The 72,089-nt window shown below is 36.5% G+C and overlaps 1 protein-coding gene, 1 long non-coding RNA gene and 5 other non-coding genes across 10 annotated transcripts; 6 read left to right on the top strand and 1 right to left on the bottom strand.

Moving 5' to 3' along the window:
* The first annotated feature begins 9,651 nt into the window (after positions 1-9,651).
* On the top strand, positions 9,652-10,410 carry LOC109152546 (uncharacterized mitochondrial protein AtMg00810-like). The gene has a single exon (XM_019300247.1). The coding sequence runs from the start codon at positions 9,652-9,654 to the stop codon at positions 10,408-10,410; it is 759 nt and encodes a 252-aa protein (XP_019155792.1).
* Positions 10,411-23,413: 13,003 nt separating this feature from the next.
* On the top strand, positions 23,414-25,972 carry LOC109152545. 4 transcript variants are annotated; one of them, XR_002049402.1, is made up of 5 exons: positions 23,417-23,916; positions 24,013-24,150; positions 24,473-24,706; positions 24,743-24,835; positions 25,655-25,972. It is a non-coding gene; the product is annotated as an uncharacterized LOC109152545 (long non-coding RNA). The 4 variants fall into 4 exon arrangements; XR_002049401.1 differs by having other exon boundaries at positions 23,414-23,935; positions 24,473-24,835; XR_002049399.1 differs by having other exon boundaries at positions 24,473-24,835.
* Positions 25,973-33,022: 7,050 nt separating this feature from the next.
* On the top strand, positions 33,023-33,104 carry TRNAS-UGA. Its single transcript has one exon. It is a non-coding gene; the product is annotated as a tRNA-Ser (tRNA).
* Positions 33,105-33,170: 66 nt separating this feature from the next.
* TRNAS-CGA lies at positions 33,171-33,252 on the top strand. Its single transcript has one exon. It is a non-coding gene; the product is annotated as a tRNA-Ser (tRNA).
* Positions 33,253-36,330: 3,078 nt separating this feature from the next.
* TRNAS-UGA lies at positions 36,331-36,412 on the top strand. Its single transcript has one exon. It is a non-coding gene; the product is annotated as a tRNA-Ser (tRNA).
* Positions 36,413-41,700: 5,288 nt separating this feature from the next.
* On the top strand, positions 41,701-41,773 carry TRNAK-CUU. Its single transcript has one exon. It is a non-coding gene; the product is annotated as a tRNA-Lys (tRNA).
* A 1,879-nt stretch (positions 41,774-43,652) lies between these two features.
* TRNAN-GUU lies at positions 43,653-43,726 on the bottom strand. The gene has a single exon. It is a non-coding gene; the product is annotated as a tRNA-Asn (tRNA).
* Positions 43,727-72,089: the final 28,363 nt, after the last annotated feature.

Here is a 72,089-nt window from a genome sequence, read left to right on the forward strand (position 1 = left end):
TGTTCCAACAAAACTTATAACAACTAGTAATTAACCTGTGCGATGCACGTGAAAAAATAAGATTATAATCTTTTTAAAATGGTTACTTTAAGTAGTTATAGAAATAAAACATAAATGTATATATGTTCGTGTGTGATGCACGGTCTTTAAGATTACAATATAATACAAATATACAAATATTAAAGAAACGAAAAATATATAAATATTAATGAAACAAAATAAAAGAATGAAAATTAAAATAAATGAACTACATTAATAAATAACAAATTGTTTAGGGGATTACAAATTATATATTCATAATTTTTCAATTGAAATGCAGAAAATTGTACACTTCATTATTTTTCCTCCTTTTACAGATTCAACACAGCTCCCTGTAAAAGTGCAATCTAGTGTTTTCAATTCTAAGCTTCCTCTCACTTTAACTTTCAACTCTAGACAGGCAGGCACTGCTGCCCTCCACAGCCTAGTTCGCCCATCATTTCAGTCTTTCTCCTCCGTATACATGAACTTGTTTCATGAATTGTGAAGAGTGATGACTTATTTATAGTGTTATGTTTATAGAAGCATTCATTTCAAAATTAATGTTTAGTCTTCAACAGTCATCTACTCATCTTCCATTTAAATTTCATGTATTGAATATATTATTAAATGTGATATTAGAGAATAATTCAGATATAATATTTTATATTTTGATTTACTTATCTGAACAACAATTAGGCGGAACTATTAGATTCTACTTTATTATAGTAGAAGAAAAGATGAGAGATAATTAGCTAGATTAGTATAGTTGCACAAAATCTAAGTATTTATTATAATACAATGTAATAAAGTCCGTAGTATTAAAAAAAAATATTTATTATAAAAACACCTCCATTTTATCAGAAAAGAAAAACTAAGCATTAAGAATTACATAAATTATTCTCACATTGTTAAAGTTTAAGCATTATACATAAGGTTCAATAATAAACAAGGTTGGGTGTAATTTTTCTCTGGGATACAAAAATAGGATGCATTTGAAAAGTATGCATAGATAGGAAAAGAGTATAATGGAACTCGTGTTTGATGAAGAAAAATGGACTTCCAGAATGCATGTTAGTTTTTTTTGGGAAAAAAATGTTTAAAAGGTAAAAAACGATGTTATTATACGTGTATATGTATAGTATTGTAACAATAATGGAAAATAGGTAGTACTATATCAATATATGTATACTTGCTGTTAACCTCATTCATTCCTTAATCATTTATAAAGCATAATAGTTAGTTAATTAGTATGTAGTAATTATTACAGAATAATTTAGAAAGTTAAATGTAATTAAAAATTATTTGTAATTAGTGTTTACTAATAATGAAAAATAAATGTTTATTTATTAGGAATCAAAAAAGTAATGAAATTAGTAATAATTACATAATCAGTACATTTTTTTTTTACTTAGATAAGATTAGTAATTATTCTTTAGTTGTATTATAATAAGATAAAATAATTTATGACTACATTAATAATGTTAAATAATTTATAGTCAAATTATTTATAAAATAATATTACTTAATACGTAAAAATTTAAGAAATAAATATAGTAATAATAATATGCTTGCAACTAAAAGAGAGTGATGAATTGTTGTGTTCATAATTATGATTCATTCAACAAGTTAAGTTGACCATACATGTTGTCATGAATGTTATATTCAACCGACCATGGATAAATATTCTCAACATTATATAGTTACCAATCAACATCATTAGTACGACATGGTTCAAACTCTAATTGTTTTTTAGGTTAATATTTAATATTTTAGTATTAACTATTAAAGTATTAAATAGTTTATAATTGTCTAGTCTTAAAAAATTAAAAAAAAAAATTTAAACCAAATTGTTAAAAAATAAAAAAATAAAAAAAAAATACGTGGGTGCCTAGGCACCATTTAGGGATGTCAACGGGCAAGGCGGAGCGGGAAGCATACTCCCGATCCCCTCCGCTGACTTTCTCCCACACTCCCCGTCCCCGTCCCGATCCCACTGGGAAATCGAAAATCCTCCCCATGCCCATCCCCACGAGGATTATCCGGGGGGGGGGGGGGGGGTGAAATCCTCAACCCTATTTATAACGTATCCACACACAATTCTATTTAAGTGCACACACACAACACAATCCAAGTGCACGTACACCAAAATGTTTAACATCTTTTCTTACACAAATTAATTCTGCAAATTATGGCACACACAGGGTAACCCATGTGTACACAGTCAACCCAAGTTCACACCAACTTGTTTTACGCCTTTTCATCCACACAGTCATTATTTACGTTATGGCACACGCAGTTTAACCCAAGTGCACAACATAGTCTTTAACATCAATCCGGTTTTCGTGAATTCATTTTTCCAGTAGTTTTGCACATTATGGCACACATAACACAATCCAAGTGCACACCAAAATGTTTAACGTCTTTTCATACTCGAACTAATTCTGCAAATTATGGCACACACAGTTCAACCCAAGTGCACACCCTAATCTATCAACCTAAGTGCACACCAACTTATTTTGCGTCTTTTCATCCACATACTCATTATTAACGTTACGGCACACACAGTTTAACCCAAGTGCGCAATATAGTCTTTAACGCCAATCTGGTTTCGGTGCATGCACACATTCGTTATCCTAAGTGCACACGGTATGTCGTATATCAGTTTTCTTGAGCATCATGACACAAACTCGTTGACCCAAGTGCACACACAACACAATCCAAGTGCACACCATAGTCTATCACATCAACCTGTTTTATTTCTCTTTATGCACTCATTACTTTTGCTCGCTATGGCACACACACTTTAACTCAAATGCACACCGTAACCTATTAAGTAAAATTGTTCTGCTCATTATGTATTACATTATCATATTTTACGACTTGTTCTGCTCATTATTAACTATAATAAGCTCCACATCAACATAATGAATGCTAAAACTCTAACCCCATAAGCCTTATGCCATACTTTAGAGGTGAGTCCAAACCCAACCGGAAAGAGAGGATCATAGTTATCGCCGGCGTTTATTTGCTGTTGGTCGACTTAGTGGATGCATTTGCTAAAATTAAATTACATTACCTTCATTGACGGCGGCGTCCATGTTTTCGATGTAACGTTGGAATGCATTTGTTGTGTTTTCCCTGCCGTCGACACCTACGCATGCAATCTAGTTGTATTCTCCTAATTGATTCCAAACTTCTAAACAATACTTCCTTAGTTTGGACACCTAAAATCAAGGAAAATATCAGGATAAAATCTTTCTATTTAAGTGGATGTTGAAGAGGATTGCATCATTAACCCTGTAATTAATTACAGTTATTCTGCTAATTAAAATTTTAATATGATCTTGTCCATTGATTATCAAATTTTGGATGGCTTAGATTAGTTCTTATGTTCCTACCTAACAAATGGTTCTCACTTGAAGCCTCCCCTATAAAGGATCAAATGATGACTCATCCTTAAGTGAGAACGTGAGGACTAATCTTGTGCGTTTGTGTTTTTTATTTGGATGGCCCAGATTTGAGTTCCTAAGATGACATGGATTGACTTTTTTGTTAAAGTGGAGTAGTAGTGTCCTTTTTTTTTTTTAAGTGTGAACACATGTGTAATCTTTGGCCAAATTGGTTTCCTATTTTCTTGGATCATCATCGTTGCAATTTGGAGCCGCGATATCTTCATCATTGATTGAGTGTTCGCTCATGCAAACTAATCAGTATTTTTTATTTTTTTTCGCTTGTTCTTTTGTGTATAATATTGTCTATATTTGGATGGTCGTGTATATGTACAAATTCCTGGGTAGTACAATTGTGCATTCGTGTGTGCTGATTGTGCAACCTAGTGTTGTAAGTTGTGCACCGTAGGCTAGAGAGTTGTGCATTATAGCACATAGTTCAGTGCATAGTAGGACATTGGGATGTCCACTGTAGAATTTTTTTGGTGGGGTTTGAATGCACAACAATAAAGATATCGATTCACAATACTCAGTATAGGAATGCACAACATTTTGTATAGGAATTCACATCTTTTAATAAGACTAATTTACCTTAAATTTATATATTTTAATATTTTAAAGAGATTTGTTTCCTTAATCCGTGTGATTTGTTCCTTTTATTCTCAGCCATACATCATTCTGATTCAATGGTCTAGATTACTCCTCACGTCTTCACCTAAGATTAGGTCCTCACCTTATCCGGACCATATATATATATATATATATATATATATATATATATATATATATATATATATATATATATATATATATATATATATATATATAGGGATGCACTCAGGTGCGAATAAGTGCTTAGGAGGGAAATGCGAACGAATCAGCGCGCGACACGTGTCCAGATCTAATAACTTAAAAAAAACACGGTGGCATTTTCATAAATAATTGAACATCGAAGTACAAGTAAAATCACTTACAAGTGCACCTACTTTCACCTATAAGTGCATGTAATTTTGCCTTGTTAGCATTCACTTTCCACAAACATTCATGCACCTGGGTGTGCTTATAACTATATGTGCAACTATTTATAACTATAGGTGCAACTACTTATAACTATAGGTGCACCTACTTTCACCTATAAGTGCATGTAATTTTGCCTTGTTAGCATTCACTTTCCGCAAACATTCATGCACCTGGGTGTGCTTATAACTATCTGTGCAACTATTTATAACTATTGGTGCAACTACTTATAACTATAGGTGCACCTACTTTCACCTATAAGTGCATGTAATTTCTCCTTGTTAACATTCATTGATCTGAGTTCAGCGGGTAGTAATACCCCTGAAAACCACTCGCAAACATTCATACACCTAGATGCAACTACTTATAACTATTTGTGCAACTACTTAGAACTATAGGTGCAACTACTTAGAACTATAGGTGCAACTAAGTATTGATGCTCAGTGTAAATTTTTACTTGCACCTATAATACATTTTACATGCACCTGTAATACATTTTACTTGCACTTCGATGTTCAATTATTTACGAAAATGTCACTGCGTTTTTTAAAAAAATCAGTGTTTCTCATCCATTAGATCTGGACACGTGGACGAACAGAATTCATTCCTATTTCGCGCCTGGGCGAAGCATTCGCACCAGAGTGCGATTATATGTATATATATATATATATATATATATATATATATATATATATATATATATATATATATATATATATATATTATCAAAAAATTAATTATAATTATGAAAAATTTAACGACACATGTTTAATTGTAATTAACTTAATTTTCATAATAATTATTAGTCAATTATACTAATATCTATGCAATAAATTCCTTAATTACCATAATAATTATTAAGTAATTATAGTAACATTGCGAAATTATACTTTTATAACTTAAGTATTACATATATTTACATGCACTTGCAGGTGAAAGTACAGGCATTGCATGCACTTGTTGATGAAAGTAGGTGCATCCGATCAATCAATGTTAACAAGACAAAATTACATGCAAGAAAAATGTATTATAAGTGCATGTAAAATGTACTATAGGTGCAAGTAAAATTTACACTGAGCATCAATACTAAGTGCACCTGTCGATATAACTAAGTGCACGAATGTTAATAAGGTAAAGTTACTTGCACTTGTAAGTGAAAATAGGTGCACTAGTAAGTGATTTTACTTGCACTCTTTACTTGCAAAGATGCACCAGCTACTTACACTTATAACACATTTACTTGCACTAAAGTTTAAATTATTTACAAAAATGCCACCGCGTCGTTTTTTTTAAATTACATCTGATTCGTTGATCTCGACACGTGGATGGCTAACATGCATTCGCATTTCTCTCCTGGGCGCTTATTCGCACAGGAGTGTGACCCTATATATAAATAATTTTATATTGTGTGTATTTGGCTAGTATTATTTGAAAAAAAAAAATATGACCAAGTAATTGTAACTTATAAAAACATTAAGATTGACAGTAGTGACACTATTTCAACTTATTTTAGTTGTCACTAAATCACTTTTTTTTTGTAATAACATATTTCGTCACCAAATGTACATTTATTGTGACGACTATTGATATCACTCAAATGCTACTTTTAGTGTACGTCAATATTGTCACAAAAGTTTTAGTAATTGTGACAACTTTTCAAAAGTCGTCACTGCTACAATAGTGACGGAAGATATAGTAACGACAGGTGACGACTTCAAAAATTGGTCACTAATATTAATATTGACCAAAATCGATAGTTTTGGTGACTTCTGTTATCACTAAATGTGAAATTTCTTGTAGTGACTTTCACACTAATCTTATAATCAAATAAATGTACGCTTTCAAATATTAGATTTGTTTATAATTTAATCTTTAATTTTATTATCCAAATATAAAAAAAAAATTAATGCTCACCACTGCGTAACGATGAAGTTGACGTCCAAAAATTTCCTTTTTTGGCGGATGCAACTCCTTCCATTCCTTCGAGGCCAGGAGCTCACCGGTTTCGTCGATGGGAGTTACCCCTGCCCGCCGGAAATGATCGTTGCCGATCAGTCTTCCGGTACCACCTTTGCGACGCCGGCCACGATGGTTCCTAATCCCGCGTTCCACGCGTGGGTGAAGCAAGATCAAACCATCATCTCCCTCCTCATCTCAGCGATGTCGGACGAGGTGTTGCACCTCGCTCTCGGACGGCACACCTCCGCCGACATCTGGGCCTCCGTCTCGTCGGCGCTCGGATCTACCAGCGAAGCCCGTTGCATCAACCTTCTCGGGCAGTTCCAGCACCTCCGGCAAGGGAACGCCACGATCGCCAATTACATCGCACGAGTCGATGTGCTCGTCGAGTCCCTCATCCAGGCCGGCCGGCCATTATCGCTCATGGAGCAGACGTTGTATGTCATCCGTGGGCTTCGACCGGAGCTGAAGTCGCTGGCCACCAGCCTGACGGCGACCGGTGCACAGGTGACCTTGTCTGCCCTATCCGATTTCCTCCAAGCCCATGAGTTCATCCTTGTGGATGACTACCCATCGGTGGACGGGGCGGCTTCTCACACGGCGTTGTATGCGGGAACCGGCAGAGGTTCGCACGGCGGAGGCGGGCGGTAGTCCGCGAACCAGCAGCACCGTGGCGGTGGAAATGGCCGCGGCAATCGCGGCGGGAACCAACAGCATCGCGGCGGACGTGGAGGCCGTGGGGGACCGCGCTGCCAGATTTGCCGGTCACACGGCCACTCCGCTGTATATTGCTTCATGCGCTACAGTACGCAACCGCCGGCTCAGGCGCATGTAGCAATCTCTGGTGAAGCCCCGCAGGTTCCGCAACCCCATCCGGCGGACAATTGGTATCCCGACACCGGTGCGACGGCCCACGCTACTTCGGATGCTGCTATGATGGGGCAATCGGATGAGTATACAGGTTCAGATGTTTTGTGGGTGGGCAATGGCGCAGGTTTGGAAATTACACGAATCGGTCAAGCATCAATCCCATCCGAGTCAAAATGTTTAAATTTAAACAATATATTACATGTTCCTAATCTTTCTGTCCCGCTGTTATCTATCCATAAATTTACTTCAGATAACAATGTTTTTTTCGAATTTCACAATAATTTTTTTGTTGTGAAGGACTCCACAACCCGGGCGGTTCTGCTTAGAGGTTCCACATCGGGCGGATTATACAAGCTCCCGGTGTCTCGGTCCAGTTTCGCGTTTGTCAGTTCCCGGGCCACTCCCAACATATGGCATCAAAGGCTTGGTCATCCGCATAAGCAAGATTTAAATAAAGCCTTACAAAGCTGTCCGGTGTCGTCCAATAAAAATGTATCAATCGAGTCATGCGTTGCTTGTCAGCTTGGAATGTCATCCCGCTTTAAATTAGACAGTGTACCACGGGCTAGTCAAAATGTATTAGATTTAGTCTATACTGATATTTGGGGTCCTTCACCCGTAGTATCAGTTTGTGGTTATCGTTACTTCTGTTTATTTGTAGATGACTATTCCGGTTTTTGCTGGTTTTATCCGCTTCAGGTAAAATCTGATTTATATAAAGTGTTCGATGTGTTTCGTGTTCTGGTAGAGCGACAATTTTCGCGCTCTATCAAATCCATACAGTTCGATCTAGGGGGTGAGTACCGTAAGTTACACAATACACTCCAAAGTCTGGGTATTAATCATCGTCAATCATGCGCTTATACGCATGAACAAAATGGTAGAGTAGAGCGGCGTAATAGACACGTTGTCGAAACGGGCCTAGCTCTACTCGCAGGTGGCAAAGTACCCCATGAATACTGGGACTATGCTTTTGAAACCGCCACCTGCCTAATTAACTACTTACCCTCCTCAGCACTAAAATATGAAAGCCCATACACAAAATTGTTCAAAGTCAATCCCCCATACACTTTTCTTCGAGTATTCGGGTGTCGCTGTTACCCACATCTGCGCCCTTATAATCGGCATAAGATTGAGTACAGGACTACCCCATGTGTCTTCCTAGGTTACCCGGTTTCGTTTAGGGGATATCGATGTGTAGACTTGACTAGTGGAAAAGTCTATATCTGCCGTCATGTTCGCTTTGACGAAACTATCTTTCCCTTTGATACAGGGTGCTCTCAACAGGTGCCTACACCACCGGCACTACCGTGGGCTATTGTTCCAGTGGCTCAACCCCCCGCTACCTCAGAAGCAGTCACACCTATCGCTACTGATTCCCGTAGCAATGAACCAGTACCCCTTGCTTGTGAGCCCCCACAGCTGGCTATCATACACGCCGCTCCAGCCAGGACACGAAGGACCCGAACTCAGCCTCAGAGTCGGGATCATGTCATGAGACTGCGTCACATGACAAAAGGCACAGATGAGCCATTTCATGCGTTGACTGCTGTTGCTGACCCAACTTGCTATTCTCAGGCTGTCGGTCATGCACATTGGCATGAAGCTATGGACTAGGAGTTCAATGCTCTCCTACATAATAACACCTGGCGTTTGGTCCCTCCACAACCTCACATGAACATCATTGGCTGCAAGTGGGTGTTTCGGACTAAACGTACAGCCACCGGGTCCATTGAGCGCTATAAGGCTCGTCTGGTGGCCAAGGGGTTCAACCAGGTAGCGGGTGAGGACTTCTTTGACACATACAGTCCTGTGGTCAAACCCACCACGGTACGGTTGCTATTTTCTTTGGCTGTATCTCATCAGTGGACTCTACGCCAGCTAGATGTCCATAATGCTTTTTTGAACGGACATTTAGAGGAAACTGTGTATATGAAGCAGCCTCCGGGGTATGAGGACCCAACTGTGCCTGGTCACGTATGTCATCTACAGCGGTCCTTGTGTGGCTTGAAACAGGCCCCGAGGGCATGGTTCAAACGTTTGCACGACCTCCTATTATCTGCAGGTTTTGTGTCTTCCAAGACCGATGTTTCGCTGTTTTACTACTCAGCAGGTGTGTCTCGGATTTTTCTCTTGGTCTACATAGACGATATCATAATGATGGGCAACGATTCCAAATTAATAGACACACTGTTGCGTCAGCTTTCTACGGCTTTTAAAATTCGGGATCTCGGCACACCGAGTTTTTTCTTGGGTATTGAGATGATTTCGGCAGGGGGGCAATGTAATACTTTCACAACGTCGTTACATGTCAGATCTCCTAGGGCGGTCCGGTATGGTTGATTGCAAGCCGCTTTCAACGCCTGCCTCTGTCACGAAGTTAGTAACGCCGACTGATGAGCTATTTGATAATCTGACTCAGTATCGCCGTATCGTTGGGGCATTACAATATTTGACCATCACAAGACCGGATCTAGCTTTTTCAGTCAACCGCCTCTGTCAACATATGCATTCTCCCACAACAGAACATTGGGGTTTAGTGAAGCGAGTTCTCCGCTATATTAAGGGGACTCTGGACTATGGGTTGCAGCTTACTCCGTCCTCCACCTCTGGCATTCATGCTTTCTCGGACTCTGACTGGGCCGGTTGTCCTATAGATCGGAAGAGTACAAGTGGGTTCGCAGTGTTTTTAGGTACTAACCTGATCTCTTGGCTCTCGAAGAAGCAACGCACTGTTGCACGGTCTTCTACTGAAGCAGAATACAAAGCTCTGGCTGACGTCTCCGCCGAGGTCACTCGGGTAGTCTCTTTGTTACGCGAGCTTGGGTTATACTCTGGGGGTCCAGCAACATTGTGGTGTGATAATCTTGGGGCCACCTATCTCTGTGCTAATCCCGTTTTTCACGCCAGAACCAAGCATGTGGAAATTGACTACCATTTTGTGCGTGACAAGGTTGCTTCTGGGGAGTTTGTTGTGAATTATGTTTCGACCACTGATCAACTAGCCGACATCTTCACCAAACCGTTGTCTACACCGAGGTTTACAGCATTACGCGACAAGCTCAATGTTGTGTCTACCACACCTTGTGCTTGAGGGGGTGTGTTAGTATTATTCATATTATTATTATTGTTATAGTTTTATTATATAGTTATATAATATGTGGTGTACAGTGTATCTAGACTATTAGTCAGGAGTTGTTAGAAGATAGTTATTAAGATAACTTGTAATCCGATTGTTTTGTTAATGATCAATTATTCTCTCTAATCATATGTACATTTAGAATATATGAGTTTTTGGTTTATTAATATAATTATCCAAGCGCTAGCTAGCCATCCATGCACCTCCATCATAAGCCCAAAGCCCTCTTCCTTCCTTCCCCAAGCCTTATGAACATACATTCCCTCAAGCCTTGTGGGCGTATCTTCTTTCCTTCTCTCTAGCCCAATTCCACCGATTCACCTTTTTTATTTTTATTGTTTTTATTCATTGAACCTTCAAGAATACCTAACTCGATAGCCCCACGACCCCATCAAATTCATTTACAAAAATGACTTTAATTTTTTATAGTTGTGTACATTCACCCAATGGTCTTTATTATAGGCATATATTTAACATATATACTATAATGATTATGAAGTAATTCTTTCAATGTTCTTTCGGGGACATATTTTAAAAATTGTTGGTTTTAACTTTAAATCTTGATCCTTCTAAAATGATTAAAAAATGGAGTATAACCTGGTGGTATTACCATGAAAAAAAAAACGTTATAATATGATGCCTACTAAGCCATACACATTAACCATATGATAAACAAATTAAAATCACTTCTTAATCATAATATTTTGTTCTCCTCAAATATAGCTTAATTTCGTATTATAATATACACATCTTGTAAGACTTTCCCGTATAATATATATTATACATTATGAGTCTTACTTATGTGGTGCAAGTGGACTAGGCCCATTAAGTAATTGGTTGGACTGGACATTTAGGTTTAAGTCCTATTCCACCAATGTGCCTGTATAAAGCTTGTATTGATGGGATACAAGATATATGATTCATTATGGTAAGATTCATTATGGTACTCATACTGCTCAGAAAATACCAATACATCATCTAGGGTTCTGAGCCAAGTATGAGACAAAACGACTAACCCTATTCTGCAGATCTACTGTTCAAGAGGCAATACAAACAGGATATCAACCATGGCTAGAGATCTATAGTGCTTCCGCTTCCGCTACTACGAGTTAAGTTTCTCGTAGATTATTCTCTGTATAGTTAGATCTTGTTTAGATCTCACATTTGGTATCAAGAGTCTTTATCAATCTCTGCCCGGTTGATTGTTTTGCTTTCATCAACATTAATTTTTTGTTTATATACATTGAGTTTGTATATATTTGACTGCTGGAAATTATTTTTTAGCATTAAGCACAGTTTTAATTTTTTTATTTTTGGAACCACCGCCATCGGAATTTGGCCGGAGGAACGGCGACGACTGGTTCATGGGCGACGAAGGGTGATGTTGAGAGGTTCTCCGCTGTAAGCCTTGTTGTGGGGAGGACATAGCCATGGACGCAACTCTCCAGGCGCCCTGACTCTCTGGTTTTGGGTGGTGGTGTCCGCGAATTAGAGTTGCGGCGATAGGCGGCTTCAGCGGACCTAGCGCTGTGACGAGGTGAGATGGCGGAGACGGCACTGGGTTTGGATTCCGTGTTGGTGGCTTCGCTGTCTCTCTCCTCTCTCAGGCGATGCTGGTTGTTGCTCCCCCATCTTTGCGCTATTATTAAGGTCGACGACGAGCTGAGCGTGTTTAGCATGGTGGGCGTCGGTGATGCCTACGGAAATAGCTGGATGAGTAGTACATACGCCGTATGCATTCCATATTCCTATTAATTTGCAATTTATTTTTGTTATTATTATTTACCATATTTTAGTTGCCTTATTAATGGTTATACATATTAATTTTGGTCAATGGTGATTCTTTAGTCTAAAATTACCATATTAATATTACCTTAGTTAATATTATAATTAAATTATTTTTGGCAAATGGTAAATATATAGTAATTGCTTAATTTGGAATATTAATGTCCTTTAGTTTCTTTTTAATTTTGGCATTAAATTCATAATTAAATTGTTATTCAACTTAGGCAAATATTAAGTTTTAAATTTTGCTATTTGAATTTTAATTTAATATTTAAATGTATATTAAATTGCCTGAAGTATTGCAATTTGTTTAGGGTATATATATGAGTTAATATATATTAAAATGCAAAATCCAAGCATGCTAAGTATTTTTATAATTTTATGGCCCGTTTGGTTCACGGAATCAATTTGGAAGGAATAGGAATGCTATTCCATAAGGAATGGAATAGGTAAGGAATAGAATAGAGATTGTATTCTGTTGTTTGGTTCGCGGAAGGAATAGAAATAGAATATATGTTTAAAAGACGTAAATGTCCTTATAAATAATAATAATAATAATAATAATAATAATAATAATAATAATAATAATAATAATAATAATAATAATAATAATAATAACCCAAACCCACGACCCATTTGCAAGAAAATAATCCCTACCCATTTCCCTCTCCCCTAAATCAGACGCAGCAGACAGAGTGACCGGCATTGTCAGATTGGTGATCGGCCTCCGGTTGCGACATCCGATGGACTATGGCGTTCTTCGTCCTTGGAGTCTTTGCCGGCGACGGAATCTGTGCAAGGGCAATCGAAGGGGTCGCGGTTGAGGGATGAACAGTTCCCCCCAATCAGATTGAGGATCGCCTGTGGCACCCCGAAAATCCACATTCAATCCATGGATTAATTGAGTAATTAATCCTATTTTTATTTGAGGAATTAATTCCTAAAATCCTGATTTTAATACTCAAGGACTAGAATTTGACTAGTCAACCTTTAAGTTGTGTTATACCTTGTGCTTTGAGGGGAGTTCCCTTGTTCCTTACACTTTCTAAGGGTTAGTAAGGGCATTCTTGTCTTTTCACCAAGAGTTAGTATCGTAACCTAACCTAGAAGACTTCTTCATTTCATTCCCTGCAATTCTTAGAAAATAGTTCTACCTTCTCTCTAGAAAAGAAGTGTAGCATATTCTCCAAGCCAAGTTGAGACCCTTGTCAAGATTCCAAGATTCAACCTTACACCTATTTGGGCATCTAGGAGGGTAAGATCTAAGTTCATCTTGTGTTTTTGGTTCCATCTTAGTTGTCTTTTTCTTAAAGGTAGGATCTTTATGATCTTTTGGTTTAATCTTGAAGTGGGTTTGGAAAGTAAGCCTTGTGGAGAGCTTGTTGTGGTGTAAAGTGAAGTCTTTTGGTCTTCAAGAGGTAACCCATGCTCTACAAAACCTATTTTGCTTACCTATATTTGATTTCTTGGATTCTACATGTGTTTTGCAATGAAATGTGAGGGTTTATGCATTTGTCTTGTGATATTGCATATCTAGAGCTTGTGTTTAGGGTTCCTTTGTGCCATTGCTTGGCATTTTCCATGATTCAAGTCATTTTGTTGTGTTTGGTGAGATTTGGCATGTTTTGGACTTGAATTTGTGTTTGGAGAAGAAAATCCCCGAAGGGATTATTTTGCCCAGGAGTATGTACCCGCGGGCGGAACGGCGGGGAGAGCCCTACCCGCCGCCCACCCGCAGGTACATAGACTTGTGGGTAGTGTACCCGCGGGCGGAACGGCGGGGAGAGCCCTACCCGCCGCCCACCCGCAGGTACATAGACTTGTGGGTAGTGTACCCGCGGGCAGAACCACAGGTAGGGGCTTACCCGTGGGCCCACCCGCGGGGAACACGATGGTGGTTGTTCGGGATTTGTTCCCCGTGATTTGTTGGACTCGGTATTTGGTCTTTTGGCTTCCCGTTGTTCTTTTGTGGAACTATTTGAGTGTCTTCTTGATGTTTCGTACGTCTAGAACTATATGGTAGGTACCCATGTAGGACTTTGGTGTCTTGAATCGTGCTAAGTGTTCAACATTGTATTTCGTTGGACCAAGAGGTTGCTTGTGTGTTCCTCGGAACTATCTTGAGTTTCCCCGCTGATAAGCATGCTAGTTTGTTATCTTAATGCTAGCGTGTGTGTGGTTTGTACCTCCCGTTTGGTTGATGATAACTTGTGTTATTCATCGTTGTTGTCGTTGGGCTGTGACCCGTTCCTTGATTGAGTATGTTTCATACCTTCGTTGTAATCCGTTGTTTGACTCTCGTGTGAGTGGTGGTGCGTGTGTGGCTCTACCTGGATTGCACGATTAGTGGTATGGGACACTAGTCACCAAGGTATTGCAGCGGTCCTCATGGTGGCTGTGACGTGATTATGGAGTTGTGGCCTGAGTGATGGGTCCACCTTTTTGGGGGATAACATGTGTAATCCGGGCATGTGTTGCCATGATTGGTGGTGTTCGTTGGTGGTTGTTGGTGGGGGACGACGGTTCCGAGGGAATAAGGTTGGACTAAGAAGTACAGGGGTCCTGGAGGTAATGGTTGGAAAAGAAGGTACAAGGTTGGGGGTAACCATAAGGTTGGAACAGGGCATAAGGAAGGCATACCAACTCGTGATGGGTGATGTTGCGAGTTGTAAAGCCGGCGTTGTGTGATCTTCTCTCGTGACGTGTGTAGTCACGGAGGCTTGTGTTGTTATGGCATGTGTTGTCGTTGGGTGAGTCTTTATCCTTGTGTGTGGTTAACCTTTGTGGTTTGGGATGTGTTCCCGTGTTATCCTTGAGAGTGATGAGTCTTGTGTTGACAATTGATCTTGGTTTTGACTTATATATATGTATTCCGTTTCGAAAATGGTTTTTATGACTTATATCTATCTATTTATTATACTTAACGGTATTGGTGGGTTACCAGCATTATTCGCTGACCGGGCGTCGTCCCATGTTTACCTTTGTATCTTTCAGGTGATGTTTAGACGAGCGCAATGTCTAGAGCCTGGTAGCTTAGCACCTTTATCTTTGCTTTTTTGGCCTGTGCGCCAATGTAGTTAGACTGATGTTTTGGGATTGATGTACACACTTGCAGATTGTTTGCCGTAGCGTTTACCGTGTTTGGTAGACGTGGCGTGACACCCCGTTGGATTTCTTTTATCCAGTTTCGTTTTTATCTTCCGCTCTGCTAGTTTTGTCGCTTAATCTGCATGTGTTAAGGCTTTTATATAGGTCTTGTTTGGGGGGTGTTACAGTTGGTATCAGAGCCTAGGTTTGAGCCTAGGAAGAGTTAAGTCTAGACTTTCTAAGTGGTTTAGTGTGTTTTGAGACCCCTAAGCGACCTTAAGAAGCTAAGTGTTAGGCTTAAGACTCTAGGTTGCGCGGTGAGATGTGTGTTGTTTGCTGTCTTGCTTGTTTGCTTTCTTTTGGTAACCTCGTTGTTGTAGCAGAAGTCTGTGATGCCTCCTCGTCAGCGTATCGCAACGTTTGAAGACGTGGGTGAAGTGGTTAAGAAATCTCGGTTGGCCGAATCTAGCAATGCTTCAGGGGTGATTGATCGATGGATCCGGAGTGGTATGTCCACAAGAGTAAGTCCTAGTGCAGCTACCTTGCCAGCATTCTGAGATGTAAGAATGCATGGGAGGATAGAAGTTCATTATCCGGCGGAAGGGTCATCTCAAGAGAGGGTGCTTACCTTAAATGAAGTTCGAACAAGTGACAGTGACGTAGTAGTGGGAACCTTCCTTGTGCAATCCATGCCAACAACAGTCTTGTTTGATTCAGGAGCGTCTAACTCGTTCGTATCACCCGGCCTCGTGAAGAAGTTGAGCTTATCTGGGGGCATGGGAGTGAGGTTTAACGTGAAGGTAGCATCAGGAGAAGTTAGGATGTGTGACTGTCTTTTTGAGGGCATCAAGATCAATATCAAAGGAGAGGAGTTCCCTAGCGATCTAATCCAGTACGACTTGTACGGGATGGATGTGGTCTTAGGTATGGACTGGTTGGGGCCGTTTAGAGCCCAAATCTTGTGCAAAGATCAGAAGGTGGTGCTACGAGGACCCAACGGGAAAAGGGTGTCATACCGTGGAAAGATGGAAGAACCCGGGATTAAGCTAGTTTCTATGACAAAGATGAAGAAGTATGTGGATAAAGGCAACGAGTTATTCTTGTGTTCGGTCGAGAACTTGAAGGAAAAAGGAGAGGTAGCTCAATCTATACCCATAGTCCATGAATTAATTGATGTATTTCCCGAGGAAATACCGGGTATGCCTCCTACTAGGGAAGTGGAGTTCTCAGTGGACCTTATGCCAGGCACTTCACCCATTTCTAAAGCCCCGTATCGTTTGGCTACGCCAGAAATGCAAGAGCTGAAGACCCAATTACAAGAACTCCTTGATAAGGGTTACATCCGGCCAAGTACATTGCCATGGGGAGCCCCGGTTTTGTTTGTAAAGAAAAAGGACGAAAGTATGAGGTTGTGTATCGACTACCGGGAGCTGAACCAAGTTATTATCAAGAACAAATATCCCCTCCCAAGGATCGACGATTTGTTTGATCAACTCCGCGGCGCAGGAGTGTTTTCCAAGGTTGACTTGAGGTCAGGGTACCATCAGATAAAGGTAGCAGACAAGGACATTCCTAAGACTGCGTTTCGGACTCGGTACGGTCACTACGAGTTTACAGTTATGCCGTTTGGATTGACTAATGCCCCTGCAGTTTTTATGGACTTGATAAACAGAGTGTTCAAACCCCACCTCGATGATTTTGTGATCGTGTTCATCGACGATATTTTGGTCTATTCAAAAGATAAGAGAGAGCATGTTGGATATCTTCGGACGGTACTTCAGATCTTGAGGGAGAAGCAGTTATACGCCAAGCTCTCTAAGTGCGAGTTTTGGAAAGACAGTGTGACGTTTCTAGGCTACGTGACTGACAGTAGGGGGATTTCTGTGGATCCGGACAAGATACGGGCAGTGAAAGATTGGACTGTACCTTCATCGGTGTCGGAAGTAAGAAGTTTTCTTGGTTTAGCGGGTTATTATCGGAGGTTTGTTTTGGACTTCGCCAAGGTGGCTCAACCTTTGACTAAGTTATTAAGGAAAGAAGTGCCTTTCGTTTGTGATCAAGCTTATGAGTTAGCATTTCGAGATTTGAAGGAGAGGCTCACGACCGCTCCAGTCTTAATTTTGCCATCAGGAACGGAAGGGTTTGAGGTATACAGTGATGCGTCCAAGAAAGGACTAGGTTGTGTGTTGATGCAAAATGGGAGAGTGATTGCTTACGCCTCACACCAGCTTAAAGTTCACGAAGAGAATTACCCTACACACGATTTGGAATTGGCCGCCGTAGTGTTTGCTTTGAAAATTTGGAGGCATTATCTATATGGGGTGCGTTGCAAGATCTTCACGGATCACAAGAGTCTCAAATATATCTTCACCCAAAAGGATCTCAATATGCGGCAACGAAGGTGGTTGGAGCTCATCAAGGACTACGAGTTAGATATTCAGTATCACGAAAGAAAAGCTAACGTAGTGGCGGACGCCTTAAGTCGGAAATCGAAGCATACTGCTAGTTCTATTTGGGTAGTGGCAGATGAGCTTTGTAAGGAGCTTCAACGGATGAACTTGGAGGTGGTGGAACAGGGAGATGTTGAGACAGAAGTTCGTTGCTATAACTTAAGGATTATACCTACATTTCTGGGAGAAATTAAGGAAGAACAGCAAAAGGATGCGTTTTTGACAAAGGTAAGGGATGACCTAGCGAAAGGGAAAGGGGGGCCGTTTGAGTTATCTACGGATGGGGTGTTGAGGTACAAAGGCCGTGTATGCATACCGCGTCATGTGATCAGTGGAAGCGATAGATTTTGGAAGAGGGTCATAACACACCCTATTCGGTTCACCCCGGAGGAGACAAGTTATACAAAGACGTGAAGGGCTTCTTCTGGTGGCCTAACATGAAGAAGGAAGTTGCAGAGTTTGTTGGGAAATGCCTTAACTGCTAGAAGGTAAAAGCGGAACGTTGCAAGGTAAAGGGGTTGGTACAACCATTGGAAGTTCCACAAGGAAAGTGGGATTCTATATCTATGGATTTCGTGGGAGGTCTACCGACGAACCGTTCGGGTAAGGACAAAATCTGGGTGATAGTTAACCGTTTGACTAAGACTGCCCGCCTTATCGCAATGAAGGAGACCTGGACAATAACAGTTGGCTCAAGCTTATGTCAACCAAGTGGTAAAGTATCATGGAGTTCCGAGGGATATTGTCTTCGATAGGGACCCAAGGTTCTTGTCTCAATTTTGGAAATCCTTGCAAGCAGCTCTTGGAACTAAGCTAAGTCTCAGTACTGCTTTCCACCCAGCCACCGATGGGCAAACAGAAAGGGCTATCCAGACTATCGAAGATTTGTTGAGAGCTTGTATGTTAGATTTTCAAGGGTCTTGGGAGGACCATTTGGATTTGATCGAGTTTTCTTACAACAACAGCTATCATTCGAGTATTCGCATGGCACCCTATGAAGCTCTCTATGGACAGAAGTGTCGCAGTCCGCTTTGTTGGGAGGATCTTGTCAATCCAATAGTTTTGGGACCGCAATATTTGTTGGACACATCCGAGAAAGTTAAACAGATTCAGGAAAGGATGAAAGCAGCTCAAAATCGCCAAAAGTCTTATGCTGACTTGGTTAGAAGACAAGTAGAGTTCTCGGTTGGGGATAAGGTTTGGTTGAAAGTATCTCCCACCCGGGGAGTAATGCGGTTTGGAAAGAAAGGGAAGTTGAGCCCTAGGTTTATAGGCCCATATGAAATCCTGGAGAAGGTTGGGAGTTTGGCTTACCGTTTGGCGTTGCCTATGGAGTTGGAAAGGGTGCATAACGTGTTCCACGTATCGCAGCTCAAGAGATATGTTCACGATCCGGTTCATGTTTTACCACCAGAAGTAATACCGTTAGATGAAGATTTGTCTTACGAGGAAAGGCCGCTCAGAATTTTGGACTTCAAGACTCGGGACACCCGTAGGAAATCTGTTAAGATGGTGAAGGTTTGGTGGTCACATCATGGGGTTGAGGAAGCTACTTGGGAGCTGGAGTCATCGATGCGGGAGCGGTACCCTGAGTTGTTTGTGGAAAGTACCTCGTTTTCCTCCTTTGTGGTATACCTTGTGTGCTTGCTTGTTTTTGCTTGTTGCCTTGTTGTTTAGCTAGTTTGATAGTGGTGTTTGGAGTTAGTAGTTTAGTTCTTGGTTGTTGTCTAGAAGTTGGTGGTTGTGTTGAGGTTAGAGTTCTTGATGCTCAATCTATCCGTTTGTTGACCTCTTGCCAATCCTTGAATTTGAAATTCCTTCTCCCTTGCCTTGGGAATCCTTGTGAGTTCTTTTGGAATCGTTGATCAAAAGAGTTATTCTCGAACTTTTTGTCACAATTTCGTTTCCTTTTCACCGTTTGCTTTTAATTCGTCGTACCCAAGCTTCGGGGACGAAGCTTCTTTGAAGGGGGAGAGGATGTGACACCCCGAAAATCCACATTCAATCCATGGATTAATTGAGTATTTAATCCTATTTTTATTTGAGGAATTAATTCCTATAATCCTGATTTTTAATACTCAAGGACTAGAATTTGACAAGTCAACCTTTAAGTTGTGTTGTACCTTGTGCTTTGAGGGGAGTTCCCTTGTTCCTTACACTTTCTAAGGGTTAGTAAGGGCATTCTTGTCTTTTCACCAAGAGTTAGTATTGTAACCTAACCTAGAAGACTTCTTCATTTCATTCCCCAATTCTTAGAAAATAGTTCTACCTTCTCTCTAGAAAAGAAGTGTAGCTTATTCTCCAAGCCAAGTTGAGACCCTTGTCAAGATTCCAAGATTCAACCTTTCACCTATTTGGGCATCTAGGAGGGTAAGTTCTAAGTTCATCTTGTGTTTTTGGTTCCATCTTAGTTGTCTTTTTCTTAAAGGTAGGATCTTTATGATCTTTTGGTTTAATCTTGAAGTGGGTTTGGAAAGTAAGCCTTGTGGAGAGCTTGTTGTGGTGTAAAGTGAAGTCTTTTGGTCTTCAAGAGGTAACCCATGCTCTACAAAACCTATTTTGCTTACCTATATGTGATTTCTTGGATTCTACATGTGTTTTGCTATGAAATGTGAGGGTTTATGCATTTATCTTGTGATATTGCATATCTAGCGCTTGTGCTTAGGGTTCCTTTGTGCCATTTCTTGGCATTTTCAATTATTCAAGTCATTTTGTTGTGTTTGGTGAGATTTGGCATGTTTTGGACTTGAATTTGTGTTTGGAGAAGAAAATCCCCGAAGGGATTATTTTGCCCAGGAGTATGTACCCGCGGGCGGAACGGCGGGGAGAGCCCTACCCGCCGCGCTCCAGCAGGTACATAGACTTGTGGGTAGTGTACCCGCGGGCAGAACCACGGGTAGGGGCCTACTCGTGGGCCCACCCGCGGGGAACACGATGGTGGTTGTTCGGGATTTGTTCCCCGTGATTTGTTTGACTCGGTATTTGGTCTTTTGGCTTCCCGTTGTTCTTTTGTGGAACTATTTGAGTGTCTTCTTGATGTTTCGTACATCTAGAACTATATGGTAGGTACCCATGTAGGACTTTGGTGTCTTGAATCGTGCTAAGTGTTCAACATTGTATTTCGTTGGACCAAGAGCTGTCTTGTGTGTTCCTCGGAACTATCTTGAGTTTCCCCGTTGATAAGCATGCTAGTTTGTTATCTTAATGCTAGGGTGTTTGTGGTTTGTACCTCCCGTTTGGTTGATGATAACTTGTGTTATTCATCGTTGTTGTCGTTGGGCTGTGACCCGTTCCTTGATTGAGTATGTTTCATACCTTCGTTGTAATCCGTTGTTTGACTCTCGTGTGAGTGGTGGTGCGTGTGTGGCTCTACCTGGATTGCACGATTAGTGGTATGGGACACTAGTCACCAAGGTATTGCAGCGGTCCTCGTGGTAGCCGTGACGTGATTATGGAGTTGTGGCCTGAGCGATGGGTCCACGTTTTTGGGGGATAACATGTGTTATCCGGGCATGTGTTGCCGTGATTGGTGGTGTTCGTTGGTGGTTGTTGGTGGGGGACGACGGTCCCGGGGGAATAAGGTTGGACTAAGAAGTACAGGGGTCCTGGAGGTAATGGTTGGAAAAGAAGGTACAAGGTTGGGGGTAGCCATAAGGTTGGAACAGGGCATAAGGAAGGCATACCAACTCGTGATGGGTGATGTTGCGATGGCTTATAAAGCCGGCGTTGTGTGATCTTCTCTCGTGACGTGTGTAGTCACGGAAGCTTGTGTTGTTGTGGCATGTGTTGCCGTTGGGTGAGTCTTTATCCTTGTGTGTGGTTAACCTTTGTGGTTTGGGATGTGTTCCCGTGTTATCCTTGAGAGTGATGAGTCTTGTGTTGACAATTGATCTTGATTTTGACTAATATATATGTATTCCGTTTCGAAAATGGTTTTTATGACTTATATCTATCTATTTATGATACTTAACGGTATTGGTGGGTTACCAGCATTATTCGCTGACCGAGCATCGTCCCATGTTTACCTTTTGTATCTTTCAAGTGATGTTTAGACGAGTGCAATGTCTAGAGCCTGGTAGCTTAGCACCTTTATCTTTGCTTTTGTGCCCTGTGCGCCAATGTAGTTAGACTGATGTTTTGGGATAGATGTACACACTTGCAGATTGTTTGCCGTAGCGTTTACCGTGTTTGGTAGACGTGGCGCGACACCCCGTTGGATTTCTTTTATCCAGTTTCGTTTTTATCTTCCGCTGTGCTAGTTTTGTCGCTTAATCTGCATTTGTTAAGGCTTTTATATAGGTCTTGTTTGGGGGGTGTTACATCACCGGTGTCCAGAATTAGCAGAGTCCGCTCTACCGCTCGTGGCCAATAAGACCCCTCACATCTAATTTGTGATCGGAGAACGGAGAGGTCTTCTGGGATATGCTGCATGCAGACTTCTACGCCGGGCAGGATGCTCGTCGACAGCCTCAGGCTCTTGAGGTCAGTCGCGAGCTGCCGGTTGCGACAGCTACGGGTGGTGTCGTCACTGCCTTGCTACTTTGCTCAACTAGGCCTTATTCCCAATTTGGTTGTGGGGTTAGATACACTCGTAGTATTGAACTGCTAAGAATTTTCTAAAATGTATTTTCTACTTAGGAGGAGGTCTTTCATGCTGTAGTCTCTCCTAAAGGTTGTTCATCCACAACTATGAAAAGAGTTTTCTGGAGTTGTTTTAGTTTTTACTAGTATTTGTCCCGTGCGATGCACGGTATAAAATTTAAGTATCTTTATTAAATTAGTTGTTATATTAAAACATCACAACATACAATTAGCATATATTATAAAGCATATGTATTATTAGATACCGCATGAGATTTTAAAATTTTACATTTAAAGAATTATAAATGATTTTTTATTTTTCATGAGAAAATATAAATGATGTTATAAATTTCAAACGTGAAACTTCAAAATTAGAAGAGTATTAATACTCTTGCGCCGTGTGATGCACAGGATAAAAATTATAAGTATTGTTATTATGTTATGATAATAACAATTATTAGGTAAAAAACTTTTTAGGTAAGACATATGTTGATTTTATTTTATATATATAACATTTGTAAGATTAATTATTATAATAAATGTATAAACAAAAAACAAAAAAAAAAAAAACAAAAAACAAAAAACAAAAAAAAAAACAAAACAAATTATACTTTCTCTATACCATTTTTCCAATCATGTTTAGTATTCACTGCTAGTACTAAACTTTAAATTATTTATCCAATAATTGTTAATAAGAGATATTATTAGTTAAAAATAACTATAATATCATTTGACAGTATGCTCAATGATGTGTGTTGGACTGTCAAAAACTTATAATACCATACGTGTTACATTTTTGGAATATTCACTCATATATGTGGCTTTGTTTAATGTATTTTTAAAAGTCACTGGTTAACTGTACTCTGAAAACGGAATAAAGCAAATATTTTATGAGAAAAAAACTAATTTATAAATATAATTACATGAGTAAAAACTCAAAAAATAAATACCCTTAATTTTATTAAATAAAATAATATAAAGCAACATTTTTTGGATGCATGTTCATAATCTTTCAAATGGAAGTCCAACCCGAGTACAATTAGATCACATAATCTGGTAATAATATAAAGCAACATAATCTATCTTTATATACATAGGCCTAGTTAAAGACAATCCAAACCAACAGCCATCTGACCTAGGTATGAATATCAAGCCCAAACCCTAATCTACTCATTCCTAATGTGTCGTCTTCCTCCACCGTCGCCTCTCTCGCTTCAAGCCGAGACTCTCATCTCTTGTCCACGGTCCTCTACGTCTCCGTCGTCTGGCCTCCACCCTCGGCAACATTATGGTCAGTAACACCCTCACAACCTCTAGCCCTCCCGTCGCATCTCAGTCCTCTCGGTTTTTGCGTCCCCTACAATCCGGTCAAGCGGTAACGCACTCACAACCTCTGGCCCTACCGTCGCATCTGAGTCCTCTCGGTTTCTGCTTCGCCTCCCTCCTACGCCAACGCCCTCAGATCCATAAAACCTCCAAGGCCGAGGGTTGTGAAAACTCCATAAAAACCTTTGCTTCGTGGTTCAGGCAAACAATCTAGTCAAAATTTTCCAAAAAGGTGAAACTCTTTACATGCAGTAAGTATTATTTTGTTTTCTACAAAAATTCAAGAATTTAGATACTACTATGAAAATCCTAACTCCGTCTATTGCAGATCTATGTACCTGAAAACTAAGATAAAGAAATCGAGCTTAAAAAGACAACTGAAAAGATCAGCAGATGTTAATGAAGAATTTCCGAAGTCTGGAAAAGTCTTGAGAAAGAGAAATAAGATAGATCTGCTCATACGAAAGTAAACTCTAAATTAATACTTGTTTTACTCTACATATATGAATTTTTTTAAAAAAAAAAAAAAAAAACAAACAAAAAAAAAAAAAACATTCTGACATTACAGAATATTAAACCTTGTAGTAAAAAAATCATAATTTTCAGTCTAAAAATCATAATTTTCTATTTTAGGCATTTCAGTCAAAAAATATGTAAAACATAAATATGAAATGAGTAGGAAAAATAGTTGCGTTAATGCCCAGTATATGTCTTCCTTGTCACTGCATATTTAATTTTACACTTCAGATCATACACTTTAAATTCATGGGTTTTGGATTGACATGCAGATTGTGATAATTTCCAATTTGGTGGCTGCCTTGTTCATACCTCAATTTGGTGGTTGCCTGGATCTACATTTGCTTTGCTTCAAAACGAATAGGATTTGAGATAAAGAATAAACACAAATGATATATCCTCATCATCTACCATGGGTTTTGCAAGTGTAAAGCTTTCTGATCTCCTTATAAGTCTGTGCCTTCATCTCCACTGATGATAGTGCTCTGACTAAGGCTGTGGAATAGGTTGTAGATGTTTTCCTGACTAAGGCTGTGGAATAGGTTGTAGACGTTTTCCCTTGGCCGGCTCTGATTCGGCCGGTAACTTCCTCCCCGGCGAGGCTTCTCTTCTTGCGTCACTGCTACCCTGCACAGGTAGTTTGATGTTGTGAAGACTTATTTTTCATAATGTTGTGAAGACTTATTTATAGTGTAGTTTTATAGAAGCATTCATTTTAAAATTAATGTTTAGTTTTGAACATGTCCAATAGTCATCTTCCATTTAAATTCATTATTGAATATTTGAGGTTAGCAACTTTTGGTATTCCCCAAAAAATGAACTTTCCCATTTATTGAATATCTTATATGTAAGCAACCTTTCGTATTGCAAAAGCCCTAAACGCAGTGTTAGCTACGTTTTGTTTTGGCGGAAGTTTTTTCTTATTTTTAATTACTAAAAGTTTCTACTTTATAGGAGAGGATATATATATATATATATATATATATATATATATATATATATATATATTGCTATTACAAAAATAAAAAATAAATCAATTGAAACTAAATAATGCAACATAATAAAAAATAAAAATTTCTAGGCCAAACCTATATCATTGTTGCAGTCCATTTTCTGAAAGCCCATTTACAATTCATTTTCTCAAAGCCCATTTACAGTTTTGGAGGGAAATACTTGTAGCAAAGATTCTGCTTTATTATATATATATATAAAGAAGATAAAGATTTTTCTCATTTAGGATAAATTAAAAAGAAGAAAAAGGATGGTGAAAGGTTTCTTGTTGTGCTCAGTCCTTTTATTTCATTTTTATTTTATTTCATTTTTATTTTAGGAGATGTGTTGTTCAGTTGTATTAGAATTTGTTCTGTGCCTCCTTGGGAAAGCTATTTTCATCTTTATTTATTTAGCCTTCTTTTATTGCATTATTTGAAATATAATTGTAAAATTCAATGCAGGATGCCAACAACAATTTTCCTTGCTTGCCAACAGCTACAGAGATGAGTTGTCGGCTTCCCACCGCGTGACCGCCTCGATGAGGCGGAGAAAACTGCCGGTTCAGATCATCGGAACATTGTACGCAAGCCTGAGAAAAAAATCCATTTGAAAGAGATGCAAAACAGAGAGAAAGGGAGGAAGGATACAATAGGAAATAAAATATAAAATCTATTCCTGAGTACTCAGGAATAGGTTAATACCAGGGCGGCCCTGGTAATAGCTATTACCTTATTTGAGGTAATAGGCTATTACTAGAAATATTATTCTTGGTAATAGAAACTGTTACCAAACAAAGGAATAGGCCTATTACTGGGAATGCTATGCCATTCCCGGCCTATTCCGTGAACCAAACAGACCATTATTGTTATAATTATGCATTTAGAAATGCATGTTTTAAGAATGGATTTAACATATTATTAACTCATAGACTATGTATTAAATATCCTTCAACTTTGGATCCTTAGGTCAATTTTGGACATTATGACCTATTAAGACAGCTTGTTTGGTTTCTCATTTAATTTTGAGCATATTTTAGTCCTATATTTCACTTGGACTTTAAAACCTATTTTGAACAAGATATTTGGGACCTATCTTGGGTCATTAAAGTATGGATCCCACCATTATTGAGTGATATTTTAATAATAATTATAACTATTTTATTTTGACTTATAACATGTATATTATGATAATAATATTGATTATTGTCTAGTGATCTTATATTTTTAATGAGTTGGGGAGTAGCCACAACATCCTTAATCAGTTAAAATTATATATTAAGCAGTTTATCTTAATCACATACAGTTTTGGACATATCATTTGTGATTAATTGTATGTAATATGATGGAATTTAGCCCACAGGCAATTTCGTTATATTTGTATAGTTAATCAGGATGAAATACTGGACTACGGTCATAATTTAGCCCACAGGCAATTATGTATCGGAATGTAGTTTAGTAGTTTTACAGTGATGATAGAAATAAATCAATTTTATTTAATTTATAGTTATTTGTAAATACTTCTCATCTCTATCATAAAGTTTAATTTTATGATGTAAACTTTAGATCATATTTCTTAATTTATCCACACGGATTAAGGAAAGGAACATGATTTCTTAAGTATTTATCATAATAATTGTTGTGAATCTTATTGAGTAAAACTTTAGCCTACAGGCAAGTTTTATGTCACTTGATTTTTCAACTTATTTGATAATTGTTTCATCATAAAATTTCAGTTGGATCTAATTGAGTAAAACTTTAGCCCACAGGCAAGTTTTATGTCACTAGATTCTTCTGTCTATTTAGTAATTGAGATAAAATATTATCATAAGGGTTTAGTTGGATTTAATAGAATTAAAACTTTAGCCCACATGCAAGTTTTATGTCAATAAATCCCTCAACCCACTAGATAATAATTTTATTACAATTTCTTAGAATTTATAAATTTAGTTCAATTATAATTCTAAGTTTCATGATTTGCATTGGCAAAACATGTATTTAGTTACTTCCCAAAATTTAGCCACTTTATTAATTGAGCCACGGAACTTGCTCGGTATTCGGACTAACTGTAGTAAGTTATATGATTTGATATAACTCTATTCCAAGAATAAAATGTACCTTTTTAGCCAAATTCTAAATTGGTTTTGGAAAGTATATTTTATTATTTTAGAATGTCCAACTATGGTGGGGAGTCATGTCCTCATTAGTTATTCCTTTAGTTGGACTATAATTGGAATCATATTGAATATTTAGTATGCTCAACTAATGGTGGGGAATTATATCTTCATTAATTAGTTGGTCAAATCAATTATGAGTATGTATATCATTAATTTTGCTAAAGAATATCTTAATCAGTGGGAGTGATCATTTAAAAAAGGATCGTTAAGATACTCCATAATCAGTGGGAGTGATCATTTAGAAAAAGATCATTAAGATACTCCATTAAAGATTTTGGATTTAATTGGCTTCATACATCCCATATTGGATTGTATGTCAAGCAATAAGTCCAAAAGATTCCACGAGTATTAATCATGTATTTGTTTATAAATTCATATTGATTGTGCAACATATTTATGAAGATGTTGTAACAATATTAAAGAGTTTATTAGAACAAAACATATAACTTGTGGTGCACTTTTAAGTAATAAATTCTTCAGCATTTAATAGTATTTAGTTTCTTCAAAATTGATCCTTGGCCATTTGGTTTGTAAGGCTCAAAGACAATTTTGAGAAACATAAAAGTAAGACTCGTAATGTTCAGTTCATTTTGAGGTGGACGTTAAGATTATTTGGGAAGTTATGGTGTATGTTTGAGATTCCAAATTTATGGACTTAGACATTTGGTTTATTGTCTAAGTTGTTGGAATGCTTCTATGGCTAAACTATCTTTTGGCTATTTTGATGAGTGGGAGTAACAGACGTGTCAACTCCAAGCTCTTAGCTATTAGAGGTGGTGCTTATGTTAACTTATAAAGAAGTCATGGAATACAGTTAGCATTATGCTAACATTAAGAGATCTCTACTTAAGACATGCTTTTAAGGATCTTAGAGATCATACAGTGTACTCTTTTGTATAATTTTGATGGTTTTCTCTCTTAAGTTGCGCATATATATTTTATTTTGAGAAACTTCCCTTAAGGTACCAAGAATAAACGTTGGGTTTGTTCATAAAGGATTCAAGTTAGTGAATCAAAATGCATGTGATCATAGGAGATATTACTCACTTATTCAGTAGAGGACATATTACTATGGTTCGTGTGTTTTGTTCTTTGATGAGAGTTTGCTAGAACTTGCACCAAGTGGGAGACTGTAAGACTTTCCCGTATAATATATATTATACATTATGGGTCTTACTTATGTGGTGCAAGTGGACTAGGCCCATTAAGTAATTGGTTGGACTGGACATTTAGGTTTAAGTAGGTCCTATTCCACCAATGTGCCTATATAAAGCTTGTATTGATGGGATACAAGATATATGACTCATTATGGTACTCATACTGCTCAGAAAATACCAATACACCATCTAGGGTTCTGAGTCAAGTATGAGACAAAACGGTTAACCCTATTCTGCAGATCTATTGTTCAAGAGGCAACAGAAACAGGATATCAACCATGGCTGGAGATCTATAGTGCTTCCGCTTCCGCTACTATGAGTTAAGTTTCTCGTAGATTATTCTCTGTATAGTTAGATCATGTTTAGATCTCACACATCTAAGCATCATGATATAACCCAAATTTTTAATATGGAATAAAAAATCATAATATAGCCTCTAGTGGAATGCACGAGTGCGCTCAACAACTCAATAAGTAAGCTAGCACTTCTCTACCAAATCAAGTATAAGAAGAACTAGCCCTCACATGTAGCTAGCTAGGTTGATTCTTAGGTGATAGATTGTGGACAAGAACACATGATCAAGTATTGGCAATTGTAGTGCGGGCAAGTATGAACAAAACTAAGAATAAATATAACATAGTTGTAAACATTGTTTTATCTAATACAAAGATATTACATGCATTTATTAATTCAAGAGTTTATTCAAGAGCTAACAGGAGCGGCCTATTTGCTTTCTTGATTTGAGTCGGCCTATTTTCCTTCTTGATTTGAGTCCGTCCTATTTTCCCTTCTTGATTTGAGTCGGTTCTATTTTGCCCTCTTGATTTGAGTCGGTTCTATTTTGCCTTCTTGATTTGAGTCGGTCCTATACTCCTATTTGCCTTCTTGATTTGAGTCGGTCAACTATGAGCAACTTAGTTTGATTTACCTCCCGGTGAAGTTTCAGTCGTCACTATGAGATTTACCCCGTGTACATTCGTGGCTAGCAATTACAAGTTTCTCTCGTTATTCAAAGGAAAAAAAAAACTTTTATTCTCATATAGCACTGAATATCATGGAATTAATTAAACTATTTCGCTAAAAAGAGGGCTTGAACCTCTAACCTTGTTGGGGTTACAAGCCACACATTTTAACCAATCTTATTCTAGCTTTGTATTTCATTGTGAAGAAATTTGCATTAATCTTCAATAGTACAAAGCAAATCATTACTTGAGTTCCCTTTCCTCAGAGAAACCAGGACGATGTAGAAAAGAATGTGTGGAAAAGAGTTTTTGATCGATTTCATCTCACGAAGGCTTTTTTTCTTCAAAGCCAAATGTACCAAACCTCTACTATTTTCTCCATTAATCAATCTTAAAATAATAAGCAAGGATGTTTAGGCAATTATGGAGTTTATTGTGGCTATGCTAACAAAATTTATAGGCCAGGCAAGCCAATGAATCCTTATAGAAACGAAAAATATATAAATATTAATGAAACGAAATAAAAGAATGAAAATTAAAATAAATGAGCTACATTAATAAATATAACAAATTGTTTAAGGGATTACAAATTGTATATTCATAATTTTTCAATTGAAATGTAGCAAATTGTACACTTCATTATTTTTCCTCCTTTTACATATTCAACACAGCACCCTGTAAAAGTGCAATCTAGTGTTTTCAATTCTAAGCTTGCTCTCACTTTAATTTTCAACTCTAGACAGGCAGGCACTGCTGCCCTCCACAGCCTAGTTCGCCCATCATTTCAGTCTTTCTCCTACACATACATGAACTTGTTTCATGAATTCTGAAGAGTGAAGACGTATTTATAGTGTTAGGTTTATAGAAGCATTCATTTTACAATTAATGTTTAGTCTTCAACAGTCATCTACTCATCTTCCATTAAAATTTCATGTATTGAATATATTATTAAATGTGATATTAGAGAATAATTCTGATATAATATTTTATATTTTGTTTTATTTATTATCTGAACAACAATTAGGCAGAACTATTAGATTCTACTTTATTATAGTAGAAGAGTAGATGAGAGATAATTAGCTAGATTAGTATTGTTGCATAAAATTTAAGTATTTATTATAATACAATGTAATAGAGTCAGTAGTATTTAAAAAAAGTATTTATTATAAAAGCATTAAGAATTACATAAATTATTCTCACATTGTTAAAGTTTAAGCATTATACATAAGGTTCACAAATCTTAGGAATAATAAACAAGGTTGGGTGTAATTTTTTCCTGGGATACAAAAATAGGATGCTTTTGAAAAGTATGCATAGATAGGAAAAGAGAAATCATGGAATTCGTGTTTGATGAAGAAAAAATGGACTTCCAGAGTGCATGTTACTTTTTTTAGGAAAAAATGTTTTAAAGGTAATAAATGATGGTATTATACGTGTATGTGTATAGTACTATAACATAATGGAAATAAGGTAGTAGTATATCAATATATGTATATTTGCTATTAACCTCATTCATTCCTTAATCATTTATAAAGCATAATAGTTAGTTAATTAGTATGTACTAATTATTACATAATAATTTAGAAAGTTAGATGTAATTAACAATTATTTGTAATTAGTGTTTACTAATAATGAAAATAAATGTTTAAGATAAAATAATTTATGACTACATTAATAATGTTAAACAATTTATAGTCAAATTATTTATAAAATAATATTGCTTAATACGTAAAAATTTAAGAAATAAATATAGTAATAATAATATGCTTGCAAATAAAAGAGAGTGATGAATTGTTGTGTTCATAATTATGATTCATTCAACAAGTTAAGTTCACCATACATGTTGTCATGAATGTTATATTCAACCGACCATGGATAAATATTCACAACATTATAGTTACTAATCAACATCATTAGTACGACATGGTTCAAACTCTAATTGTTTTCTAGGTTAATATTTAATATTTTAATATTAACTATTAAAGTATTAAATAGTTTATAATTATCGAGTCTTAAAAATTTTTTAAAAAAATTAAACCAAATTGTCAAAAAAAAATATAAAAAAAAAATATATGTGGGTGCCTACGCACCGATTAGGGATGTCAACGGGCGAGGCGGGGCGGGAAGCATACTCCCGATCCCCTCCGCTGACTTTCTCCCACACTCCCCGTCCCAGTCCCCATCCCACTGAGAAATCGAAAATCCTCCCATCCCCATCCCCATCCCCACGAGGATTATCCGAGGACGGGGAATCTCCAACCCTATTTATAACTTATAAAAGAATATTAACAATTTTAAAAATATTTAAATAAATAACTCATATATATTCATCTTCAACTTTTTACTATTCAATACGGAGTATTTTACAACTAAACATGTTATCCAAAGATGTCAATTCATAAGTATGACATACCATGAAAATAATGTTTCTAAAATTATATACTCTGTACAAAGTAATACATATATGTGTATGTTGTGGGGTTATAATGCATAAATAAAAATAAATAAATAAATATATGTAGATATATATATATATATATATATATATATATATATATATATATATATATATATATATATATATATACATACATATATATATATATATATATACATATATATATATATATATACATATATATATATATATATATATATATATATATATATATATATGAAAAATTTCAAATGCCGCGAGGGCGTTAGGTGCGGAGGTGCGGTGGAATTTCAGAATACACCAACAGTGTTAACAACATGCATCAACAGTGTCAGGGAAACACACCACAATGAAATGCAAAAAAAACACCAAAAGATACACAACTGATCCAAAAAAATACATCATATAACTCATCACCACCCCCAATGGTGTTTTTAATCACACCTAATGGTGTGTTTTTGGTGATGCTTACCTAATTTGTGTGTGTTTTTGTGACGTATTTTCCTAACGTTGATGGTGTATATTTGTTGAATTATTGGTGAATATATATATATATATATATATATATATATATATATATATATATATATATATATATATATATATATATATACATATATTTAGTTCCCGTGCGGTTGGGTGTCTCCTGTCCAGTTGTGCGGTTAAATTTAAGCCATTACGTACGGGATTACCAAAATTTGATAATTTTTGCATCTAGGTCAAGTTTAAGGTGTGTGGTTTTTGTGCTTGAGGTGCATAGTGTTTCCGCTTAAGGTGCGTGGTTTGCGTGCTTAAGGTGAGTAGTTGTTGAAACTTATGGTGGATGGTTTTTGTGCTTAAGGTACGTGGTTTTTGTGCTTAAGGTACGTGGTTTTTGTGCTTATGATGATTAACAAGCTTAAGATTACAGATTATTTATAGTATTTTTAGTCAATTATCAACAAGCTTGTCTAGCTCAGTTAGTAGAGTGTAAAGCTTTTAAACTTGTTGTTGTGGGTTCAAGCCCCACGATGGGTGTTTTTTTGCTGTTGCCAGTTGTTTTCCCTTACAAGTTGTCTTTTATGTATCTATTAGAATGATCTTTGCATAAGTGTTAACTTGTCAATATGTCCGAGTGGTTAAGGAGATAGACTTGAAATCTATTGGGCTTTGCCTGCATAGGTTTGAATCCTGCTGTTGCCGGTTGTTTTCCCTTGCAAGATGTCTTTGATGTATCTATTAGAATGATCTTTGTATGAGAGTCAACTTGTCAATATGTCCGAGTGGTTAAGGAGATAGACTCGAAATCTATTGGGCTTTGCCTGCGCAGGTTCGAATCCTGCTGTTGGCGCATTTTATTGTAGACAACAACGGCAAGCGGCGTCGAGCTTCGTAGACCATCTACGAGGCGAGACAACGGCAAGCGGCGTCGAGCTTCGTAGACCATCTACGAGGCGAGACAGTGGCGTCGAGCTTTCGTAGACCATCTACGAGGCGAGCTTTCGTAGACCATCTACGAGGCGAGACAGTGGCGTCGAGCTTCGTAGACCATCTACGAGGCGAGACGAGACAGTGGCGTCGAGCTTTCGTAGACCATCTACGAGGCGAGACAGTGGCGTCGAGCTTTCGTAGACCATCTACGAGGCGAGACAGTGGCGTCGAGCTTCGTAGACCATCTACGAGGCGAGACAGTCTTCATAGACCATCTACGAGGCGAGACAGTGGCGTCGAGCTTCGTAGACCATCTACGAGGCGAGACAGTGGCGTCGAGCTTCGTAGACCATCTACGAGGCGAGACAGTGGCAGCGAGCTTCGTAGACCATTTACGAGGCGAGACAGTGGCAGCGAGCTTCGTAAACCATTTACGAGGCGAGACAGTGGCAGCGAGCTTCGTAGACCATTTACGAGGCAAGACAGTGGCAGCGAGCTTCGTAGACCATCTACGAGGCGAGACAAGGGCAGCGAGCTTTAGAGAGACCATCGTTAGCTATTATATCAGTGAGGCGACTAGCGGCATCCAGCTTCGACTCGGCTTTCTGCTTAGTGTTTTACTTATCTTTTTTTGTGAGTCCAAAACTAAACTTCGATTCTTTATGTTGATGCATCTCCCGGAGGTATAACGGTTAATTTTTCTGCATATTATGCCAGAATATGAACATTTTAAGGGTTTATTTTGTGAATCGTGATTTGGTAAACACGGTGGTTGAGTGGTTCTTTATATTAATATCCATTTATTTTAAGCTTGTTATCGACTTGGATTCAAAAATTTCCTCTAGTTTGTATAATTTTATTACTCTGTTCTTTTGCTTTTCATTGTTGTATAATTATAATACAATGGATGAGTGACTTTGATAATCATAATTCTTCAATTTGTATTGCGACCCCCCCCCCCCCCCACCCACCACCACCACCAAGCTGGACTTTTCATTATAATCATTAGACTTTCTTTCACCTGTTAAATTAATATTATATTGTTATTTTTTGCCCCCGTCACCAAGCTTCGGCAAATTATGCTGTGGAACTGTGTCCACCTTGCAAGGTGGACACGGTTCCAAAACTGTCATAATTGTGAATATAGAATTCAAAAATTATGAACATAGTGTTCTATAAGAATAAATTTCAATTTTGGTTCACTGACTATTGAACTTGTGTTAATTGCAACACATGACTTTCAAAACTGTTAATTTAGTACCTTGACTATGCAATTTTTATCAATTACTGTCACTCCGGCCAAATTACCAGCCAAATGTGACCAGAAAATTTTAAGTCAATATTTAAACTGAATTGAAAGGGGTAAATTCGTCATATCATATCTATCTCACACCATCCAATCAATTAATAATCTTAATTAAATTTAATGTTGTGATTAACGTTGTTCTCCATATGCAATACTACTAACAGGTGGATTTTTGCCATGGCAATCTTGGAAAAGATTCTTCACTGGTTGAAAATTCAAAATTCAAAATAGGTGCAGTGTAATGTCTTCATTGCTTCCATTTTACAGATGCGTATAAACTTAGCCCGTTCTCCCGCGGTCAATTCGGCGTCCAATTCATCATCAAATCCTTCATCGTCGAATTCTGAATTAAAGGGTCTCAGATTCGGCTACCAATTCATCGTCAAATCATTCACCGTCCGTCGCGCGCGGCTACTGGAGCTCCTCCGCCTCCTCGCGCTTCTGCTATCCCCTCCGACGCCGCCAAGCCGCCTATCCCTTTAACCACCACTTTCGTGCGAACAAATTTCACGATCCTGGCCCACTAGGCCTGCCACATGCTCACTCTCGGCTAGGGGGACGAAGAAGACGAAGGTGGTTATATTCGTGTTCGAGTCGGAATCCTTGAAGGCAGCCGTGGACTGCCAGTGGCCACCGGAGATTCCGGTCGGGGAGGTGCATAAGAAGCTGATTAAAGGGCTAAGCAGCTATGAAATGGCGAGGTGAGGAGAGCCTGAAACTTGGGATTCTCTCGCGCCGACGATCTCAGAACGGATTTACAGTCGACGGTGGAACTCAATATTTTTCCTATTTTCTTAACATGAAAAGACGAATTTACCCTTCCAATTCAGTTTGAATGTTGACTTAAAATTTACCGGTCACATTTGGTCGATAATTTGGCCGGAGTGACCAAAATTGATAAAAATTGCATAGTCAAGGTACTAAATTAACAGTTTTGAAAGTCAGGTGTTGCAATTAACACAAGTTCAATAGTCAGTGGACCAAAATTGAAATTTACTCAGTTCTATAATTATGAACATAGAGTTTTGTAATTGTGAATATAGAGTTCAATAATTGTGAATATGAAGTTAAAAAATTATGAACATAGAGTTTTATAATTATGAACATAGAGTTCAGTAATTATGAACATAGAGTTCTATAATTGTGAATATAGAGTTCTATAATTGTGAATATGTAGTTCAAAATTTATGAACATAGAGTTTTATAATTATGAACATAGAGTTCAGAAATTATAAACATAGAACCGTGTCCACCTTGCAAGGTGGACACGATTCCACGACATAACAATTGGCAAGCTTCTAGAGTAAGATTTCAACAAAATTAAAGTATTTGCCCCATTCGAAAGCGTCTAGAATAAGCTTTCAACAAGATTTCGGCCGCACTACCATCCAAAAGCTTCCAGAGTAAGCTTCCAAAACATTTCAACTGCTAGTGCGACTGTGCGAGAAATCCGGTCTCCGGTGGCTTACCAGGTTCGTGTCTCTTACTCTCTCTCTCTCTCTCTCTCTCTCATTTCTCTTTTCATAATCGTTTTTGAAATTGTGATCAATGATTTTACGGCTGAGCTTTAATGTATGCAACTGCAAATTAATTTTCCTATTTCTCTTTTCATAATCGTGTTTGCCGGTTGTTTTCCCTTGCAAGTTGTCTTTGATGTATCTATTATAATGATCTTTGCATGAGAGTTAACTTGTCAATATGTCCGAGTGGTTAAGGAGATAGACTTGAAATCTATTGGGCTTTGCCTGCGCAGGTTCGAATCCTGCTGTTAACGCATTTTATTGTAAGCGGTCTTGAAATTTGCAAGTTTGAATTGAAATTTGTGAGAAATCTATTGGGCTTTGACTACACGATTTCGTAAGCGATCTCAAAATCTATTGGGCTTATTGCCTGACTCAAAATCTATTGGGTAACATATTGGGCTTTGACTAGGCGAGGTCGGCGAGACCACTATCATCCATCTGCAAGGCGAGAAGCGGCGTCGAGCCTCGTAGACAGACAGCGGCTTCAAGCTTCAACGACCATCTACGAGGCGAGACAACGGCACTATCATCCATCTGCAAGGCGAGAAGCGGCGTCGAGCCTCGTAGACAGACAGCGGCTTCAAGCTTCAACGACCATCTACGAGGCGAGACAACGGTACTATCATCCATCTGCAAGGCGAGAAGCGGTGCTGAGCCTCATAGACAGACAACGGCTTCAAGCTTCAATGACCATCTACGAGGAGAGACAACGGCAATGAGCTTTAGAGAGACCACCGTTAGCTATATATCGGTGAGGCGACTAGCGGCATCCAGCTTCGGCTCGTCTTTCTGATCAGTGTTTTACTTATTTTTTGAAGTATAACTTCTTTTGTGAGTCTAAAACTAAACTTGGATTCTTTATGTGGATGCATCTCCCGGAGGTATAACGGTTAATTTTTCTGCATATTATCCCAGAATATGAAAATTTTAAGGTTTTATTTTGTGAATCGTGATTTGGTAAACAATGTGGTTGAGTGGTTCTTATATTAATATCCATTTATTTTAAGCTTGTTATCGACTTGGATTCAAAAATTTCCTCTAGTTTGTATAATTTTGTTACTCCGTCCCCCCCCCCCCCCCAGCTGGACTTTTCATTATAAATCATTAGGCTTTCTTTCACCTGTTAAATTAATATTATATTGTAATTTTTGGGCCCCGTCACCAAGCTTCGGCAAATTATGCTGTGGAACTATGTCCACCTTGCAAGGTGGATTCAGTTCCAAAACTGTCATAATTGTGAATATAGAGTTCAAAAATTATGAACATAGTGTTCTATAAGAGTAAATTTCAATTTTGGTCCACTGACTATTGAACTTCTGTTAATTGCAACACATGACTTTCAAAACTGTTAATTTAGTACATTGACTATGCAATTTTTATCAATTTTGGTCACTCCGGCCAAATTACCGACCAAATGTGACCAGAAAATTATAAGTCAATATTTAAACTGAATTGAAAGGGGTAAATTCGTCATATCATATCTATCTCACACCATCCAATCAATTAATAATCTTAATTATATTTAATGTTGTGATTAACGTTGTTCTCCATATGCAATACTACTAACAGGTGGATTTTTGCCATGGCAATCTTGGAAAAGATTCTTCACTGGTTGAAAATTCAAAATTCAAAATAGGTGCAGTGCAATGTCTTCATTTCTTCCTTTTTACATATGCGTATAAACTTAGCCCGTAGAGTTCTATAATTGTGAATACAGAGTTCAATAATTGTGAATATGAAGTTCAAAAATTATGAACATAGAGTTCTGTAATTGTGAATACAGAGTTCAATAATCGTGAATATGAAGTTCAAAAATTATGAACATAGAGTTTTATAATTATGAACATAGAGTTCAGTAATTATGAACATAGAGTTCTATAATTGTGAATATAGAGTTCTATAATTGTGAATATATAGTTCAAAATTTATGAACATAGAGTTTTAGAATTATGAACATAGAGTTCAGAAATTACAAACATAGAACGACATAAAAATTGCCAAGCTTCTAGAGTAAGATTTCAACAAAATTAAAGTATATGCGCCATCCAAAAGCGTCTAGAATAAGCTTTCAACAAGATTTTGGTCGCACTACCATCCAAAAGCTTCCAAAGTAAGCTTCCAAAACATTTCATCAACTACTCGTGCGACTGTGCGAGAAATCCGGTCTCCGGTGTCCGGTGGCTTACCAGGTTCGTCTCTCTGACTCTCTCTCTCTCATTTCTCTTTTCTTAATCGTTTTTGAAATTGTGATCAATGATTTTACGGCTGAGCTTTAATGTTTGCAACTACAAATTAATTTTCCTATTTCTCGAAATGCCAGTGTCATCCATACTTCATCACCAGCTAATCGAACTCAATGTTGTGCTTCAAGTTTTGTGAAATTCTAGTATTACCCGTTGTTAATTAAGTACGTTGTTGAGTTCTAGCTTTAGCTAGAATATTTCATTTGTTTTAACAGCAATCTACTCTCATAATTACAAGTATAATTGATTAGAATTTGCAATGCTAAACAAAATGAAATTACTAGTTTACCCGCATGGGCAGCTCAATTGGTTATAGAGGTGAAAAGTTGGAAGAATGACCAGGGATCGAGTCTCACCAGCGGCAGTGTGGGAGCTACCTCTCAAAGTGAGGGGCTGCTAGTGCGCAGTAAGTAAAGGTCTAGCCTATGTGGTTCATGCTCAGTGGATCTCTGTCAGGTCGGGGTGTGGGGGGCCCTTAGGGTTGGAGTTCAACCTTTTGGAAGAATGAAATTACTAATTTAACATTCTACATGTTTTATTACTAATTTAAGATATAATTGATTGTAATTTGCAGTGTTAAACACTGGTGCAGTAAAAACAGCTGACAGGTTTATATGCATGGCTCACCGCATTATTTAATCCTGGCTCCGCCTCTGTTTCCCTATTCTTCCCGTTCTCTGTGAAATTATATCTTGTTGACTCTCTCAATCCGTTCCTCCACCGTCCAGTAAATACAATGGATTAGTGTTGCATCCTTCAAAACGTAAGTATCTTCATGCAGATCTCAAGATTTTTTTTTTTTTTTTTTTTTGGTTAAGGATTTTCGTGGTTAATGAATTATTTGTGTTTTACAACAAGTTGAAGAGATATGTGGTTAATGAATTATTTGTCGTTGGATTTTTTTAATTACAACGATGGTATTATACGTGTGCGTGTGTATAGTATTTTAACAATAATGGAAAAAAAGGTAGTAGTATATGTATACTTGCTATTAACCTCATTCATTCCTTTATTATTTATAAAGCATAATAGTTAGTTAATTAGTATGTAGTAATTATTACGACATTGTTCAAACTCAAATTGTTTTTTAGGTTAATTTTTAATATTTTAGTATTAACTATTAAAGTATTAAATAGTTTATAATTATACAGTCTTAAAAATTTAAAAAAAAAAATTAAACCAAATTGTTAAAAAAAAAAACGTGGGTGCTTTGGCACCGATTAGGGATGTCAACGGGCGAGACAGGGCGGGAGGCATACTCCCGATCCCCTCCGCTAACTTTCTCCCACACTCCCCATCCCCGTCCCCATCCCATTGGGAAATCGAAAATCCTCCCCATCCCCATCCGCACGAGGATTATCCGAGGACAGGGAATCCCCAACCCTATTTATAACTTATAAAAGAATATTAACAATTTTTAAAATATTTAAATAAATAACTCATATATATCCATCTTCATATAATAATTTGAATAGAAAACACATTATAAATTACACATCTCACTATTAATATAAAAGAATGATATATATGTGTGTTTACTAAATATTAAAAAAGCTATTAAAAACGTGACTGTGTTGAAGACTAGGGGAAGGAGTCAAAAAAAAACTGTAAAACTATATTAATGCAAAAAGATTCAAACATTTAACCTTTACTATTACCAAATATGTGCTCTACCAACTAATCTAACACATTTCTTATTAACATTTAATATTTTTTTATACTAATACTAAAACTTGTACTATATATACATATATACGTACACATATTATATATGGGGTGGGGGTGGGGTGAGGGGGGCAGCTGCCACCCCTGCCCACCCCCCCCCCCCCTTTGGCTCCGTCTCTGTCCAAAGATGTGAATTCATAAGTATGACATACCATGAAAATAATTATTCTAAAATTATATACTCTGTACAAAGTAATACATATATATGTATGTTGTGTGGCTATAATGCATAAATAAAAATAAATAAATAAATAAATATATATATATATATATATATATATATATATATATATATATATATATATATATATATATATATATATTTTAGTTCTCATGCGGTTGGGTGTTTTCTGTGCGGTTGTGCGGTTAAATTTAAGCCATTGATCTTGCTTAAATAACCATACAGGATTACCAGAATTTAAAAAAAAAAAAAAAAAAAAGTGGCAATTTGGTTATTTTTGCGTCTAGGTCAAATTTAAGGTTCATGGTTTTGGTGCTTAAAGTTTGTGGTTTTTTCGCTTAAAGTGCGTGGTTTTTGTACTTAAAGTGTGTGGTTTGTGTGCTTAAGGTGAGTAGTTGTTGAAACTTATGATGCATGGTTTTTGTGCTTAAGGTACGTGATTTTTGTGCTTAAGGTGCAATGTTTGCGTGCTTATGGTGGGTAGTTGTTGAAACTTAAGGTGTGTTAACCTAAAGCTTAAGGTACGTGGTTTTCCTTCTTAAGGTGCGTTGTTTTCCTTCTTACGGTGCGTGATTTGTATTCTTAAGAAGCGTGAGTTGTTGAAACTTAAGGTGCGGCAGTTCAAAACCTTAAGTGCGTGGTTTGTGTTCTTAAGGTGCGTGGTTTGTGTACTTAACGTGCGTGGGTTGTGTACTTAAGGTGCGTCGGCTTAACGCTTTAGGTGCGCGTGATTTGTGTTCTTCAGGTGCTTTGTTTGTCTGCTTGGTTTGTGTACTTAAGGTACGCTATTTTAATGCTTAAGGTGCGTCAACCGCACAACCTCGCGGGAAGCTATACCCTTACTTGAACCCTTCCCTATGAATAAATATATATATATATATATATATATATATATATATATATATATATATATATATATATATATATATATATATATATATATATATATATAGGACGGGGCGGGGCTGGGAGAGTACTTCCCATCCCCGACGGAGAACTAAACGTTACCCCATCTCCATCCCCGATTCCGTCCCCGTTGGGGCGGGGAATCGGGTTCCACGTTGGGTATGTTGACATCCCTAGCGCCGATTAATCGCCGTCTAAGCTCCTCCCGAGCACCTAGCAATTTTTTCAACCAAGATCTCGTACAAATTGTTACTCAAAATTATGGTGTCTAAATTTTACTAAGTCTCCGTGTTTGGAAGTTTTTTCCGCATGGGTAATGAGCGATGGACTGATGTGATGGAATCAATAGTTTAATGACAGACTTATGCAATACGAGCCCCCAAACAAATAATGGGGTTTCCACTCACCTTTTTAAATGGAAGATTAGTGTAGACTTTTCTATGATTACAGATTATTTATAGTATTTGTGGTCAATTATTGGTAAGCTTGTTTAGCTTAGTTGGTAGAGCGCAAGGCTCTTAACTTTGTGGTTGTGGGTTCAATTCCCACGGTGAGCATTCTTTTGTTGTTGCCGGTTGTGTTCCTTTACAGGTTGTCTTTGATGTGATCTTTGCATGAGTGTCAACTTGTTTGAAACCTGTTGTTGAGGCATTTTATTGTAGACATAGGCGAGAAGCGGGCTTGAAATCTATTGGGCTTTTTCCTGCGACGGTTCGAATATTGGCTGACTCGATGCATTTTATTGGCTCACTCGAAATTTATTGGGAAGCTATTGGGCTTTGCCTGCGAAGGTCAGCCAGTCCACTGTCATCCATCTACAAGACAAGAGGCGGCTTCGAGCTTCGTAGATCATCGGCAATGACAGCGGCTTCAAGCTTCAAAATCTATTGGGCTTTGCCTGTGCAGGTCGGCCAGTCCACCGTTATCCATCTGCAAGGCGAGAAGCGACGTCGAGCTTCGTAGACTATCTGCAATGACAGCGGCTTCAATTTTCAACGACCAACTACGAGGCGAGACCACCGTTAGCTATATATCTGTAAGGCGAGTTGTGACATCCAGTGTTTTACGTATTTTTTGAAGTATAACTTCTTTTGTGAGTCCAAAACTGAACTTGGTTTCTTTATGTTGACGCATCTCCTGGAGGCATAACAGTTAATTTTTCTGCATATTATGCCAACATATGAAACTTAAGGTGCGTGGTTTTTGTGCTTAAGGTACATAGTTTTTGTGCTTAAAATGCATGATTTTTGTGCTTAAGGTGCGTAGTTGTTGAAACTTAAGTTGCGTTAACCTGAAGCTTAAGGTGCGTGGTTTTCCTTCTTAAGGTGCGTTGTTTTCCTTCTTAAGGTGCGTGATTTGTATGCTTAAGGTGCGTGAGTTGTTGAAACTTAAGGTGCGGCATTTTAAAACCATAGGTGTGTGGTTTGTGTTCTTAAGGTGCATGGTTTGTGTACTTAAGGTGCGTTGGCCTAAAGCTTTAGGTGCGCGTGATTTGTGTTCTTAAGGTGCTTTGTTTGTGTGTTTAAGGTGCTTGGTTTGTGTACTTAAGGTACGCTACTTTAATGCTTAAGGTGCGTCAACCGCACAAGCTCACGAGAAGCTATACCCGCACCTGAACCCTTCCCTATAAATAAATAAATAAATAATATATATATATATATATATATATATATATATATATATATATATATATATATATATATATATATATATATTTAAGATCATATGACAACACATGCTTAGGTGAGAACGTGAAAACAAATCGTGTGCATCCATCTAATATTTTTCAATGGTCTAGATTAGATTAAGTGTGTGCAAACGCGCATTAAATGTGTGTAAACGCGATTAAGTGTGTTTTCACACATTTAATGCGCGTTCGCACACACTTTATCTAATCTATACCATTAAAAAATATTAGATGGATGCACATAATGTGTTCTCATGTTCTCATCTGAGCACATGTTCTCACTGGAACCCTACCATATATATAGTTAGGATCATATGAGAACATGTGCTTAGATGAGAACGTGAGAACACATCATGTGCATCCATCTTTGCACATATTTAATGCGCGTTCGCACACACTTAATCTAATCTAGACAATTAAAAAAATTAGATGGATGCACATGATGTGTTCTCACGTTCTCACCTAAGCACATGTTCTCACTGGAACCCTACCCTATATATATATATATATATATATATATATATATATGTATGTTTATATATCCAGGGACGAGCGGGGCTGGGAGAGTACTCCCCATCCCCGACGGGGCATTACTTATAATTAAGACGTCCTTAGTTTGATTTACCTACCTGTGATCCTCTACCGACTAAGATGTGGTTTACCCCGGTCCTATACCCCTATTTGCCTTCTTGAATCGGTCAACTATGAGCAACTTAGTTTGATTTACCTACCTATTAAACTAATATACCCGCTAGAAAGAGGGCTTGAACCTCCAACCTTGTGGTTAACAGCCACACGCTCTAACCAACTGAGCTATTCTAGCTTTGTATTTCGTTGGGAAGAAATTTGCATTAATCTTCAATAGTACAAAGAAAATAGGTAATCGTGTTCCCTTTCCTTATAGAAACCCAGGACGATGTAGCAAAGAATGTGTGGAAAAGAGTTTTTGACTTCATCTCACAAAGGATTTTTATATTCAAAGCCAAATGTACCAAACCTCTACTATTTTCTCCATTAATGAATCTTAAAATAATAAGCAACGATGTTTAGGCAATTATGGAGTTTATTGTGGCCATGCTAACAAAAGTTATAGGCCAGGCAAGCCAATGAATCCTTATAGATAAGGATGTCATTTAATTATTTGTTGTCGTTCATCAAAAAATTTTATAGGTCATAAAACTAGTAAGGTGTACATAGCAGTGACCCTTCTAGCTATCCCAAAAGTTTTTATTGGTACCTTTTATTAAGGAGTAAATGTTTAGTTAATAGTGAGGAGGCCTACATGGTTGATGGAAGATGCGGGTAATTTCTTTATCAAAAGGGGCATTACAGAGGGTGGTAGCTTGAGGTGAGTTAATTGGTCCTCATCAAGGGAGGGATATATGGTTAGCCTAGTTTAAACTCATCAATATTGATGAGGTGATGAAAGCAACCTTGGGGTTGGCAAGTGGGTGGGAAAGGGGTACATAGCTTCGTTAGCGACCATCTTGGTATCATAGATGGTTCACAAGGTCAATATGAAAATTGGATTGACCAATAATTTCACTATTGAACTTTGGGAGCTCAAGGAGTGTAATCGGCTTGCGAGAGAAGGGGTTGCGTAACGTTGTGGTAGAGTTGGACTTGGAGGCTATGGTTAAGATCATTCAAGGGTATGTAAACACGAATCATGAGTTGTCTGTAATTGCTTATTGTAAAAATCTTGGGGTACGGTTATGATGGAAGAGAATAAGTATGCTGACTTTCTGGCAATTTTGGACGATGTGGGAAACGAGGGAATAGTGTTTATGAGTCATCCTCGAGACAAAATGAAGGATCTTTTGTTCGACGCTCTGGGATGAGAGTCCCAATTCAGATGACTAAATGAGAGTGATGACCTCCGTGTTACACATACAAACCAAATTCAAGTATCACTATTAATTTACTTTCATGCATTTTATATTTTTTGTTAAATGTGTGATTATTATTCTTATCGTCCAATATCGCATATTTTATTACAATAACTCACACATAAATCGATGAATGTTGCAATTAGATTCAAACTGTTGCAGGATAGGTACAATATACTAACACAACTAAACTATCGTAACTTAACCCTGTAGACTAGGAATACAAATAACAATAGCCTAATATATCTCACAAAATCAACATTAGATTGTACGGTGTTGTTCCGACAAAACTTATTACGACTAGTAATTAACCTGCGCGATGCACGGGAAAAAATAAGATTATAATCTTTTTAAAATGGTTACTTTAAGTAGTTATAGAAACAAAACATAAATGTATATATGTTCGTGTGTGATGCACGGTCTTTAAGATTACAATATAATACAAATATACAAATATTAAAGAAACGAAAAATATATAAATATTAATGAAACGAAATAAAAGAATGAAAATTAAAATAAATGAACTACATTAATAAATAACAAATTGTTTAGGGGATTACAAATTGTATATTCATAATTTTTCAATTGAAATGCAGAAAATTGTACACTTCATTATTTTTCCTCCTTTTACAGATTCAACACAGCTCCCTGTAAAAGTGCAATCTAGTGTTTTCAATTCTAAGCTTCCTCTCACTTTAACTTTCAACTCTAGACAGGCAGGCACTGCTGCCCTCCACAGCCTAGTTCGCCCATCATTTCAGTCTTTCTCCTCCGTATACATGAACTTGTTTCATGAATTGTGAAGAGTGAAGACTTATTTATAGTGTTAGGTTTATAGAAGCATTCATTTTAAAATTAATGTTTAGTCTTCAACAGTCATCTACTCATCTTCCATTTAAATTTCATGTATTGAATATATTATTAAATGTGATATTAGAGAATAATTCAGATATAATATTTTATATTTTGATTTATTTATCTGAACAACAATTAGGCGGAACTATTAGATTCTACTTTATTATAGTAGAAGAAAAGATGAGAGATAATTAGCTAGATTAGTATTGTTGCATAAAATCTAAGTATTTATTATATATAATACAATGTAATAGAGTCAGTAGTATTAAAAAAAAAAAGTATTTATTAGAAAAGCACCTCCATTTTATCAGAAAAGAAAAACTAAGCATTAAGAGTTACATAAATTATTCTCACATTGTTAAAGTTTAAGCATTATACATAAGGTTCACAAATCTTAGGAATAATAAACAAGGTTGGGTGTAATTTTTCTCTGGGATACAAAAATAGGATGCATTTGAAAAGTATGCATAGATAGGAAAAGAGAAATCATGGAATTCGTGTTTGATGAAGAAAAAATGGACTTCCAGAGTGCATGTTAGTTTTTTTGGCAAAAAATGTTTTAAAGGTAAAAATCGATGGTATTATACGTGTATGTGTATAGTATTGTAACAATAATGAAAAAAAGGTAGTAGTATATCAATATATGTATACTTGCTGTTAACTTCATTCATTCCGTAATCATTTATAAAGCATAATAGTTAGTTAATTAGTATGTAGTAATTATTACATAATAATTTAGAAAGTTAAATGTAATTAACAATTATTTGTACCAAGACTATGTGGTCTAATGGTATCCAGGTTGGACTTTCATTTGGAAGGTTGTGAGTTCGAGCCTAAGTGGAGGCGTTGAACAGATACTACTTTGTAATAGTGCCAGTAGCATTAAAAAAAAACAATTATTTGTAATTAGTGTTTACTAGTAATGAAAAATAAATGTTTATTTATTAGGAATCAAAAAAGTAATGAAATTAGTAATAATTACATAATCAGTACATTTTTTTTTTTACTTAGATAAGATTAGTAATTATTCTTTAGTTGTATTATAATAGGATAAAATAATTTATGACTACATTAATAATGTTCAACAATTTATAGTCAAATTATGTATAAAATAATATTACTTAATACGTAAAAATTTAAGAAATAAATATAGTAATAATAATATGCTTGCAACTAAAAGAGAGTGATGAATTGTTGTGTTCATAATTATGATTCATTCAACAAGTTAAGTTGACCATATATGTTGTCATGAATGTTATATTCAACCAACCATGGATAAATATTCTCAACATTATAGTTACCAATCAACATCATTAGTACGACATGGTTCAAACTCTAATTGTTTTTTAGGTTAATATTTAATATTTTAGTATTAACTATTAAAGTATTAAATAGTTTATAATTATCTAGTCTTAAAAAAATTTTTAAAAAAAATTAAATCAAATTGTTAAAAAAAATAAAAAATAAAAAAAATACATGGGTGCCTAGGCACCAATTAAGGATGTCAACGGGCGAGGCGGGGCGGGAAGCATACTCTCGATCCCCTCCGCTGACTTTCTCCCACACTCCTCGTCCCCGTCCCATCCCACTGGGAAATCGAAAATCCTCCCCATCCCCACGAGGATTATCCGAGGACGGAGAATCCCCAACCCTATTTATAACTTATCCACAAACAATTCTATTTAAGTGCACACACACAACACAATCCAAGTGCACACCAAAATGTTTAACATCTTTTCTTACACAAATTAATTCTGCAAATTATGGCATACACAGTGTAACCCATGTGTACACAGTCAACCCAAGTGCACACCAACTTGTTTTACGCCTTTTCATCCACACACTCATTATTTACGTTATGGCACACGCAGTTTAACCCAAGTGCACAACATAGTCTTTAACATCAATCCGCGGGTTTTCGTGAATTCATTTTTCCAGTATTTTTGCACATTATGGCACACATAACACAATCCAAGTGCACACCAAAATGTTTAACGTCTTTGCATACTCGAACTAATTCTGCAAATTATGGCACACACAGTTCAACACAAGTGCACACCCTAATCTATCAACCTAAGTGCACACCAACTTATTTTGCGTCTTTTCATCCACATACTCATTATTAACGTTACGGCACACACAGTTTAACCCAAGTGCACAATATAGTCTTTAATACCAATCTAGTTTCGGTGCATGCACACATTCGTTATCCTAAGTGCACACAGTATGTTGTATATCAGTTTTCTTGAGCATCATGACACAAATTCGTTGACCCAAGTGCACACACAACACAATCCAAGTGTACACCATAGTCTATCACATCAACCTGTTTTATTTCTCTTTATGCACTCATTACTTTTGCTCACTATGACACACACACTTTAACCCAAATGCACACCGTAACCTATTAAGTCAAATTGTTCTGCTCATTATGTATTACATTATCATATTTTACGACTTGTTCTGCTCATTAACTATAATAAGCTCCACATCAACATAATGAATGCTAAAACTCTAACCCCATAAGCCTTATGCTATACTTTAGAGGTGAGTCCAAACCCAACCGGAAAGAGAGGATCATAGTTATCGCCGGCGTTTATTTGCTGTTGGTCGACTTAGTGGCTGCATTTGCTAAAATTAAATTACATTACCTTCATTGACGGCGGCGTCCATGTTTTCAATGTAACGTTGGAATGCGTTTGTTGTGTTTTCCCTGCCGTCGACACCTACGCGTGCAATCTAGTTGTATTCTCAGAACTGATTCCAAACTTCTAAACAATACTTCCTTAGTTTGTGCACCTAAAATCAAGGAAAATATCAGGATCAAATCTTTCTATTTAAGTGGATGTTGAAGAGAATTGCATCATTAACCCTGTAATTAATTACGGTTATTCTGCTAATTAAAATTTTAATATGATGTTGTCCATTGATTATCAATTTTTAGATGGCTTAGATTAGTTCTTATGTTCCTACCTAACAAATGGTTCTCACTTGAAGCCTCCCCTATATAGGGTATATATATATAGAAGAAAGTTCAAATGCGGTGGGGTCTTCCCGTGCGGCGGTGCGGCAGAATTTCAAAATACACTAACAGTGTTAACAACATGCACCAACAGTGTAAGGGAAAGACCTCACAATGAAATGCAAAAAAATACCAAAAAATACACAACAGACCCCAAAAAAATACATCATATAACTCACCACCCCCAATGATGTATTTCCGAACACTCTATGATGTTTTTAATCACACCTAATTGTGTGTTTTTTGTGATGCGTATCTAATTTGTGTGTGTTTTGTGGTGTATTTTCATAACGTTGATGGTGTATATTTGATGAAATATTGATTCTATTTTCTTTAAAGTGTGAACGCATGTGTAATCCTTGGCCAAATTGGATTCCTATTTTCTTGGATCATCATCGTTGCAATTTGGAGCTGCGATTTCTTCATCATTGATTGAGTGTTCGCCCATGCAAACTAATCAGTATTTTTTTATTTTTTTTGCTCGTTCTTTTGAGTATAATATTGTCTATATTTGGATGGTCGTGTATATGTACAAATGCTTGGGTAGTACGATTATTGTGCATTTGTGTGTGCTGATTGTGCAACATAGTATTTTAAGTTGTGCACCGTAGGCTAGAGAGTTGTGCATTATAGCACATAGTTGAGTGCATAGTAGGAGATTGGGATGTCCACTGTAGAATTTTTTTGGTGGGGTTTGAATGCACAACAATAAAGGTTCGATGCACAACACTCAGTATAGGAATGCACAATATTTTGTATAGGAATGCACATCTTTTAATAAGACTAATTTACCCTAAATTTATATATTTTAATATTTTAAAGGGATTTGTTTCCTTAATCTGTGTGATTTGTTCCTTTTAATCTCAGCCATACATCATTCTGATTTAATGGTCTAGATTAGTCCTCACATCCTCACCTAAGATTAGGTCCTCACTTGATCCAGACTATATATATATATATATATATATATATATATATATATATATATATATATATATAATCAAAAAATTAATTATAATTATAAAAAATTTAATGACACATGTTTAATTGTAATTAACTTAATTTCCATAATAATTATTAGTCAATTATACTAATATCTATGCAATAAATTCCTTAATTACCATAATAATTATTAAGTAATTATAGTAACATTGCGAAATTATACTTTTATAACTTAGGTATTACATATAATTACATGTACTTGTAAGTGAAAGTAGAGGCAAAATTACATGCACTTGTAGGTGAAAGTAAGTGCACCCGATCAATGAATGTTAACAAGACAAAAGTACATGCAAGTAAAATGCATTAAAGTGCATGTAAAATGTACTATAGGTGCAAGTAAAATTAACACTGAGCATCAATACTAAGTGCACCTGACGTTATAACTAAGTGCACGAATGTTAATAAGGTAAAGTTACTTGCACTCGTAAGTGAAAATAGGTGCACTAGTAAGTGATTTTACTTGCACTTTTTACTTGCAAAGATGCACCAGCTACTTGCACTTATAACACATTTACTTGCACTAAAGTTCAAGTTATTTACAAAAATGCTACCGCGTCGTTTTTTAAAAATTACATATGATTCGTTGATCTGGACACGTGGATGGCTGACATGCATTCGCATTTCTCTCCTGGGCGCCTATTCGCACAGGAGTGCGACCCTATGTATAAATAATTTTATATTGTGTGTATTTGGCTAGTATATATTATTTGAAAAAAAATTGTGACCAAGTAATTGTTACTTATAAAAACATTAAGATTGACAGTAATGACACTATTTCAACTTATTTTAGTGATACAAATTTCGCCACTAATTTTCAATATTTTAGTGACAAATACACTGTCACTATTTTTAAAGATATCAGTGACGAAGATGAAGGCTACAAGAAATTGGATTGTTGTACGACTTTAGTTAACATTAATGATTGTTTTAGAGTCAACTTCTTTGTCACAAATGAATACAACATTTATTACCATGATTGTTGTCACAACAAAGTAATTATTTGTTACCACTTTTAGGTGACTGATTATCATTTTTTAGTCAAGAACAATTCTCAGAAATAAGTATAAGTATTGTGACTAAAGTGTTATTGTCACAATAAAATAATTAATTGTAACGATTTTAGTTGTCACTAAATCACTTTTTTTGTAATAACATATTTCGTCACCGAATGTACATTTATTGTGACGACTATTGATATCACTCAAATGCTACTTTTAGTGTACGTAAATATTGTCACAAAAGTCTTAGTAATTGTGACAACTTTTCAAAAGTCGTCACTGCTACAATGGTGACAGAAGATATAGTGACGACAGGTGACGACTTCAAAAATTGGTCACTAATATCAATTGTGACCAAAACCGATAGTTTTGGTGACAACTTCTATTATCACTAAATGCGAAATTTCTTGTAGTGACTTTCACACTAATCTTACAATCAAATAAATGTACACTTTCAAATATTAGAATTGTTTATAATTTAATATTTAATTTTATTATCTAAATATATATATATATATATATATATATATATATATATATATATATATATATATATATATATATATATATATAAATTAATGTGTGCATCGCAAGTTTAATTAAAGTCTCAATATATTCATCGGAATAGCTCAATTTCTAGCATTTGTTAGGAGGTAAACTTGGTGGTAAATACTCTTCCTTCTAGCCTACTATTGGCTTGTTAAATGTTATGCGATTCCTCTTCTTTCTTTCATTTGCAAAATGATTTTTTGCCTGTTGATGTTAAAAAGAAAGAAAAAAAAAATCTCTTATTGGAGGCAAATCACATAATTCTAGTGACGAGGAAAACACACAATATTACGTAATGATGTGAATAAGTTAACCTCAACTATAGTTTAATAGCGTCCAAATCACGTAGGAGAAGCAAACTATACTAAGAAGCCTTATGCAATGTGCTCGATTGAAAAGAAGGAAACTATACTAAGAAACCTGAAACCTTATGCAATGTGCTCGATTGAGAAGATGTTGTTTAACACTCCCTTTTTATCAATAAACTTGGTGTTTTCTTTGTTTGTTTGTTTCTTTTATTTATTAATTTTTTTGGTTTAAATACAATATATTTGGTTGACCAAGAATACTCACAGTCAGTACTAGAGGTATTTATTTTTTTGGTTTAGATACAATATATTTGGTTGACGAGGAATACTTATGGTGTGCATTAGATAAATCACGAACTATGTAATAACTTGCAAATCTAATAGGAGAGGTAAATTTGCACTAACAAGAAAGACCATATGTGGCAAACTCAATCGGAGAAACATATTGGTAGAGAATCATAGTTCACCTACTCATGATCTTCAACGACCATATGTACATTTAGAATATACGAGTTTTTGGTTTATTAATATAATTATCCAAGCGCTAGCTAGCCGCACCTCCATCATAAGCCCAAAGCCCTCTTCCTTCCTTCCCCAAGTCTTATGAACATACATTCCCTCCTTCCCTCAAGCCTCGTGGGCGTACCTTCCTTCCTTTCTTCTCTCTAGCCCAATTCCACAAATTCACCTTTTTTATTTTTATTCATTGAACTTTCAAGAATACCTAACTCGATAGCCCCACGACCCCATCAAATTCATTTACAAAAATGACTTTAATTTTTTATAGTTGTGTACATTCAACCAATGGTCTTTATTATAGCACTAGTACAAAATAGAGCAAAGAAGCATGATTTTAGGCTATCCTTCTTTAAACAAGGATAGTGTATTATTTAAAAAAAAAAAAAAAAAAAAAAAAAAAAAAAAAAAAAGAGAACGGTGGCATAATTGTAAATAAATGAACAAGAAACCGCTACCCTTTTAGACAAAAGGTAGCGATTTTCAAAAAATAAAAAAGGACGGATGTACTTTCCGCTACCCTTGCTCGTAGAAAAGGCAGCGGCAACCCAGATCTGGAAACAAAAAAATAAATAAAAATAAAATAAAATAAAATAAAACGAAACCCTCTATCGCTCTCACACCTCTCAGCCAACGTAACTCACATCTCCTCAACTCCCCTCACCAAACCTCCACCGTCGCCCTCACCACACCTCCACCGTCGACACCACCTCCATCATCCTCCCACGACGCTGCCGACACCAAGCTAAGGACTCCCTCATCTGCCGTCTCCACCGCCGTTGCGAGTTCCACCGTTCTCAGCGGCTCCGAACTGAAGCCAGCCGCGAGTTCCACCGTTCTACGACTTCCACCGCCGCCAGTTGCTCCGATCTGCCGAACTGAAGCCGTGCAGGTTTTTTTTTTTTTTTTTTTTGGTTAAAATTAGTTTTAATAATTATGATTTTAATAAATATTATATTTGTTAATTTTTATTTTAAGACTTTGTTGAACTGTAGTATTGCTATTATCACTATAGGCATATATTTAACATATATACTATAATGATTATGGAGTAATTCTTTCAATGTTCTTTAATTTCGGGGACATATTTTAAAAATTGTTGGTTTTAACTTTAAATCTTGATCCTTCTAAAATGATTAAAAAATGGAGTATAACCTGGTTGTATTACCATGAAAAAAAAAAAAAAAAGCGTTATAATATGAAGCCTACTAAGCCATACACATTAACCATATGATAAACAAATTAAAATCATTTCTTAATAATAATATTTTGTTCTCCTCAAATATAGCTTAATTTCGTAGTATAATATACACATCTAAGCATCATGATATAACCCAAATTTTTAATATGGAATAAAAAATCATAATATAGCCTCTAGTGGAATGCACGAGTGCGCTCAACAACTCAATAAGTAAGCTAGCACTTCTCCACCAAATCAAGTATAAAAAGAACTAGCCCACACATGTAGCTAGCTCAGTTGATTCTTAGGTGATAGATTGTGGACAAGAACACATGATCAAGCAAGTCTTGACGATTGTAGTGCGGGCAAGTATGAACAAAACTAAGAATAAATATAACATAGTTGTAAAAATTGTTTTATTTAATACAAAGATATTACATGCATTTATTAATTCAAGAGTTTATTCAAGAGCCAACAAGAGCGGCCTATTTGCCTTCTTGATTTGAGTCGGCCTATTTTCCTTCTTGATTTGAGTCCGTCCTATTTTGCCTTCTTGATTTGAGTTGGTTCTATTTTGCCTTCTTGAATTGAGTCGGTCAGTCGTCACTATGAGATTTAATTTACCCCGTGTACATTCCTGTGTAGCAATTACAAGTTTCTCTCGTTATTCAAAGATAAAAAAAACCTTGTATTCTCATATAGCACTGAATAGCATTGAATTAATTAAACTATCTTGCTAAAAAAAGGGGTTGAACAGCCAACCTTGTTGGGATAACAGCCACACGCTCTAACCAACTGAGCTATTCTAACTTTGTATTTCGTTGTGAAGAAATTTGCATTAATCTTCAATAGTACAAAGCAAATCGTTACTCGAGTTCCCTTTCCTCAGAGAAACCAGGACGATGTAGAAAAGAATGTGTGGAAAAGAGTTTTTGATCGATTTCATCTCACGAAGGCTTTTTTTCTTCAAAGCGAAATGTACCAAACCTCTACTATTTTCTCCATTAATCAATCTTAAAATAATAAGCAAGGATGTTTAGGCAATTATGGAGTTTATCGTGGCTATGCTAACAAAAGTTATAGGCCAGGCAAGCCAATGAATCCTTATAGATAAGGATGTCATTTAATTATTTGTTTTCGTTCACCAAAATTTTTTTTAGGTCACAGTAAAACTAGTAAGGTGTACATAGCAATGACCCTTCTAGCTATCCCAAAAGTTTTTATTGGTACTTTTTATTAAGAGTAAATGTTTAGTTAATAGTGATGTGGCCTACATGGTTGATGGAAGAGGTGGGTAATTTCTTTATAAAAAGGGGCGTTATAGAGGGTGGTAGCTTGAGGTGAGTTAATTGGTCCTCATCAAGGGAGGGATGGTTGGCCTGGTTTAAACAAATAATATTGATGAGGCGATGAAAGCAACCTTGGGGTTGGCAAGTGGGTGGGGAAGGGGTACATAGCTTCGTTAGCGACCATCTTGGGATCATAGATGGTGCACAAGGTCAATGTGAAAATTGGATTGACCAATAATTTCACTATTGAACTTTGGGAGCTCAAGGAGGGTAATCGGCTTGCGAGAGAAAGGGTTGTGTAACGTTGTTGTAGAGTTGAACTCGGAGGCTATGGTTAAGATCGTGCAAGGGCATGTGAACACGGATCATGAGTTGTCATTAATTTCTTATTGTAAAAATCTAGGCGTTATGATGGAAGAGAATAAGTATGCAGACTTTCTTGCAAATTTGGACAAGGTGGGAAACAAGGGAATAGTGGTTATGAATTATCCTCTAGACAGAATGAAGGATCTTTTGTTCGACGCTCTGGGATGGGAGTCTCAATTCAGATGACTAAATGAGAGTGAACACCTCCGTGTTACACATACAAATCAAATTTAAGTATCACTATTAATTTACTTTCTTGCATTTTTTGTTTTGTGTTACATGTGTGATTATTATTCTTATCGTCCAGTATCGCATATTTTATTACAATAACTCACACATAAATCAACATTAGATTGTAAGTGTTTGTTCCAACAAAACTTATTACAATGATAGATAATTAGCTAGATTAGTATTGTTGCATAAAATCTAAGTATCTTTTATAATACAATGTAATAGAATCTGTAGTATTAAAAAAAATAAGTATTTATTATAAAAACATCTCCATTTTATCACAAAAGAAAAACTAAGCATTAGGAATTACATAAATTATTCTCACATTGTTAATGTTGAAGCATTATACATAAGGTTCACAAATCTTAGGAATGTTGTGGGAGATTATGCCCGATGGTCTTTAGCTCCTAACCGATGAACATAATCGATGAACATTGTAGAATAGATGATATTGAAAAGAGAGAAGAAAATATGTAGAGATAGTCAATACTCATTCATCCTCTACATTACAATATGGGGGTACAACATATATAATAAACTAATAATAATGACAACAATAATGTTGACCGTTACAACCGTTACATATTCTAATCATAATGTCCACACTTAATATTATTTATAACACTCCCCCTTGGACATTATCTTACTATAACCATGCCTCGTTAAAAACTCGCTAGAAAAACCCTGTGGGAAAAAACTAGTCGAGAAAAGAGTACAAGGTATATGGATAGTATATTTGAATACATTCATGCCTCGTTAAAAACTTCACTAGGAAAACCACATGGGAAAAACCTAGTTGAAGAAAAGAGTACATGATATTTGTAAATTTATATATTGTACTGATTGTCTCGTTAAAAACCTTAACTTATGAAAACCTCGTGGGAAAAACTTAGTTAAGGGAAAAAGAGTACAATCATAAGCCTTCAGGGCATAATCTTCAGGATTTTGGGGTTTGTCTATTTAGTTGTTTATATATAACCCCCTAAATAATTTTCTTTACCCTTGCATATCAATCTCATAGATATTTTGTAGGTATACATTTGCTAACTTGTCATTGGAGCAAATCTTCTAGACAAATATTTTATCACTCTTCTGGAGTTCATGTGGATCAAGGTATTTTATACCATGAAAAACTATATACGTTTTTATTATATTTGTCCCAAGTATGATGACTTCATGTCAAAAGCATCAATATGAATATTTGTACCTTGATCATCTCGTAACTTAAAAGTCGCTATGACAAAGCGAGAAAGTAATAACGAGATGATAATATACAAAATACATCTATAAGAACAAGTATTATCCCTTAGGCTTTAAGATGCTTAAAGCTTAAATTGATTTATAATATATCAATCCAAGTCATGGCGTTTAACATAATGCCAATATTCAAATGATTTCTCGAAAGATGTATTTTATACCTTAAGGATATTAATTAACATCATTTCCTTTTCTTTCTAGGAGAATCACCAAATCACTCTTTACAAATTACAAAAAGAAATGCGAATTTGGGAATTTTCGGTCTCAAAGAAAAGGGTATTCAAAATGACGTTTTGAAGTATCGGACTTCTGGTCCTGAATCATCCTTTTAGGTAAAAATGGTCCTTATCTACTGCGGGAGATTATTTGGACATAGACTAAATAGTATGTGAAATTCCTTTTAAGGAAATGCTCGATCTACAGGTCGATATAATACTTGATTTTCCATCTCCTTTATTTTATAAATAAGCCCCTTAATAAGTACCCCATGGTACATATTCATTTCTAATTTCCCATTTTAAGAGGAAATTATTTAATCAATTGCTTCACTATTTTAAGTAAAGTAAAGCATTTGTACTTCAACAACAAACATGTTGTGATATTTACTTTCTTTCATTTTTGAGAATTATAAATCCATCAAGGATTTTCAGATAAACATAGTGTCTAATGACCCATAGTTTCTAGGTCATGACTTTAATAAGCTGCATATCTAGAATTATTCTGCCAATCATGTAGCGGAACTTTTAATAATATTCATCATGGGAGAGTATACTTGATTATGGGTTTCTGCGTTAACCCTTAGGCTACAGACTCGCTTTATATCTCACCACCTTATCATTCTTGTTTTTCCTTTATACAAACACCATTTGTAACCTACAGGGTTAGTACTTCAATGGTGTACAAAAGGAATATATTAGCGAGTTGAGCTATATATGCCTTTAATTGCTCTCTTTATACGTTAATCAATCTAGGTGCTTCTGGCACCTAGTTCTGGATCCAGATTGTCATATAATATGAGCAATTTTGAAGGCAATTGTGTTGTTGACAACTTATAACATTTTTCAAGAATTTCTCCCATATATAAAAAATAATTTTCAAAGTTAACCAGATTATAGCCATTTCCCGGATATTTATATCTGGTTGTTCCGCAACCCAGTATTATGAATATTTGGTGCACCTATAATTTTACTGGGTTTTTCTCGTCATCTGGACGATCATCTTAAAGATATAACTTTTTAAGATTTTTCAAGAGCTCTAAGATTTTCAAGAGTGACGAAAATTTTACTAGATCTAGTTGTTTGTCGATTCTTTATTTTTCTATCCCAATGAATCTCCCGTACTTCTGGCATCAAGGAGTATTGATGGATATATATGGTCCAATTTTGGGGAATGTGTATGAGACCAAGTCACTCTTTTTTTATGAAATAGATCTATTTGGCAGATATGTTTGATTTCTTTCTGAACTTCTAGTCCAGTTTAATTGGTACGTGGATTTAATTTTTGAAGATCATTTCATGAAATTTCTCGGCATTCCATTTCAATTTTGATCATATCTCCCCCTAATGCCGTGAACCGATCTTCATGCAGTCAGCGTATCCATCACATCTCTCTTAGGGGCTTTAAATATTGGAGACAACAGATGGATGTTTATATGGATAATGGTGGTTATGTAATAGATTGGACTGCATTCATAAGAATAGAAACGCAGATTTGGGAAAAGTTTGTTTGAAAAACCACGTATTAGATGTAAGGGGGGATAAGGATATGCAGTGTGCCGAAATTTTTAGCATAAATATTGCATTTCCCCACCAAGTATCCGGCACATTGAAATTTTGAAAAATAATGGTTTAGTAATAAGCCATAACTTTATTAATTAGCTAAACCATTTGGGTATGAGCATAAGGTACTTGATACTCCGCCTTAATGTCATATAATAATCGTCGAAAAGGGACGAAGTTCATAGGATAATCCGGAAATTAGGCATTATCCATAAGATACTAGATCATATCCTTCTTTTTAGATTATGAAGAACGAGTAACATATGTCTACTCACTAGATGAAGGATATTTGATCAAAGTAGGATATTTGATCGGATGAAGGCATTTCAATTTTAAAAAAATTGATGGAGTAAAAGTGAAGCTCTACCGGAACCCACAAAGGAAACCTTATCAATAATTGCAGGAAGAAGTTAGATGTTTGTATAAAGATCTTCCAAAATAAAACATCACTGAAATGATGTTGAATGAAAAAGTAGGTCATCAATATAACCAACAAGAGCGTTTGCTTCAGGCAAGGCAACTTGATTGGATTCAACATTGTGATGTTCATTTAGGTTTCAACGAAATGCTTCGGGATGTGGCACGCACGTGATCGGTGCCTTTTTAACCAAAAATTGAAGCATATTTGCTGCTGGGCCATAATTATGATCATATGAATGTGGTTGTCGAGATGGATCATTTCACTGTTTATTCTGGTTTCGAGAGTTATTGTTCTTGCCACCTTGGCCTTACCTCTTCTCTGTCTTCTTCCTCAGCCCCTCTTGGTGTTGCACAATTAGGTGACATCGTGTGCTTCGGGCACCGGTGCAGAACCAGCTGGGCATGCACTATAGATTTGCGTCAAACATGTGGTTGTGCTTCTACACTCATGGGAGGAGGGTGGTGTGGAAAAGAAGACAAGGGCTCGCCAATCAAATTCGTGCCAGAAACATTCTGCTTACGCAACTTTAGTTGGGACACAATTTTGCGTATAGTTGATTTAGAATCAGGAATTTGATTTAAAGTTTTGAAAGATCAAGGTAAGGCAGTCTAATTGCGATTTTAGAAAGGACCAATGAATATGTGCTAGTCAAATTTATCCTTCGGGGATTTTTATAAGGCATAATGGTCCTTTGCAGGAAGGTATTCAGGTGGCATAAGAAAAATAAAGCGTTGGCTTTCTGGGCTGCGTCGTTCATGGATTTCTCAACGATCATGTCTTCAAAGTGACGTAGGATCGAGATAAATTTGAATATCAAGAGCCCGGATGAAATAATCACTCCCGTCCAGAACAAGTGTGGTAATAGTAGCCAGGATGTATAACTTTCAAATCTATGCATACTAAGTCTGGCTAAATCCAAAGGTCCACTTGTAAAGCATAATGCATAATAAAAAAATATTATGCTAATATAACGGAATATGCATAGAAATTCATAAAATCATATGATCCAAATAAATTGCACAAAATAGCAATTTTAATTTATGAGCATATTCAATCATAAATTGAATGGCAATTTGAAAGCAATATAGTTCTCAATGCTTTAAAAAAATCAAATTGCAACCCCAAAACAATTTATATATATAAATAAATCAGGCCCAAATAAAACATGTGGATAAATATATCACAAAATTTGATCATTTAAAAAAAAATGATCCATCAAAAGGGCTCAAAAATTATGTTATTTTAAATGGACCAAATCGATGAGAATATAGCCCATAAAAGGTGGTCCAAATAAATGATATGAAAAAAAAAAAAGAGGGCTTAATAGAAAACCCTAGGCCGAAGAGAAAAAACGCTTCTGGCGTTTGTTATTAAAAGAGGCCTGCGTTTATAACGCTTTGACAAAACCGACGAAGAACACGAAGAGGCCTCCGTCATTCTGATCGCACTAACGCCGATTGTTGTCACTGTGACCATCATCTCCGCAAGCCACCGTCGGTCGCCACTAACGCGGGAGGAATTGAAGCCGGCCATCACCACTGGTCGCCTCCGTCAATTGCCGTCGCCGATGCCGAGAATCAAAGGAGATCCCAGGTGGGTGATCAGACTATAAACATGGATTGAACGGCACGGATTGAATCCATGTTCAATTCCACTGGACGAACATCGATTCTGGAATGGAATATGGCCGTGTCCATGGACTCTTGGACATTTAATGGATCCATTCCGGCATTATTCATTCTGGGATGGAATATGGCCGATGTGGATCGATCCATGTTCAATTCCGGCCCCAAAGATTAAATAGTCCATCATTGCCGCCGCCGCCGATGCCGAGAACCCAAATCAGAAAAAAATGTGGCTGATCGGCAAAAGAAAAGGTTTTGTTTTGAAGGAGAAAAATGATCCGTGAAGGTCGGATGCCTCCTCCGTCGCCATGCAACCCCAGCCACGCCGACGACAGCAGGCCGACGAACAAGTTGAGGTTTTTTCGAAGAATATACATATAGAATAAGATTATATTCATTCAAAAAAAAATTTCGAAATAGTTTTTTTTTCAAAAAAAAATGCTTCAGTACTGTTCTGATGTGCACTGCTAGAGTTATCCATTTTACCGTGCTGTTCTGATGATATACTCTGAAGAGTTATATGCATCACTATAGTTTATATTTACCAAATTAATTCCCTACCCTATAAGCCAGGTAGGCCCATATGATAATCTGGCAGAACAGATGCAAACATATAGATAGAAACATATGCTTTTATTATAGGTTATTTTATTTTTGACAAGTAGACAGAACATACATGTTTCTATCAGAAATTTTACATTTTATCACAAAAGGCTAATGAATATAGCACCACAGATATTCATACACAGATAGTGAAGCAAAGCACGGATAAGATGACTTTTAGCAACTATGGAAGAAAAAAAATACCGTTCACCGGAGAAGTAATTTGGGAGCTTGCTGATAACGTGTTATGGGAGATTATGCCCGATGGTCTTTAGCTCCTAACCGATGAACATAATCGATGAACATTGTAGAATAGATGATATTGAAAAGAGAGAAGAAAATATGTAGAGATAGTCAATACTCATTCATCCTCTACATTACAATATGGGGGTACAACATATATAATAAACTAATAATAATGACAACAATAATGTTGACCGTTACAACCGTTACATATTCTAATCATAATGTCCACACTTAATATTATTTATAACAAGGAATAATAAACAAGGTTGGGGGTAATTTTTCTCTGGGATGCAAAAGGTTGGGAATAATAAAAAGTATTTATTATAAAAACACCTCCATTTTATCACAAAAGAAAAACTAAGCATTAGGAATTACATAAATTATTCTCACATTGTTAAAGTTGAAGCATTATACATAAGGTTCACAAATCTTAGGAATAATAAACAAGGTTGGGAGTAATTTTTCTCTGGGATGCAAAAATAGGATGCTTTTGAAAAGTATGCATAGATAGGAAAAGAGAAATCATGGAATTCATGTTTGATGAAGAAAAAATGGACTTCCAGAGTGCATGTTTGTTTTTTTAGGAAAAATGATTTAAAGGTAATAAACGATGGTATTATGCATGTATGTGTATAGTATTTTAACAATAATGGAAAAAAAAAAAAAAGGTAGTAGTATATGTATACTTGCTATTAACCTCATTCATTCCATTATATTATTTATAAAGCATAATAGTTAGTTAATTAGTATGTAGTAATTATTACGACATTGTTCAAACTCTAATTGTTTTTTAGGTTAATATTTAATATTTTAGTATTAACTATTAAAGTATTAAATTGTTTATAATTATCTAGTCTTAGAAAATTTTAAAAAAAAATTAAACCAAATTGTTAAAAAATAATAAAAAAATAATAAAAAAAAACGTGGGTGCCTAGGCACCGATTAGGGATGGCAACGGGCGAGGCGGGGCGGGAGGCATACACCCGTTCCCTTCCGCTGACTTTCTCCCACACTCCCCATCCCCGTCCCCATCCCACTGGGAAATCGAAAATCCACCCCATCCCCATCCCCACGAGGATTATCCGAGGACAGGGAATCCCCAACCCTATTTATAACTTATATAAGAATATTAACAATTTTAAAAATATTTAAAAATAAATAACTCATATATATTCATCTTCAACTTTTTACTATTAAATACAGAGTATTTTACAACTAAACATGTTATCCGAAGACAGGGACGGAGCCAGAAATTCGATTGAGGGGGGGCGAAGCAGTACGGACGGATTCAGAAAATTTTTCCTGTAAAAGCGAAACATTAAAACAAAAGAGATAATCTTAAAAAAAAAAAAAATTACCTAAGAAATATAGTTGTAAATATTGTTGGATATGGGCGAAAAATAAAACAAATCGAAACTTTATAAAAATATTCATAACAAAATATGAAACATAATTAATTTGACAAAATAATTTGAATAGAAAACACATTATAAATTACACATCTCACTATTAATATAAAAGAATGATATATATGTGTGTTTATTAAATATTAAAAAAGCTATTAAAAATGCGACTGTGTTGAAGCCTAGGGGAAGGAGTCAAAAAAACTGTAAAACTATATTAATGCAAAAAGAATCAAACCTTTAACCTTTACTATTACCAAACATGTGCTCTACCAACGAAACTAACTCATTTCTTGTTAAAATTTAATTGTTTTTTTATACTAATACTAAAACTTGTACTATATATAAATATATACATACACATTATATATGGGGTGGGGTGGGGTGAGGGGGGCAGCTGCCACCCCTGGCCCCCCTTTGGCTCCGTCTCTGTCCAAAGATGTCAATTCATAAGTATGACATACCATGAAAATAATGATTCTAAAATTATATACTTTGTACAAAGTAATACATATATGTGTATGTTGTGTGGCTATAATGCATAAATAAAAATAAATAAATAAATAAATATATATATATATATATATATATATATATATATATATATATATATATATATATATATATATATATATATATATATATATTAGTTCTCATGCGGTTGGGTGTTTCATGTGCAATTGTGCGGTTAACTTTAAGCCATTGATCTTGCTTAAATCAACATACAGGATTACCAGAATTAAAAAAATAAATAAAAATAACACGGTGACAATTTGGTTATTTTTGCATCTAGGTCAAATTTAAGGTTCGTGGTTTTGGTGCTTAAAGTGTGTGGTTTTTCCGCTTAAAGTGCGTGGTTTTTGTACTTAAAGTGCGTGGTTTGTGTGCTTAAGGTGAGTAGTTGTTGAAACTTAAGATGCGTGGTTTTTGTGCAAGGTACGTGATTTTTGTGCTTAAGTTGCATGATTTTTGTGCTTAAGGTGCATTGTTTGCGTGCTTAAGGTGGGCAGTTGTTGAAACTTAAGGTGCGTTAACCTGAAGCTTAAGGCACGTGGTTTTCCTTCTTAAGGTTCGTTGTTTTCCTTCTTACGGTGCGTGATTTGTATTATTAAGAAGCGTGAGTTGTTGAAACTTAAGGTGCGGCAGTTCAAAACCTTAGGTGCGTGGTTTGTGTTCTTAAGGTGCGTGGTTTGTGTACTTAACATGCGTGGGTTGTGTACTTAAGGTGCGTTGGCCTAAAGCTTTAGGTGCGCGTGATTTGTGTTCTTAAGGTGCTTTGTTTGTGTGCTTGGTTTGTGTACTTAAGGTACGCTATTTTAATGCTTAAGGTGCGTCAATCGCACAACCTCACGGGATGCTATACCCCAACTGAACCCTTCCCTATGAATAAATAAATAAATTATATATATATATATATATATATATATATATATAGTGAAAGGTTCCCGTGCGGATGAATGCTTCCCGTGCGGATGTGCGGTGGACTAATGTGCGTGAGATTTGTACTCAATGTGCGTGAGTGTTGTGCTTAATGTGCCTGAGATTTGTACTTAATATGCGTGAATGTGTAAAATGCAGTAGAAAATATTAATGTCAGCTTCTTTCCCATCCCCAGTAGCCATTGCCCCCTCCCTGATGATGATGATGCGGAGGCGGGCTATGGTGGTTAAGAATTATGGGAATAATACAACAGAAATCCACACTTAGCTGCTGTGCAAATTTTACTGTGCGTGTGTCATCTATATAAACATTCAACTGCACTGAAGGTAGCTGATAATCCAGAATCCATGGCCAAATTGAAGGAAGAAGTAACAAGAAGCTTGGGCGTTAATGTGCGTGAGTTTCTGTTCTGCTTCCTTCTGAGCTCGTAATTATGAAATACTAATGCATATTAAGCACAAATCTCACGCACATTAAACACAATACTCAGGCACATTAAATACAAAACTCACGCATATTAACATGACGCACATTAAGTACAAATCTCAGGCACATTGAGTACAAATCTCACGCACATTAAGTATAAACCTCACGCACATTAATCCACCGCACATCCGCACGGGAAGCCACAAAGCCACAAATAAATTATATAAATAAATAAATAAATAAATATATATATATATATATATATATATATATATATATATATATATATATATATATATATATATTTAGGGACGGGGCAGGGTTGGGAGAGTACTCCCCATCCTCGACGGAGAACTAAAAGTTACCCCATCTCCATCCCCGATTCCTGTCCCCGTTGGGGCGGGGAATCGGGTTCCACGTTGGGTATGTTGACATCCCTAGCGCCGATTAATCGCCGCCGAAGCTTCTCCCGAGCGCCTAGCGATTTTTTCAACCATGATCTAGTATAAATTGTTACTCAAAATTAAGGTGTCTAAATTTTATTAAGTCTCCGTGTTTGGAAGTTTGTCCGCATGGGTAATGAGCGATGGACTGATGTGATGGAATCAATAGTTTAATGGCAGACTTATGCAATACGTCCCCAAACAAATAATGGGTTTTCCACTCACCTTTTTAAATGGAAGATTAGTGTAGACTTTTCTATGATTACAGATTATTTATAGTAATTGTGGTCAATTATTAACAAGCCTGTCTTGCTCAGTTGGTAGAGCACAAGGCTCTTAACCTTGTGGTTATGGGTTTGATCCCCACGGTGGGCATTCTTTTGCTGTTGCAGGTTGTCTTTGATGTATCTATTAGAATGATCTTTGCATGAGTGTCAATATCTTGTCAATATGTCTGAGTGGTTAAGGATAGATAGATTTGAAATCTGTGCAGGTTTGAAGCCTGTTGTTGAGGCATTTTATTGTAGACATCGGCGAGAAGCGGGCTTGAAATCTATTGGTCTTTTTCCTACGCCAGTTCAAATATTGGCGTTATCCATCTACAAGACGAGAAGCGGCGTCGAGCTTCGTAGACCATCTGCAATGACAGTTTATTGGGCTTTGCCTGCGCAGGTCGGCCAGTCCACCGTCATCCATCTGCAAGGCGAGAAGCGGCGTCGAGCATCGTAGACCATCTGCAATGACAGCGGCTTCAAGTTTCAACGACCAACTATGAGGCGAGACCACCGTTAGCTATATATCTGTGAGGCGAGTTGTGACTTAAGGTGCGTGGTTTTTGTGCTTAAGGTACGTTGTTTTTGTGCTTAAAATGTATGAATTTTGTGCTTAAGGTGCGTAGTTGTTGAAACATAAGTTGCGTTAACCTGAAGCTTAAGGTGCGTGGTTTTCCTTCTTAAGGTGCGTTATTTTCCTTCTTAAGGTGCGTGTTTTGTATGCTTAAGGTGCGTAAGTTGTTGAAACTTAAGGTGCGGCATTTTAAAACCTTAGGTGCGTGGTTTGTGTTCTTAAGGTGCGTGGTTTTGGTACTTAAGGTGCGTCGGCCTAAAGCTTTAGGTGCGCGTGATTTGTGTTCTTAAGGTGCTTTGTTTGTGTGCTTAAAGTGCTTGGTTTCTGTACTTAAGGTACGCTACTTTAATGCTTAAGGTGCGGCAACCGCACAAGCTCACGAGAAGCTATACCCGCACCTGAACCCTGCCCTATAAATAAATATATAATATATACATACATACATACATACATACATACATACATACATACATATATATATATATATATATATATATATATATATATATATATATATATATATATATATATATATATTTAAGATCATATGAGAACACCTACTTAGGTGAGAACGTGAAAACAAATCGTGTGCATCCATCTAATATTTTTTAATGGTCTAGATTAGATTAAGTGTGTGCAAACGCGATTAAGTGTGTTTGCATACATTTAATGCGCGTTCGCACACACTTAATCTAATCTATACCATTAAAAAATATTAGATGGATGCACATTGGCGAGCTGTCATAGGCTCCCAAATTAAAACCTTACAAACGTAGTAGCGGGAGTAAAGATCGATCCCACAAGGAGTAACTAGTTTAACTTTTGTGCTTAAGGAAATGATGGGGGGTTTGGAATATATCGAGAATAAAGATTAAATAAAAGATAATTTAAATAAACAAGAGATTAAATAAATCGAATAAAGCAATGAAAGTAATATATTGGAATCACTTATAATAGAAAACCTTGGTTAGTAAAGATCCACCACCGGAATTTAACACTGGTCATTGAGTAATAAAGTAATTAATATGCAGTTGAATATTTGTCGTGAAATTATTTCATTTCCGTTTTCCCTTAGTTGTTGGTAACTAAAGCCACGCGGTTTAATTACCCCTAACTACTAAATAACCTAAGACAAGCGCTATAGATTTAATTTAGTAGCAGCAATATGAATTAGCCACAAATGGACGTTGATAATAACCTTAAAGAATACTCGAGAGGGGAAGAATGAACGTGGAATGGGTGTCTTTACAAAGAACAATGCTAAGCTTATTTATACTCAAAATTGAGAGATTCATGCGGCATGTAGGAGGTGAACGTGTCTTCGTACACATTATGCGGCGACTCTGACAAATTCCTCTTCTAACGTTGCCCTCTTTTCACGTTGCTGTGCCTTAACAAACTAAAAAACAATGTTAATTATTTGAATTAAGGGGTGGACCAAACACAAGCATACTTAAGCATTAAAATTAAATTAAAGAGCTTACTAATATCACATTGGATCAAAACATATTATTAACTAAATATTATTAGAAAATACTTATTTAACTAATTAATTATTAAACACTAAAATGAAATAATTATTAAATAATTATAAATAACTAATGCAAAATTATTATAAAGATGTACCTAAAATATGAGTGTAAAATATGCCTATCACACATGATGTGTTCTCATGTTTTCACCTGAGCACATGTTCTCACTATAACCCTACCCTATATATATATATATATATATATATATATATATATATATATATATATAGAGAGAGAGAGAGAGAGAGGAAGGTTCAAGTGCGGCAGTGCACTTAAGTGCGGCGGTGCAGTTAATTGTAGGCCATTAGATTAGATAAATCCAACGAATCACATTCATCAAGGCTTTTCCGATATTTTTGCGCGCGTTCTCACAGTACACGAACTGCAAGGTTAAAGTCGTCATTGGGCACCATAATATATCAAATCATAGTGTTGTGTGTTTTATGTTCATTATTGGTGCATTATTAACCTTACTGTGGTGTATTTGAGAATTCGTGTTGGTGCCTTCCTGAGCGGTCAGTGCGACCGCACTAATAGTTATACAAATATACACCATCCATGTTAGAAAATGCACGCCAAAAAACCATGCACAAATTCGATACGCATCACCAGAACGCACCACTAGGTATGACTAAAAGCATCACACATTGTTCAGAATACACCATTGGGGTAGTGAGTTATATGGTGTATTTTTTGAGTGTGTTGTGTGTTTTTTGGTGTATTTGTGCATTTCATTGTGGTGCTTTTTCCTAACACTATTGGTGTCTTTTGTTAACATGTTGGTGTATACTGACAAGCGACCGATATAAATAACCACTACAATTACCATAACACCCCCCACTTACCAGGACGCGCTTAAATCTTTAAATCTTCAGAAATTAGCCGTTGCCGTTAGATTAAGCAGAATGGACGACGCTGATATGACCGCACCGCCACACCTAAAGCCACTGCCGCATATGAGCCTTATTCTATATATATATATATATATATATATATTCAGGGACGGGCGAAGCCGGGAGAGTACTCCCAATCCCCGACGGGGCATTTAAAAGTTACCCCATATCAATCCCCGATTCCTGTCCCCGTTGGGGCAGGAAATCGGGTTCCACGTTGGGTATGTTGACATTCCTAGCACTGATTAATCGTCGCATAAGCTCCTCCCTAGCGCCTAGCGATTTTTTCAACCATGATCTCATATAAATTGTTACTCATAATTAAGACGTCTAAATTTTACTAAGTCTCCGTGGTTGGAAGGTAGTCCGCATGGATAATGAGCGATAGACTGATGTGATGGAGTCAATAGTTTAATGGTAGACTTATGCAATACGCGCTCCCAAACAAATAATGGGTTTTACACTCACCTTTTTAAAAGGAAGATTAATGTAGACTTTTCTATGATTACGGATTATTTATAGTATTTGTGGTTATTTATTAACATGTTTGTCTAGCTCAGTTGGTAGAGTACATGGCTTTTTACCTTGTTGTCATGGATTTGAGCCCCATGGTGGGTGTTTTTTTGCTGTTGCCGGTTGTTTTCCCTTGCAGGTTGTCTTTGATGTATCTATTAGAATGATCTTTGCATGAGTGTTAACTTGTCAACATATCCGAGTGGATAAGGAGATAGACTTGAAATCTATTGGGCTTTGCCTGCTTAGGTTCGAATATTGGGCTTTGCCTGCGCATGTTCGAATCCTACTGTTGACTGGAAATCTATTGGGCTTTGCCTGCGCAGGTCGGCGAGTCCACCGTCATCCATCATCCATCTGCAAGGCGAGAAGCGGTGTCGAGCTTCGTAGGCCATCTGCAATGTTAGACAACGGCTTCAAGCTTCAACGACCATCTACGAGGCGAAACAACGGCAGCGAGCTTTAGCGACACCACCGTTAGCTATATATCTGTGAGGCGAGTTGCGGTAACCATCTACGAGGGAAGAAGGTAATTTTCTGCTCAGTGTTTTACTTATTTTTTGAAGTATAACTTCTTTTGTAAGTCCAAAACTAAACTTGGTTTCTTTATATTGATGCATTTCCTGGAGGCATTGCGGTAAATTTTCTGCATATTATGCCATCATACGAAAATTTTAAGGTTTTATTTTGTGAATCGTGATTTGGTAGGCAAGGTGGTTGAGTGGTTCTTTATATTAATATCCTTTTATTTTAAGCTTGTTATCAACTTCGATTCAAAAATTTCCTCTAGCTTGTATAATTTTAGTCTGTTATCCCTCCAGGGGCAGAGCTACCTATTAATTGCAGGGGTCCTTGCCACCCCCCCCCCCCCCCCAACCCCCTCTCCCTTCACCAAGCTGGACTTTTCATTATAATCATTAGGCTTTCTTTCACCTGTTAAATTAATATTATAATGTTTTTTTGCCTCCTCACCAATCTTCGGCAAATTATGCTGTGGAGCTTCAACGGCAGCAAGCTTCAACGACCATCTACGAGGCGAAACAACGGCAGCGAGCTTTAGCGACACCACCGTTAGCTATATATCTGTGAGGCGAGTTGCGGTAACCATCTACGAGGGAAAAAGGTAATTTTCTGCTCAGTGTTTTACTTATTTTTTGAAGTATAACTTCTTTTGTAAGTCCAAAACTAAACTTGGTTTCTTTATATTGATGCATTTCCTGGAGGCATTGCGGTAAATTTTCTGCATATTATGCCATCATACGAAAATTTTAAGGTTTTATTTTGTGAATCGTGATTTGGTAGGCAAGGTGGTTGAGTGGTTCTTTATATTAATATCCTTTTATTTTAAGCTTGTTATCAACTTCGATTCAAAAATTTCCTCTAGCTTGTATAATTTTGTTACTCTGTTATCTCTCCAGGGGCAGAGCCACCTGTTAATTGCTGGGGTCCTTGCCACCCCCCCCCCCCCCCCCCCCACCCCCTCTCCCTTCACCAAGCTGGACTTTTCATTATAATCATTAGGCTTTCTTTCACTATTAAATTAATATTATAATGTTTTTTTGCCTCCTCACCAATCTTCGGCAAATTATGCTGTGGAGCTTCAACGACCATCTACGAGGCGAAACAACGGCAGCGAGCTTTAGCGACACCACCGTTAGCTATATATCTGTGAGGCGAGTTGCGGTAACCATCTACGAGGGAAGAAGGTAATTTTTTGCTCAGTGTTTTACTTATTTTTTGAAGTATAACTTCTTTTGTAAGTCCAAAACTAAACTTGGTTTCTTTATATTGATGCATTATGCTGTGGAACCGTGTCCAAAGGTGGACACGGTTCCAAAACTGACATTATTGTGAATATAGAGTTCAAAAATTATGAACCTAGATTTCTATAATTGTGAATACAGAGTTCAAAAATTGTGAATATGAAGTTCAAAAATTATGAGCATAGAGTTTTGTAATTATGAACATAGAGTTCAGTAATTATGAACATAGAGTTCTGTAATTGTGAATATAGAGTTCATTAATTGTGAATATGTAGTTCAAAATTTATGAACATAGAGTAAGCTTTCAACAAAAGTATCTGCCCCACCCAAAAGCTTCTAGAGTAAGCTCTCAACAAGATTTCAACCGCACTCTCATCCAAAAGTTTCCAGAGTAAGCTTCCAAACCATTTCAATTGGTACTGCGTCTGTTCGAGAACTCTGGTCATCAGTGGCTTACCATGTTTGTCTCTCTGACTCTCTCTATCTCATTTATCTTTTCTTAATCATTTTTGAAATTGTGATCAATGATTTTACGGCTGAGCTTTAATGTATGCAATTGCAAATTAATTTTCCTGTTTCTTGATATGCCAGTGACATCCATACTTCATCACCAGCTAATAGAACTCAATGTTGTGCTTCAAGTTTCATGAAATTCTCGTATTAACCGTTGTTAATTAAGTATGTTATTGAGTTCTAGTTTTAGCTAGAACTTTTCATTTGTTTTAACAGCAATCTACTCTCATAATTACAAGTATAATTGATTAGAATTTGCAATGCTAAACAAATGAAATTACTAGTTTACACAAATGAAAATACTAATTTAACATCAATTTCATTTGTTTAAACATTCTACATGTTTTTATTAATAATTTACAATATGATTGATTGTAATTTGCAGTGTTAAACACTGGTGGAGTAAAAGCAGCTGACTGGTTGCAGTTTATATGCATGGCCCACCGCATTATTTAATCCTGGCTCCGCCCTTGTCTCCCTCTTCTTCCCGTTCTCTGTAAAATTATATCTTGTTGACTCTCTCATTCCCTTCTTTCACCGTCCAGTAAATACAATGGATTGGTGTTGCACCCATGAAAACGTAAGTATCTTCTTGCAAATCCCAAGAGTTTTTTTTTTTTTTTTTCGGTTAAGGATTTCAGTGGTAAATGAATTATTTGTGTTTTACAACAAGTTGAAGAGATATGTGGTTAATGAATTGTTTGTCGTTCAATTTTTATTTTTTTTTGTAATTAAAATTATTTATTTATTTATTTATTTATTGTGTGTGTGTGTCTATATATATATATATATATATATATATATATATATATATATATATATATATATATATATATATATATATATATATAATTGAGTTTCAGTGCGGGTAAGTGTCTCCCGTGCGGTTGTGCGGGTGATTAATGTGCGTGTAATGTTTAATGTGCGTGAGTTTTGTACTTAAGGTGTGTGAGTCTTGTGCCTAAGGTGCGTGAGTTTTGTGCTTAATGTGCGTGAGTGTGTACTTAATGTAAGTGGTTGTGTCAGTTATTGTTGAAACTTTAAAGTGCACGAGTTTTATGCTTAATGTGCGTGAGTTTTGTACTTAATGTGCGTGAGCCTTGTTGTAACACCCCTAAATTTTAAAACTTTCCATGCTAATGAAATAAAGGCAATATTATCATTAAATCCCAAACAAAGCATAACTAAACATAATTGTTGGGGTGCTATTGTAACACCTCGTGTTACGGCCTTCAATCCCGGATTAATTATTTAATTAATCCCGTTAATAATAATTAAA

Source organism: Ipomoea nil, unplaced genomic scaffold, assembly GCF_001879475.1.
Source record: "Ipomoea nil cultivar Tokyo-kokei standard unplaced genomic scaffold, Asagao_1.1 scaffold2441, whole genome shotgun sequence".
Taxonomy (NCBI): domain Eukaryota; kingdom Viridiplantae; phylum Streptophyta; class Magnoliopsida; order Solanales; family Convolvulaceae; genus Ipomoea; species Ipomoea nil.

Bases quoted from the DNA above. Each gene is read 5' to 3' on its own strand.
- LOC109152546 (XM_019300247.1), top strand. From the start codon at position 9,652: ATGGTTGATTGCAAGCCGCTTTCAACGCCTGCCTCTGTCACGAAGTTA.